We start from the raw sequence: 72,089 nt of genomic DNA on the forward strand, positions 1-72,089 counted from the left end.
AAATAGAAAAGAGTACAGGGCCTAGAGAGCTTCCCTGTGGTACACCACAATTTACATGTTTGACATTAGAGAAGCTTCCATTAAAGAAAACCCTCTGAGTTCTATAAGATAGATAGCTCTGAATCCATGATATGGCAGAGGTTGAAAAGCCATAACACATACATTTTCTCAACAACAGGTTATGGTCAATAATATCAAAGGCTATATCTAACAGTACAGCTCCCACAATCTTCTTATTATCAATTTCTTTCAACCAATCATCAGTAATTTGTGTCAGTGCAGTACATGTTGAGTGCCCTTCTCTATAAACATGCTGAAAGTCTGTTGTTAAGTTGTTTACAGAGAAATAGCATTGGTATTTGGTCAAACACTATTTTTTCCCCATCAGTTTGCTAAGAGCTGTTAGCAAGCTAATAGGTCTGTTGTTAGAACCAGCTTTACTACTCTTGGCTTCCCTCCAGGTCTGAGGACAAAGACTTTCCAATAGGCTCAGATTAAAGATATGACAGATAGGAGTGGCAATAAAGTCAGCTACCATCCTCAGTAGCTTTCCATCTAGGTTGTCAATGGCAGGAGTTTCGTCATTATTGATTGATAACAATACATTTTCCATCTCTCCCACACTAACTTTACAAAATTCAAACTTGCAATGGTTTTCTTTCATTATTTGCATTTTTATGCATGAGTAAGATGGCTCACTGTTCGTCGTTGGCATTTCCTGCCTAAGTTTGCCCATTTTGCCAATTAAGTATTCATTAAAATAATTGGAAATATCAAATGGTTTTGTGACGAATAAGCCATCTGATTTGATGAAAAATGGAGTTGAATTTGTCTTTCTGCCCATAATTTCATTTAAAGTACTCCCATGTTTTTTTCCATCATTCTTTATATCATTGATCTTGGCTTCATAATACAGTTTCTTATTTTTTTGTTGAGTTAAGTCACATAAGTCAGCCAGGCAGATGTGCAGACTTATTAGTAAACTCCTTTTGCCCCATCTCTTTCAACTATACAGTTTTTCAATTCCTCATCAATCCACGGAGCATTAACAGTTCTACAAGTCAGTTTCTTAACAGGTGCCTGTTTATCAATAATTGAAAGAAGAAATGTCATAAATTCATCAAGTACAGCGTCTGGATGGTCCTTATTAATCACATCAGACCAACAAATAGTTGTTACATCATCCACATCCACATCTTTTGTATGATCTTATACATTATTTTAGGCCCAGCTTTTGGAACTTTGGCTTTCCTGAATATAGCCACTATATTGTGATCACTGCATCCAATGGGTATGGATACAGCTTTAGAACAAAGTTCTACAGTATTAGTAAAAATGTGATCAATACATGTGGATGTTCAGATTACAGGCACTGGTTACAGTGAGAAACTTCCTCTTGAGTCGACAGTTTGATGAAAACCAGTCAATATGCTGGTCCACAAGAAAGTACACCTCTCTGTTTACATCATATACACTATCAAGCATTTCACACATTATTTACATACTGACTGTTAGCACTTGGTGGCCTATAGCAACACCCCCCAAAAAAAGGCTTTAGATGTGCCAAGTGAACCTGCAACCACAACACTTCACTAACACTTGACATAATATATATTCTCTAAGCATTACAGGGATATGGCTCTGAATATATACAGCAACACATCCCCCATAAATATTTATGTCTCTTCTATAGATGTTATATCCTTGTATTGCTACTGCTGTATCATCACATTAATTATCTAAGTGAGTCTCAAAAAGGGATAATATATAAATGTTATCTGGTGTTAGCAAGTTATTGATTTCATGAACCTTATTTCTAAGGCTACATATATTAATATGGGCTATGTTCAGCCCTTTCATGGGTAGTTTATCAGAGAGACATATGGAGAAGAGCAAACAAAGCAAGAGAAAAAAATATACATTCAGCAGTCCATTAATCAGTTGGTGTGTCGTTTTCATATAATTTGGCTGATTTAGGGGGCTTGTGCACATTAGTGTTTTGTTAAGTAGTTAGCTAAGTTACTGACTAAGCTAATTATTAATAATGTTTTTGTTGTTGTTGCATTTCAAGTGGGCATTGTTGACAGGCCAGGGCCCATATTCCCAAAGAATCCCAGAGTAGTACTGACTTTAGGATAAGTTTAGCCTTCACACCAAGTAAAATTACATTGACATGGGGGAAGTTATCCTAGATCATTATTCTTACTCTAAGACACTTTGTGAATATGGGCCCTGGAAGAAAGCTGTTGCCCAATACCTTGCACAGCAGTCTGTTCACCACAGGACCCTGGAGCAAGGGTAGGCAACCTTGTGCCTGGAGTGCCGCAGGTACTGCAGGATTTTTTTCCAACTACGCACCACACCATGGGTGCGTTCAGTTAGCTTGAACGTTTGTAACGTTGCAGACTGGTTTGTACTAAAAGCAACGTTCTCTTAAAACATTCTTGTACGTTTTTGACAGAAACTGGCTACTCTTTAGTTGACTGATGTAGCTGGCAAGGTAACTGCTGTTTAACTTAACAGAATAAACTAAACCACTGTTTATTTGCAGTGCTGAGCTAGTATTGTAACTTTAGCTAATGTTTCATCCCCTCTCAACTGAGGTGAATGAATTAGCTATACTAGCTAGTAGCTACAACAGCCAGGTCAGCTCTATCCTCTAGCTCTCTGTCAGATAGCGATATGAAGTGGCTATTATTACTATATTACAGCAGTTGTTTGTATTGTTTGTTGTTGTTTTTTCCAGTTTCAACAGAAGTAAATTAACTTGGCTAGCTTTCGCCAGATGATGCACCGTTAGAGAGAAAGAGCTGGCCAAATGTTGGCTAACGTTAGCTATGCCTCACTCACACTAGACCTGAATCAAATGATAAAACCATCAGCCAAATGATTAAAGATTGATATTCTGATGTTTTTTCAGTGCAATGTGAGTTTTTATTATACAGTATGGCAATGTAATGTTATTGATCTGTCAGTTTCCCTAGCTAATTCCCTACTTTTCACACTAACATAGTAATAAACAGCTCTAACGTTACAGGCTTCACTGTCATGGACCAATCTCTTCATTCCGCTCCCGCCAGCCTGCATCTGCAGCTTTTCATACCACACTCCGTCTGACTCCCACCCACTACCGCAAGAACTGGTCCCAAACCCAACCGCAGTCCCGCCATGTTATTTTAGTGATGCAGCTCACTTGCCAGCCATGGTCCCAGCAATTTTGCGCCCTATAGGCAATATCATATGCGCAAAAATAACTTTTTCACATGGCCCGAACTTCCACCTTGTGTATTCTTCTATTCTAACTCATTTGAGTTCCTCCAAAATGTTTTATATATTTTTCAGTTTTAAAGCAAGTTTTCTGCAGTTCCACACATTTTGCCATGGGGTGGAGAGAACATTTAGCAATTGTATAACAAATTTCATGCAATTCTACCATTTTGCCATGGGGTGGAAATAATGTTTTTTCCGTTTTGAAGCTCATTTCCCGCAATTCTACACATTTTGCCGTGACTTAAGCCATGTTAATGATATCTGAGTGAGAGTAACTAACTAAATCAATAGGGGCCCCCTGGAGGTCAGGGCCCCTGGGCAAGTGCAATGTGTGACCGGTCGGTATTCGGACATGATAGCTGTCTAGACTAATTTACAAATAAAAAAAGAGTTAGCTGAGATGGCTAAGTGAGTGACTGTCATTGACTGACATAACCAAATTTAGAACTTGCACCTTGTGCATTCTACTATTCCGCTTATGTCGCTTATGCCTGGAGCCAGCCCTGACTGTACCTGTTTTTTTTCTGTCAATAATTTATTGTGGCCACCAACAATTGGAATGTGCATGCCACCACCTACTGTGCGGGAGTGTGTAGTCCACAGGAGGTTGGTGGCACCTTATTTGGGGAGGACAGGCTTGTGGTAATGGCTGGAGCGGATTTAGTGGAACAGTATCATTCCATTTGTTCCCGTTCCAGACATTATTATGAGCAGTCCTCCCCTCAGCAGCCTCACTGTTGTAGTCGATCACGTTACACTTACTTTGTGATACAAAAAACTGTGTGCTGGCTGTGGTGAAAAGGGAAGTTAAAAAAGGGAGTGGGGGGGATTGCACCACTAACTAACCCTGCACCTATATCCCACCCTTCTATAAAAACATGATGCTAAGAAGCCAACCGTACTGAATTACATATTATTCAGATCACTCTGTATTGGCCTACTACTCACAGGGAACTGATCTCTTATTCTTGGCCATCATCCTCTCCTCTCCTCCATGCATCAGCATACGACACCTTCTGCACTATGACCCTGACAACCTCTACCTGTCTCTCTTGCACCTGACACTTCTGATCCCCAACGATTCTACACACTCTTTTGTCTCCTGCCCTCCTGACCTACACACTTCTTACATCTTGGAATCAGTCCTTACTACACACTGCTGCAACATGTACATAAGCTTGGCATACATCAGGTGGCGTCACTCCTCACGATTCTCGTCCTTCAACAAAGCAGTGATTTGTAGATCTATGTAGCTATGCGGAGGACTAGATTGGACTTATGTTTAACACTTATGTAGGATAGGTGTAAAGCACTATACTCAAATTGGGCCGAATCCTGTGCCCTCCCATCTTACAAAGCTCAATGATAGTCCATGGTGCCATCTGGTGGTGAAGAAAAAGTCTGTGAACCCCTTGGAATTACTTGGATTTCTGCATAAATTAGTCTTAAATTTTGACCTGATCTTCATTTTGGTCACAACAATAGACAAACACAGTGTGATTAAACTAATAAAACACAAATTATTTTATTTTTCTTGTCTTTATTGAATACATCATTTAAACATTCAGTGTAGGTTGGAAAAAGTATGTGAACCCCAAGGCTAATGACTTTTCCAAAAGCGAATTGGAGACAGGAGTCAGCTAACCTGGAGTCCAATCAATGAGACGAGATTGTAGATGTTGGTTAGAGCTGCCCTGCCCTATAAAAAAACACTCACAAAATTTGAGTTTGCTATTTACAAGAAGTATTGCCTGATTGTGAACCATGCATCGAACAAAAGAGATCTCAGAAGACCTAAGATTAAGAATTGTTGACTTGCATAAAGCTGGAATGGGTTACAAAAGTATCTGTGAAAGCCTTGATGTTCATCAGTCAGTAAGTAAGTCAGTCAGTAAGACAAATTGTCTGTAAATGGAGAAAGTTCAGCACTATTGCTACTCTTCCTAGGAGTGGCCGTCTTGCAAAGATGACTGCAGGAGCACAGCACAGAATGCTCAATGAGGTTAAGAGGAACTGTAGAGTGTCAGCTAAAGACTGAAAGAAAACTCTGGAACATGCTAACACCTCTGTTGACGAGTCTACGATACGTCAAACACTAAACAAGAATGGTGTTCATGAGAGGACACCACGGAAGAAGCCACTGCTTTCCAAAAACAAAACATTGCTGCACGTCTGAAGTTTGCAAAGGAACACCTGGATGTTCCACAGCACTTCTGGCAAAATATTCTGTGAACAGATTAAACTAAAATTGAGTTGTTTGGAAGGAATACACAACACTATGGGGGGGGGTACACCAACCTCAAAACCTCATCCCAACTGTAAAGTATGGTGGAGGGAGCATCATAGTTTGGGGCTGCCTCAGGGCCTGGACAGCTTGCAATCATCAATGGAAAAAATGAATTCCGAAGTTTATCAAGACATTTTGCAGGAGAATGTTAGGTTATCTGTCTGCCATTTGAAGCTCAACAGAAGTTGGGTGATGCAACAGGACACGACCCAAAACACAGAAGTAAATCAACAACAGAATGGCTTCAGGAGAAAATACGCCTTCAGAGTCCTGACCCCAACCCGATATAAAATGCTGTGGTGTGGTCTCGAGGGGTTCACACCAGACACCCCAAGAATATTACTGAACTGAAACAGTTTTGTACAGATGAATGGTCCAAAATTCCTACTGACCATTGTGCAGGTCTGATCCACAACTACAGAAAACGTTTGGTTAAGTTTATTGCTGGCAAAGGAGGGTCAACCTGTTAATTACATACTTTTCCCAACCTGCACTGCGAATGTGTACACAGTGTGTTCAATAAAGACATGAAAATGTAATTGTTTGTTATTAGTTCAAGCAGACTGTTTGTCTATTGTTGTGACTTAGACGAAGATCAGATCCAATTTTATGACCAATTTATGCAGAAATCCAGGTAATTCCAAAGGGTTCACATACTTTGTTTTACCACTGTAGCTAATAGCAGAAAAATTATAGTGTACTGTGGGAATTCAAATATATTTTGTTTAATTGGGGATAATCCGGACCAGTCCAGTATGTTCAAGTCTAATTAGTCCAGTCAAGTGCAGTCAGCCCCGTCTAGTCAATCAGTCATGTCTAGCCATGTGTCCAAACAGGCTTGGACCCCGGACATTGCTGTGCATTGTATTTCACTTCATGTCTCATAACTTAATTTATAAGATCTGCTGGGTATTGATTGAATAGGAGGCAAACTCAACTGACCATTATTAGGCCATACTCTCAAGAGAATAAGATACATTAAATCTGCACATTCATTCAGAGATTTCATCTGTATCCATTTCAAACAACCAAAATAGAGGTTTCTTTTAGACAAAAAAACCCCACTCTCTATCAAAACCTTTTGACCCTTACGAGTTTCTCAAACCCAGAGGCGCAACATCGCGAGACTTCCAGGAAGGCTGTCGAAAGAGACGATGCAGACCGGTTTAGGGTTTGAGAAGTCAATGGCCATGTTCGAGAAGATCAAAAACTGTAGTGTATCATGGGTATATTGTGCCTGACTGATCAACAAATGGAGTAGTTATTTATGATGCAAAGTTATTTGTAGATCAGTCAGTCGGCAGCCAATTGAGAGAAGATAAACATTATTCCTTAGTTGTAAATTGTCATAAGTAGCTGGACATGTAATTCCTCCAACCTCGTAAAATTGACAAACTGACACGTTTTTCTTTTCGTAAACAACTTCATATTGGAGTGCCTTTCATTTGACGGCCTTTACATGCGCAGTTCGGGGCGATGACGTATTTCTGCGCATGAGCTTAGCTAGATCCTCACAAGTAAAAAAAAGATTTAAAAAAAAAGGCCTGTCTACACGACCAACCAGCTGAGGGAGTGTAATAACACGTTTACCCGTTTCGGTATATTTCGAGTTCAAGTTTGAGGTTCAAGACAATTGCGAACTTTGAAAAAAATAGGTAAAGTCATGACGGCAATGATCTTTAGGTCGGAAAGTCTGAGTTCTAGAAAGATGCAAGAGTTGCAAGAACTGTTTTTCCCAGTAGGAGCTAGTTTTTTTCCCCCGAGTTCCCAGGTGTCTTGAATGCACTGAAATCAGAAGTCGGAGATTTCTGAGATCCAAGTTGTTGTGATAGCGACACACATAACTAAATATGCCAGGTTCAAAACAACTTGGAACCACCAATAGATTCGGCAACGCCACTGAAGTTCATAACATTGAGAAAGGACAAAAGGGTAAATTGTCTTTTTCTTTTTTAGTTAACTAATATACTAGATATAGCTAACTTGCAACTCTCATCTAAAATGAGCTAGCTAACTAGCATAATGGATTCCATTCCAACCACAGAGTTATTCTATTTGATAAAGCAACATTGTCGTTTTTATTTTATCTACAAGCCTTTCATTATAATAGTAATATAGCCTATCATATTCTTTCTCTCTATATATATATTTTTTAATCAGTTTTGATATTGCAGATAGGTTGTGGCTTCCATCAATGTAATTGTCTGCATCATTTCCAATCCCCCATATAATGTATATTTTAAAATATATTTTCCTTTATTATTTCCCCCTAATCCTACCATCCCTCCCAATCCCTCACCTAGTGTATTCTTTACCTTCAACAGATGCACAGCCTTTCGAAAAGGAAACACTGCAAAGAGCTTTGGGTGTTTAGAAAAGTGCCATGCAATTCCAATCAATTATTATAATAAAATGTTTTTCCATCTTCCATAGCTTGAAGACCATGCCTTTGCACAGAGATGGAAACTGGTAAAAAAAAAAAAAAGAAGAAAAAAAAGATGGACTGCAAGGTGATAGATAATAAACATCTCCCACGTTATCTGCTTTACTTTCCTGGTTTTAAGGTAGATATGAAAAAGTATATCTACCTACTGTAAGGAAAAGTCTATAGCTGCATTTATTTAATATGTAAAACAAATAAATTACCTTAGTAAGTGCCAAATAAATCAACTGGGTTGAAATCATCTTAAATTGGCCAAAAATCAACAAAGAATTTTTTTTATCTGTGAACATTTATGTGAAAGTGTATGTTTTACTTGTGAATTACTTGTCCGTTTGTTTAAATGCCATTTTAAAAACAATGCAGCTGTAGTCAGACACAGCGGCCAAACACAGCAAAGGTTCCAATCATTTTTTAGATGGTGAATTTTACAAACACTTCAAATTAAGTACAGTATGTGTTTGGTGTAATTCTTTCTCAGACAAGGTGAGTTTTATCAATATATTTGTCTCAATTTACCAACAAAAAAAAAATCTAAATGCTAATTAGCAACCTCAGCAAGACTACAAATTCCTGCAGGAAGCTCATGCATATCATCTCTAGCCAACGCTTTCAGCTTCGTTCATTAGTGTGATCAGATACCTGTGCCTAATCCATGTTGAATCCATGTGCTGTATTGAAATACATACTTTTAGATTTGTGTAGATTGTTGTGAATTGTTAGATACTACTGCACTGTGGGATCTAGGAACACAAGCATTTCTCTAGACTCGCAATAACATCTGCTAAATATGTGTATGTGACAAATAAAATTTGATTTTGAATTGAATAAAGTGTTTAATTTCTCTGTCTTGGCTAGCCACTGACTACACTTGAACTAGTTAGCAGAGCAGTATATATATACTATTTTTGTATTACTTAGCCTAGATAATTGTTTGTACAGTATGTCGACTCTGGTGTCTATTTCAGACCTTATGACATTTTTGAAGAATGAGCATTAAAAGGGGAGAATACTGCTATAAGTCTGGCCATGTGAAGAAGTGCAGCTATAGTTAGGGGGCAATTTACCGTTTTGGTGAAGGCCAGCATGAGGGATAAAGTGTATCCTGTGTCGGCGAGTGTAGCTATTAAGTTTGCGCATTCTATGCAGCTGTTAACATTCTACAAGGAAAGAGACACGTAATATTGCACTACAATATTTTGGGTTAAGACAAGTTACTATGAGTAAGGGCAATGATAAACTTGCAAACTGGGTTTGAATAAGACATCCGATTATCACTTTGCATGTAGAATATTTGGTTTTATTATATGGATCACGCGTTATCGAACATCACACTCCCTCGTCTGATTGGTCGAATTTGTGGCCGTGGTAACTAGTGACGAATGCTAATGTGCTAGTCGGAACTAGGAAGTTCTGAAATATGCGACTTGCTAACTGGTTGTAGTTATACACGTGCCACGTTCAAAAATGAGGCTGATATTTAATCGGATGTATAAATATGACACCCTTTTAAATAATCGAATGACCTAGAAAAGCACTCATCGCTAAAAAAGGGGGGAAAAAAGTAGTAGTACATTTTCTGTGAAAATCACTACAATAAATGTGCTTTAGCTAAAACCCTGGCCTGGCTAAACTATCTAGCTACTAAAAATAAAAAATAAAATAACAAATATACACACAAATGAGTAATAATTTAAAAAAACATATCTAGCGATTTACCTCTGGGGGTCCTCACCGGGATATGCAGTACATAAACATTTCCGTTATAAATGTATGTTGTTATGAGGAAATATACCGTTGAAATGTAAATATAACTGTTGATGTTGAATCTGCAGAATGTATTTCATTTAATTAACTTAAGTGAGGTACCAGAATATAAAGACTACAATAACCACAACTGTGAACTCGGAAATCTCCGATTTACTCCAGCGCGTTCAAGACAACTGGGAACTTTGGGGGGGAAACGAGCTCCGCCTGGGAACAATCGTTTGAACCGTCATCGAAGTCGAAATTCAAAGTCGGAAACTCTGGCATCTTTCAAGAGCGCAGTCTTTCCGGCCTGAACATCATCGACGTCATGATTTGAGCTCTTATTTTTCGACTTCCCAGTTGTCTTGAAAGCTCCTTAAAATAACCTTTACTGGAAATGTGAATCTCTTTTCATTGGTCGTTGTTTTGTCTCCAAGTTAAAACAGCTAAAATCTTAGTAAAGTACCAGTTTACATAGATAACGATTTAAACAACACTTAAGAAATATATTCAGCTACGTAACATTAGCAAAGCAAGCCAGATAGGTGAAGCCAGAGGATCTCAGCCAGACGTGGGACCAAGTAACGTTAACGTCGTTAGTCAGGCACACCCTAAATCTGGGCACCCATGACTGAAACGTAACGTCAGGCGAGAGTCATGCAACATGAAGTAGTTTTGACTTTTGTGATCTTGAAAGACATTCACTAGCAACAAGAACATGCGAATCACTTTTTTCAGAACCTGGATATGACTGTCTCATCATGCCACAGACACATCCGTCCGCGAGATAGCGTTTGCCAGCCAGTCTGCTAAATTCAATAGCTACACCTGGGCTAGCTAGCTAATAATTCGTTTTGTTGTGTGCTTTTGCACATATACTATTGTTGTAATATGAATGCACCGATGTATACATTTGTCGCAAGAGACGAGAACAGCACCATTTATGCTGAAGTCTCCAAAATTCTCGTCGCAACTGGACAATGGAAGAAACTGAAAAGGGATAATCCCAGATTCAATTTGATGTTGGGCGAACGGAACAGACTGCCATTTGGACGGCTTGGTAAGAGTAGCACTTTTGGCATACTCAGTAAATGGTATTGCATGGCTTTGAATACATTTTGTTGGAGTGTCAGTATTCTTGTTCTCACCCTCAAATTGAACCCATTAATTGTGTCGCATGAAACAGCTAATGTAGAGATCTATAATGTAGGCCCATAGTAGATACACACACACCACCAGTACTATTATGGCACTCACTGCATCGTTCCCAGCCTCCTTGTGAGTCTAACCAGGACTGCTGCATATTCTGCATTATGCAAAGAAACAAGAAAGTGATTCCCTTATACCACTAATAATGTTCCTTAATAATTTTTTTGTGGCCCACCCCTGTTTCACTTTACGATTCATATTTTGGGCTTGACTATCCTGGAGCCCATAGTCTAGACTATATTGGCTAATATGTTACGAAATGTAAACCTTATCCTGGTGATGTCACTGAATCACATCCTCTGCGGATGAGTAAGAGAATGACACAAAGTAGGACACATTGAAGTTTGACTACAGAGAGGGAAAAGGACCAGACACGTGCAAAATGCTTTCCTGTGTTTACACCGCCCTATTGTCATCACTTTTTTCTTCATGTGTTTGTTTATCCTCCATAGGTCATGAGCCAGGACTGATGCAACAGGTGAATTATTACAGAGGAGCAGACAAGTTGTGCCGCAAAGCATCTTTAGTCAAGTAGGTATTTGAACTTTGGTATTGAAAAGGTTTGTGTAATCATTTTCACTCTGATACTGTAACTTACACTCAAATTCACACTGATGCTGTAAATATCATCAATATCCTCTTTCTTTACATTATGCAGGCTAATCAAGACTAGCCCAGAGCTTCCAGACCCCAGCAACTGGTTACCTGAATCCTACATCATCTATCCTACTAACCTAAATACCCCCGTTGCTCCTGTAAAGAATGGCATCAGCCACCTGAAAAGTAACCCCAAGACAGATGAAAGAGAAGTTTTCCTGGCCTCTTATCACTCAAGAAAGGAAAGCGGAGAGGGAACAGTGTGGATCGCCAAGTCATCTGCTGGAGCAAAAGGTACATCCCAGTCATCACGTGTGAAGGCTCGGGTTTCTATTGATAGCTAGTACTGATAGATACTGTAGTCGTTGGGCACTATGGGGAAAATATGATATTGTTGCCTAAAGAATCTATTTTTTTAAGTTAATGCTTGCCTCATGTTTTTGGAAGTTTCCTTGGACTGCCCAGTGAGTTACAAACTCTTTATTGGCAAAATATGTATTCCAAGGATTGTATACAAAGATTAGGCTTGGGTTGGTTTTCTTGTTCCAGGTGCTGGAATTTTGATATCCTACGATGCAAATCAATTGCTGGAGTTCATTGATAATCAAGGGCAGGTTCATGTCATTCAGAAGTACCTAGAAAGACCACTACTGCTGCAACCTGGCAACCGTAAATTTGACATCAGGTAAGCAGCTGATACTAATATTTTTGTGAGTGATAGCACATCTGTGTGTTTATTACATATTTATTACCAACAAAATACCATATAGCCTTATAAATACACAATTCGGGCTGTCTGAGGAACAGTAACAGAAGCAATGTTATTGCTGGGGTTTTGCCCAGTAGTCTTTAACTCTGCGGGTTTGTATGGTTCTTAGGAGCTGGGTGCTCGTGGACCATCAGTACAACATCTACCTGTACCGGGAGGGTGTGCTGCGGACGGCCTCGGAGCCCTACGACAGCTCCAACTTCCAGGACGTGACCAGCCACCTGACTAACCACTGCATCCAGAAAGAGCACTCCCAGAACTACGGCCGCTACGAGGAGGGCAATGAGATGTTCTTCGACGAGTTCCGGCAGTACCTGCTGAGCACCCACAACATAGCACTGGAGACCAGCATTTTACCTCAGATCAAGCAGATCATAAGGTAGCTAGCTACTTTTCATCCTGTGCTGTGATGTTTGTGTTTTACTTAATTGAAGATGGAAAAATACCCTTTTTTGTCAGATGACATTGCAAACATGACCTTTCCCTAACATGCATAGTTCTACAAATAGCTATGTACAGGTATTTGCTACACCACTACTCAGACTCCTGACAGTGGTTGTTCTGTCTGGTCTCCTAGGAGCTGTTTGACATGCATTGAGCCAGCCATCAACACTAAGCACCTGTCCTATCAGAGTTTCCAGCTCTTTGGCTTTGACTTCATGGTGGACGAAAGCTTCAAGGTGTGGCTGATCGAGATCAATGGAGCTCCGGCCTGCGCACAGTCAGTATTATTTTATATCCTTTTCCTCCTAGTGGTCATATACACATATGCAGTGCATTCAGGAAGTTTTCAGACCCTTCCCTTTTTCCACATTTTGTTACATTACAGCCTTATTCTAAAATTGATTAAAATCATTTTTTTAACTCATCGATCTACACACAATACGCCCTAACGGCAAAGTGAAAACAGGTTGTTCGAAATGTTTGCACATTTATTAAAAATAAACAACAGAAATACCTTGTTTACATAAGGTTCAGACCCTTTGCTATGAGACTCGAAATTGAGCTCAGGTGCATCCTGTTTCCATGGATCATCCTTGAGATGTTTCTACAACTTGATTGGAGTCCACCTGTGGTGAATTCAATTGTTTGGACATGATTTGGAAAGGCACACACCTGTCTATATACAGTTGACAAGTGCATGTCAGAGCAAAAACCAAGCCATGAGGTCAAAGGAATCGTCCGTAGAGCTCCAAGACAGAATTGTGCCGAGGCACAAATCTGGGAAAGGGTACCAAAAAATGTGCAGCATTGAAGGTCCCCAAGAACACAGTGGCCTCCATCATTCTTAAATGGAAGACGTTTGGAACCACCAAGCCTCTTCCTACAGCAGGCCACCCGGACAAACTGAGCAATCGGGGCCTTGGTCGGGAAGGTGAACAAGAACCCGATGGTCCCTCTGACAGAGCTCCAGAGTTCCTCTGTGGAGATGGGAGAACCTTCCAGATGATCCAAGATGGCGTTTCAGTAGGACGTATGTATTTGTTGTTTTGTTTCCGTGTCTTATCCCGTGTAAATAGTATGTTCGTATATCTCTTAATCTCTTATCCCGTGTAAATAGTATTTTCGTATATCTCTTAATCTCACTTTCTATCTACGAACTAAATATACTTTCCTGCAACCCCCCTCACCCAATTTGGTACGGATCTGCTATTTTTATTCCTTATAACTGGAACTTCCATCCGGAGCTAGCCAGCTAACTAGCTACTAGTCTTTGTTAGCCACGGGCTAGCGGTCTTCACCTTTTTGCCGGTCATCAGCCAGCCTTAGCTCAGACAACACCTGCCAGTCTGCACAGCGCGATATCAACTCGGAGCATAAATTGGACTGCTTCTCTCTACCATATTACCAGATTCCTGCCTCTCTGGATCATTACGCCGGATCATCGCAGCTAGCTAGCTGCAAACGAGGGGCTACTGTTAGCTAACGCCTCTGTCCCGAAGCAAGCACCAGCTAGCCTCGAGCTAGGACCATATACCAGCTAATTCTAGGGCTACAATACCTCCTTTGCTAATTGGCCTGGACCCTTTATTGTCGACATGGAGCCACGCTGATCCATTACGACTGGACTGCCGACGTGATCGCCTGATGTGGTCTCAACAGGCTATTCTGTTATGATGTCACCGTAGTAGAGGTCGACCGTTTAATCGATATGGCCGATTAATTGGGGCCGATTTCAAGTTTTCATAACAATGGGAAATCTGTATTTTAGGACACCGATTTGGCAGATTTTTATATATATTTATTATTATTATTATTATTATTTACATCTTTATTTAACTAGGCAAGTCAGTTAAGAACACATTCTTATTTTCAATTAGGGCCTAGGAACGGTGGGTTAACTGCCTCGCTCAGGGGCAGAACGACATATTTTCACCTTGTCAGCTCGGGCGATTCAATCTTGCAACCTTAGTTAACTAGTCCAACGCTATAACCACCTGCCTCTCGTTGCACTCCACAAGGAGACTGCCTGTTACGCGAATGCAGTAAGCCAAGGTAAGTTGCTAGCTAGCATTAAACTTGTCTTATAAAAAAACAATCAATCATAATCACTAGTTAACTACACATGGTTGATGATATTACTAGTTTATCTAGCGTGTCCTGCGTTGCATATAATCTGACTGAGCATACATGTATCTGACTGAGCGGTGGTAGGCAGCAGCAGGCTCGTAAGCATTCATTCAAACAGCACTTTCGTGCGTTTTGCCAGCAGCTCTTTGTTGTGCGTCAAGCATTGCGCTGTTTATGACTTCAAGCCTATCAACTCCCGAGATGAGGCTAGTGTAACCGATGTGAAATGGCTAGCTAGTTAGCGGGGTGTGCGCTAATAGCGTTTCAAACGTCACTCGCTCTGAGCCTTGGAGTGGTTGTTCCCCTTGCTCTGTATGGGTAACGCTGCTTCGAGGGTGGATGTTGTCGTTGTGTTCCTGGTTCGAGCCCAGGGAGGAGCAAGGAGAGGGACGGAAGCTATACTGTTACACTGGCAATACTAAAGTGCCTATAAGAACATCCAATAGTCAAAGGTTAATGAAATACAAATGGTATAGAGGGAAATAGTCCTATAATTCCTATAATAACTACAACCTAAAACTTCTTACCCGGGAATATTGAAGACTCATGTTAAAAGGAACCACCAGCTTTCATATGTTCTCATGTTCTGAGCAAGGAACTTAAACGTTAGCTTTCTTAGATGGCACATATTGCACTTTTACTTTCTTCTCCAACACTTTGTTTTTGCATTATTGAAACCAAATTGAACATGTTTCATTATTTGAGGCTAAATTGATTTTATTGATGTAATATACAGTGGGGCAAAAAAGTATTTAGTCAGCCACCAATTGTGCAAGTTCTCCCACTTAAAAATATGAGGCCTGTAATTTTCAACTACAACATTTTCTGCCAAGATAGAACTGCCAAAGGGGGTGGAGTTGCAATCTACTGCAAAGATAGCCAGGTCTCTGCCCAAACAGTTTGTGCTTCTACTTTTAAAAATCCACCTTTCCAGAAATAAGTCTCACTGTTGCCGCTTGTTATAGACCCCCTCAGGCCCCAGCTGTGCCCTGGACACTATATGTGAATTAATTGCCCCCCCATTTATCTTCAGAGTTTGTACTGTTAGTTAGATGACCTAAACTGGGATATGCTTAACACCCCGGCCGTCCTACAATCTAAGCTAGATGCCTTCAATCTCACACAAATTATCATGGAACCTACCAGGTACAACCCTAAATCCATTTAAACATGGGCACCCTCATAGATATCATCCTGACCAACCTGCCCTGTAAATACACCTCTGCTGTCTTCAACCAGGATCTCAGCGACCACAGCCCCATTGCCTGCGTCCGTAATGGGTCCGCGGTCAAACGACCACCCCTCATCACGCTCCCTAAAACACTTCAGTGAGCAGGCCTTTCTAATCGACCTGGCCCGGGTATCCTGGAAGGATATTGACCTCATTCTGTCAGTAGAGGATGCCTGGTTAATCTTTAAAAGTGCTTTCCTCACCATCTTAACTTCATATGGCTGCTGGGGCAGTATTGAGTAGCTTGGATGAAAAGGTGCCCATTGCAAACGGCCAGCTCCTCAGTCTCAGTTGCTAATATATGTATATTATGCATATTATTAATTAAGTATTGGATAGAAAACTCAAGTTTCCAAAACTGTCAAAATATTGTCTGTGAGTATAACAGAACTGATATTGCAGGCGAAACCCTGAGGAAAATCAAAACAGGAAGTGGCTTCTATTTTGAAAACTCCATGTTCCATAGCCTCCCTTTGCTGGATTTAAAGGGATATGAACCAGATTCCTTTTCCTATCGCTCCCTCAAGGTGTCAACAGTCTTCAGACAGTTTCAGGCTTTTATTTTGAAAAATGAGCCAGAATGATAACATCGCGTCAAGTGGTCACATGAGTTTTGCTTGCGCAACAGAATTTGGACAGCCATTGTTTTCCCCTCTCCTACTGTGAAAGACATTTGCGGTTGATATATTATCGATTTATATATTTTAAAAACAACCTGAGGATTGATTATAAAAAAACATTTGACATGTTTCTGTGGACATTATGGAAACTATTTGGAATTTTCATCTGCGTTGTCGTGACCGCTCTTTCCTGTGGATTTCTGAACATAACGCGACAAACATACAAACAGAGGTATTTTGGATATAAAAATTATCTTTATGGAACAAACGGAACATTTGTTATGTAACTGGGAGTCTCGTGAGTGAAAACATCCGAAGATCATCAAAGGTAAACGATTAATTTGATTGCTTTTCTGATTTTCGTGACCGAGCTACCTGATGCTAAGTGTACTTAATGTTTTATCGTGCGATCGATAAACTTACACAAACGCTTGGATTGCTTTCGCTGTAAAGCATAATTTCAAAATCTGACACGACAGGTGGATTAACAAAAGGCTAAGCTGTGTTTTCCTATATTGGACTTGTGATTTTCATGAATATAAATATTTATAGTAATATTGATTGTATGTAGCGCTATGCTATTCAGCGGTTGTTGATTACACTTATCCCGATAGGGGGATTGCAGCCATAACAAGTTAAATAAGCATGCCCCATTCAAAAAATGTAGAACTAAGAACAGATATAGCCCTTGGTTCACTCCAGACTTGACTGCCCTTGACAAGCACAAAAACATCATGTGGCGTACTGCATTAGCATCGAATAGCCCCCGTGATATGCAACTTTTCAGGGAAGTTAGGAACCAATATACACAGGCAGTTTGAAAAAGCTAGCCTTTGCTTTCCTAACATAAATTTGCATCCTGTAGCACAAACTCAAAAGTTCTGTTACACTGTAAAGTACATAGAGAATAAGAGCACCTCCTCCTGCTCATTGCACTGAGGCTAGGAAACACTGTCACCACCAACAAATCCACGATAATCGAGAATTTCAAGAAGCATTTTTCTACGGCTGGCTATGCTTTCCACCTGGCTACCCCTACCCCGGTCAACAGCTCTGTACCCCCCACAGCAACTTTCCCAAGCCACCCCTATTTCTCCTTCAACCAAATCCAGATAGCTGATGTTCTGAAAGAGCTGCAAAATCTGGACCCCTTCAAATCAGCTGGGCTAAACAATCTGGACCCTCTCTTTCGTAAATTATCCGCCACAATTGTTGCAACCCCTATTACTAACCTGTTAAACCTCTTTTGTATTGTCTGAGATCCCTAATGATTGGAAAGCTGCTGCGGTCATCCCCCTATTCAAAGGGGGGAGACACTCTAGACCGAAACTGTTACAGACTATCTATCCTACCCCGCCTTTCTAAAGTCTTCGAAAGCCAAGTTAACAAACAGATCACCGACCATTTTGAATCCCACCGTACCTTCTCCGCTATGCAATCTGGTATTCGAGCTGGCCATGGGTGCACCTCAGCCACACTCAAGGTCCTAAACGATATCATAACCGCCATCGATAAAAGACAATACTGTGCAGCCGTCTTCATCGACCTAGCCAAGGCTTTCGACTCCGTCAATCACCGCATTCTTATCGGCAGACTCAACAGCCTGGTTCACCAACTACTTCTCAGAATTCAGTGTGTCAAATCGGAGGGCCTGTTGTTCGGGCCTCTGGCAGTCTCTATGGGGGTGCCACAGGGTTCAATTCTCGGGCCGACTTTTTTTCTCTGTATATATCAATGATGTTGCTCTTGCTGCTGGTGATTCTCTAATCCCCCTCTACGTAGACGACACCATTCTGTATACATCTGGCTCTTCTTTGGACACTGTTAACTTACCTCCAGATGAGCTTCAACGCCATACAACACTCCTTCTGTGGCCTACAGCTGCTCTTAAATGCAAGTAAAACTAAATGCATGCTCTTCAACCGATCTCTGCCCGCACCCGCCCATCTAGCATCACTACTCTGGACGGTTCTTACTTAGAATATGTGGACAACTACAAATAACTAGGTGTCTGGTTAGACTGTAAACCCTCCTTCCAGACTCATATTAAGCAGCTCCAATCCAAAATTAAATCTAGAATTTGCTTCCTATTTCGCAACAAAGCCGCCTTCACTCATGCTGCCAAACACCCTCGTAAAGCTGACTACTGATCCTTGACTTCGGCGATGTCATTTTACAAAATAGCCTCCAACACTCTACTCAGCAAATTGGATGCAGTCTATCATAGTGCCATCCGTTTTGTCACCAAGGCCCCATATACTACCCACCACTGCGACCTGTATGCTCTCATTGGCTGGCCCTCGCTTCATATTCGTCGCCAAATCCACTGGCTCCAGGTCATCTATAAGTCTTTGCTAGGTAAAGCCCCGCCTTATCTCAGCTCACTGGTCACCATAGCAGCACCCATAGCTAACTCCTCATTTGCCTGCCTTTCCTTCCAGTTCTCTGCTGCCAATGACTGGAACAAATTGCAAAAATCACTGAAGCTGGAGACTTATCTCCCTCACTAACGTTAAGCATTCTGTCCAACCGAGAGGTTTGGGTAGAGTAATTATTTTGAAAATGTTTGTTCCATTGTTCAAAGCTTAGACGGCTATGTTAACCTCCCATGTTAGGTTTAATTCATGTTGTGTCTTTTGATCACTGACGTCCAAGTGAACCTAAATGTGCTTGTAAAATTGTCCTTTGAATCATTCATTTGTTCAGGTATAATCTCACCATGCCTGATTTTAAGGGGTATCTTATTAATTGCACTCTCTCCATCCTCTAGGAAACTCTACCCGGAGCTATGCCAAGGTATCGTGGACATAGCCATCTCCAGTGTCTTCCCACTGAACAATGATACCGAACCACGATCATCTTCCTCCTCCCCCGCTCCCCACTCCTCCTCCCCCTCCTTTTCCACTCTCAACTCATCCTGTTCCTCTCCGAAACTGAGAGGACCCCTCCACGTGGGCCCATTCACCCGGTTGTAAGTCCCTCCTCTGCTTCAGAAGTTCCAACCTCTGCCCTCTGCTCCTCACTCCTATGCTTTTCCCGAGATGTCCCACAGGCCAGGAAGCTTTGCCATCTCATTGGTTCTTGCATGGCAAGTTGTCTCGAATGGGAATACCCTTGTGATTGACTGAAGATTGTGTGACTTTCTCGTATGTGCTACCACATTCTCCTCCCCATACCCCCACAGTGGAAGCACATTTCAGAGGAAAGCCTGGACAGGCATTCAGAAAATGAATGTGTGTAGACTTGGTGAATGTTCGGATGGTGATGAGGATTAAGATTAATTGGCGACAGACTGACAGATTTGGGGGTCCCAGAACAAGAAGCTTCCCTTGTGAACCAGTGCTGCCACTGAGGCGACCCTAGACTGTGTATGGACGGCCTCTGAAGATGGAGGGGACGCTTCACTTATTATACAGACTTTAGTGCCTTACATCTCCACCCATACCCCCTTAAAGATGCAACCTGTCGATTTTAGCATAGCGCCTCTGCTACTGCGTGTGTTATGTGAGCCTGTGTATTGTCGGTCAGGCAAGTGTGTATGTCTGTGTGGTCTAGTCTTTTTTTTTTTTTCTGGGTTTGGAGATCTTTGGATTTTATCCACAAAAGTTAGCATTATCAGGGGAGGGGAAAAAACTTTCCTGCATCTTGATATGAATACCTGACATTGCCTATAAATCGTTCTTCATATCATGGTTATTGAAAAAGCCCCAGAGTTTTTTTTTGTTGTACTGTATTTTAAGAGGATTAAAGCAGAAAATAGGCTACATTTTTATTGCTACTGTAATTGTATTATAGCTATTTGATAGCTGTTATTCCATGCTCGCTGTGTAGTGTTAGCTCTTCCATTTTGACAGACTTTTATTCAAGTTCATTTAGTCAGTGTTGTTCATTCAGTGTACAAAAGATTCCTAGACAGACTACTCCTTTTTCCTCTGTCAACAAAGAGCATTTGTGGAAGGACTAGAGATAAACCTCCCCTGTTTAATTTGAGACTAGCTTTGCAACTTCCGAACATTTCAACCCATTTGAACCTTCTAAAGGTTCTAACAGTCAAACCTTTACACGGTTATGCACTACAGCTGTAGATCTGTTTTTGTTTGTGATTTTAATAGAGATTGCATGCCGGTGTGGAAGCATGTTACTGTGTCTGTTGTGTGTCATAATGCAAGTAGCCAAGAGCTGCCTTTTTAAAAATGGTCTATTTCATAGAAAGTGAGTTTCTTGTTAGTTTTTCCTTGAAAACCTCTAGTAAACATAGTAGCTTCAACCCCACAAACTACTTTGTCAACGCAAGGAAGGATAAAAGGATTTTTAGACTACTAGCGCTGTTGGTTATGGTGTTGCATAGCTTCCATAATATTACGTGGAGTTGTAATGCATGCATGCTAACAAGTAGTTTTTCCTGCCCTTGTCTGTCTGTTAAACTGTACTATTCAGTGTAGACAACCTGACCACGTTCAGTTTACAGAGGCTTTAGCATTATTGCCCACAGTTAACTCTTAGATTAAGTTACTTTGTCCTCTGTTAAAATGTATTTTAAGTATTAGTTAGTCCCTTTTAAAAGGGGCAATCCGTAGTTGAAACGATAACAAAGTGCATCTGTTTCGGTAAAAGGCTAGGGGGATGCGGCTGGAAAAAATGTAACCACTCAAATTCATAGACCGAGCTATGGATGCAAGGACTGACCATCCCATGATATCAACATTAGAGTTTTAACCATGTTTTTAGGCTATTGTTTGTTTACATGTACTTTGTTTACAAACATTGGAGTAAACCAAGCTTATACACTACATGAAAAAGTATGTGGACACCTTCTCGTTGAACATCTCATAAAAAAATCATTGGCATTAACATGGACTTGGTCCCCCCCCTTTGCTGCTATAACAGCCTCCACTCTTCTGGGAAGGCTTTCCACTAGATGTTTGAACATTGCTGCTGGGACTTGCTTCCATTCAGCCACAAGAGTATTAGTGAGGTTGGACACTGCTGTTGGCCGATTAGGCCCGGCTCGCAGTTGGCGTACCAATTCATCCTAAAGGTGTTCGATGGGGTTGATGTCAGGGCTCTGTGCAGGCCAGTCAAGTTCTTCCACACAGATGTCAACAAAACATTTCTGTATGAACCTTGCTTTGTGCACAGGGGCATTGTCATGCTAAAACAGGAAAGGGCCTTCCCCAAAGTTGGAAGCACAGAATTGTCTACAATGTATTTTATGCTGTAGCATTAAGATTTCCCTTCACTGGAACTAAGGGGCCTAGCCCGAACCATGGAAAACAACCCCAGAACATTATTCCTCAGACGATTATTCCTCCAAACCCAGATTTGTCTGTTGGACTGCCAGTTGGTGAAGCGTGATTCGTCGCTCCAGAGTCCAATGGCGGCAAGCTTTACACCACGCCAGTCAGCGCTTGGCATTGCGCATGGAGATCTTAGGCTTGTGTGCTGCTGCTCGGCCATGGAAACCCATTTCATGAAGCTCCCGACGAACAGTTCTTGTGCTGACGTTGCTTCCAGATACAGTTTGGAACTCTGTAGTATGTGTTGCAACCAAGGACAGACAATTTTTACAAGCTTCAACACTTGGCGGTCCAGTTCTGTGTGCTTGTGTGGCCTACCACTTCAAGGCTGAGCCATTGTTGCTCTTAAACATTTCCACTTCACAATAACAGAACTTACAGTTGACCGGGGCAGCTCTAACAGGGCAAAAACTTTACGAACTGACTTATTGGAAAGGTGGCATCCTATGACTGTGCCATGTTGAAACTCACTGAGCTCTTCAGTAAGGCCATTCTACTGCCAAGGTTTGTGTATGGAGATTGCATGGCTGTGTGCTCGATTTTATACACCTGTCAGCAAGGGTGAGGCTGAAATAACTAAGTCAACTAATTTGAAGGGGTGTCCACATACTTTTGACTCCATAGTCTATTTTGGGTTCTGATGGGATACGAAAGTTGAACTTAACTCATGAGGCATGTGCAAGTTATATTCTTCAAGAACCAATGGGTACGACTGCAGACTGCCCCTTTAACCACTACCTCTTCTCTTCATTATCACACATTTTCAAATATTTTAGTTGAGGTCATGCTTCAACATGTTTTGAGTCAAACACCGCTTAAGGGACAACATTGGCACATTTATATTTTAATCCGTATCTTATGTTTACAAGATTGCTATGGGGAATGATGTACGGACAAGTGAATGACTGCTAAAATCAAATCTATTTGATATGCACATGGTCAAAACGTACAATGGCTATGAATTATATTATATAGTAGTTGCCGTTGAATGTTCAGTTAGATTGTATATCATAGGGGCAAAAAATAAAGGTTTGTTTCTAGATAAAAAAAAATAAAACTTTATTCAACATATTGGAAAATATCCAAAGACAATTATCAGTATTATCAAAATTAGGGAAATGTCTTTCAAGCCAAGGGAAGGGGTGTCAGTGGGAATTGCCTCTTGATGTTTGGAAGATGCAATAAACCTCCTGCATATTTCATTTGTTTGATTGTAAAAAGATACATTTGGCTATTGCTATCTGGTCTGTGTGACTATTAATTGTTCAATCTCTTGTAACGTCTGGTTCTCCTCAGTTTATTTGAACTGAACTTTTCCCATTTTTAATTACTTGCATTATCATCGTATTTTATGAATTCCTATTTCTTACCAAAGTTGAAAAATTGCTTTTATGTCTAAAAGGAATGTCATTATTTTCCCCCATAGTATTACTTATCTAGCTATGAATGTGAGTTTTAGGTATTTCAAGGCCTTTAAAGAGCAATGTGTAACTTCCTTTGAGTGTACCGCCATGGGAGACGAAGAAGTGACTTAAATCTGTCATTATCAAACATTTTCACTAAACCAAGGCAGCCAAGAAGAAAGAAATCCGTATAAGACATAACAGCAACATTGACACATTTGAAATGTTAATCTCTCCTCCAGTCAACAAGGTTATACTGTACTGTATGTAGTCAGAGGAATGTCTATGATGTCTTTTTCTTCAGCCATTGTTTCTTAAACTCTTGCATGAAAACTTGATTGGATAAAAAAATGTATGTAGAATAAAATGTATTGTTGATCAGAGTCTCCTGACTTTTATTGTGGTGTAAAGGTGACATAAGTGGTGATATAAGACCCAGGGATGTACACTAGATATAACATGAAACAAAATAATATACAGTACTAGTCTAAAGTTTTAGAAAACCTTCTCATTCATAGGTTTTTCTTTATTTTTACTGTTTTCTACATTGTAGAATAATAGTGTAGACATCAAATCTATGAAATCATGTAGTAACCAAAAAGGTGTTAAACAAATCCAAATATACTTTATATTCTTCAAAGTAGCTACCCTTTGGTTTGCACACTCTCAACCAGCTTCACCTGGAATGTTTTTCCAACAGTCTTGAAGGAGTTCCCACATATGAGCTTTTTCTTCACTCTGCGGTCCAACTCATCCCAAACCATCTCAATTGGGTTGAGGTCGGGTGATTGTGGAGGCCAGGTCATCTGATGCAGCACTCCATCACTCTCCTTCTTGGTCAAATTTATACTCATCAGATGAAAGGACAGATTTCCACCAGTCTACTGTCCATTGCTTGTGTTTCTTGGCCCAAGCGAGTCTTCTTATTGCTGTCCTTTTAGTAGTGGTTTCTTTGCAGCAATTTGACCATGAAGGCCTGATTCATGCAATCTATCTGATCTGAATCTGATTCACGCAATTTATTTACTAACTCTATTTTATCAATGAACCAATCGGGCTTCAGGAAGAAGCATAGCACAATTATAGCAGCCATGAAGGTTTTAAATTATATCACTGAAGCCATTGACAAAAAACAGCACTGTCTCATTTTTTATTGATCTCTCTAAGGCTTTTGATACAGTTGATCATGCTATACTAAGGCAGAGATTGTCGAGTGTAGGTCTTTCAGAGCATGCAGTTGCATGGTTTGCTAACTATCAGTCTGATGGAACTCAGTGCACTCAATTTGATGGGCTTATGTCTGTTAAATTGTCTGTCTTGAATGGTGTGCCCCAAGGCTCTGTACTTGGTCCTCTCTTATTCACTATTTAAACAAAAATGTCCAAAATGCACAACTTAATTTTTATGATGATATTGTTATTTACTGTTGTGCCTCGTCTCTTACAAAAGCTTTCCAGAACATGCAAACTGCTTTTTATACTGTTCAACATACCTTGTGTATGGCCGCTCAGCAACGAAGAAGCCACTGCTCTTAAACCGCCATTTAAAAAGCCAGACTACGGTTTGCAACTGCACAAGGGAACAAAGATAGTACTTTTTGGAGAAATGTCCTCTGGTCTGATGAAACAAAAATATAACTGTTTGGCCATAATGACCATCTTTATGTTTGGAGGAAAAAGGGAGATGCTTGCAAGCCGAAGAACACCATTCCAACCGTGAAGCACGGGGGTGGCAGCATCATGTTCTGGGGGTGCTTTGCTGCAGGAAGGACTGGTGCACTTCACAAAATAGATGGCATGAGGAAGAAAAATTGTGTGGATATATTGAAGCAACATCTCAAGACATCAGTTAACATTAAAACTTGGTCGCAAATGGGTCTTCCAAATGGACAATGACCCCAAGCATACTTCCAAAGTTGTGGAAAATGGCTTAAGGACAACAAAGTCAAGGTATTGGAGTGGCCATCACAAAGCCCTGACCTCATCCTATAGAAATTTTGTGGGCAGAACTGAAAAAGCATGTGTAAACAAGGAGGCGTAGAAACCTGACTCAGTTACACCAGCTCTGTCAGGAGGAGTGGGTCAAAATTCACCCAACTAATTGTGGGAAGCTTGTGGAAGGCAACCTGAAAAGTATGACACAAGTTAAACAATTTAAGGTCAATGCTACCAAATACTAATTGAGTGTATGTAAACTTCTAACCCACTGGGAATGTGATGAAATAAATAAAAGCTGAAATAAATCACTCTCTACTATTACTCACATTCTTAAAATAAAGTGGTGATCCTAACTGACATAAGACAGGGAATTCTTTACTAGGATGAAATGTCAGAAATTGTGAAAAACTGAGTTTAAATGTATTTGGCTAAGGTGTATGTAAACTTCCGACTTCAACTGTGTGTGTGTGTATATATTCATCTACCAGAAAGAGCTCTTCTTCCTGCCCCTAGGTTTTGCACTGAAGGTGAAATGAAGCAGTGATATTTGGAACAGGAACATGCATGTGACTAGAGCAGGGCAATATATCGAATTAATTTGATTAATTCAAATTTGTTTTTGCACAATATTCCAAATGCCTGTATCGCAATAATTTGTTTTTATGAGCGTTCATGTCTGCTTGTTATCATGTCTTTTTGGTCTCGTCTCTTTCATTCCTTCTGTGCATCTTCCATTTACATCAGCGATCTGAATATAATGCCGAGATGCTCATGTCGCTGCCCTAACAATTAGAGCCGTTGACCCAAATGGCGGGAAGGCAGGCGACAAGCTTAGGTCCAAAATAAGCCCGTAGAAACGCATTGGGCTTATTTTGGACATATTTTTGCAAGAGTGAAGCCTCGCGCTTCTCCTCTTCCTCTGTTTACACACACACACACCAAGCCCCTCCCCCTGCCACTCACACCAACACATTTGAGAGATCACTTCATCTCTGACAAGCGGTTTCAACTCACTATTTACATTTGAGGTTTGGTTCAACAGAATCGGTCATATGGATACAAACACATTGAGACATTATTTTCTCTAATAGAGAAGTTAACTTCAACATCTGAACAAAGTGGAAAGGCTAGCATGCTGTTCAAACAGTTGGAGACGGACAGAAAGGTGTGTTCATAACAATTAAAATGTTCTCCCTTGTTAGCTAATCAATACATACAAGTTGGCTAAACTTGAAATATAAAGCATGTGGGCTGGTGCTTGAAAGATTGAGACCTGTGTTAATTTTCTAATGGCTGCTACAAGAAGTTAGTCATTATTAGTGAATTTGCATTATGCATAGTTCTGGTCATTTTTTATATATAGACTTGAAAGCCAGATCATGATTATTGCAAAGAAGCAGGTTCAATTATTTTGATAAAATAATTATACACTGCTCAAAAAATTAAAAGGAACACTAAAATAACACCTAGATCTGAATGAATGAAAAATTCTTATTAAATACTTTTTTCTTTACATAGTTGAATGTGCTGACAACAAAATCACATAAAAATGATCAATGGAAATTAAATTTATCAACCCATGGAGGTCTGGATTTGGAGTCACACTCAAAATTAAAGCATCCGCCAACTCCTGGACAGTCTGTGGTGCAACAGTCTGTTGGTGGATGGAGCGAGACATGATGTCCCAGATGTGCTCAATTGGATTCAGGTCTGGGGAACGGGCGGGCCAGTCCATAGCATCAATGCCTTCCTCTTGCAGGAACTGCTGACAGACTCCAGCCACATGAGGTCTAGCATTGTCTTGCATTAGGAGGAACCCAGGGCCAACCTCACCAGCATATGGTCTCACAAGGGGTCTGAGGATCCAAACAAATGCCACCCCACACCATGACTGACCCACCGCCAAACCGGTCATGCTGCAGGCAGCAGAACGTTCTCCACGGCGTCTCCAGACTGTCACGTCTGTCACATGTGCTCAGTGTGAACCTGCTTGAAGAGCATAGGGCGCCTGTGGCGAATTTGCCAATCTTGGTGTTCTCTGGCAAATGCCAAACGTCCTGCACGGTGTTGGGCAGTAAGCACAACCCCCACCTGTGGACGTCGAGCCCTCATACCACCCTCATGTAATCTGTTTCTGACCGTTTGAGCAGACACATGCACATTTGTGGCCTGCTGGAGGTCATTTTGCAGGGCTCTGGCAGTGCTCCTCCTGCTCCTCCTTGCACAAAGGCGGAGGTAGCGGTCCTGCTGCTGGGTTGTTGCCCTCCTACGGCCTCCTCCACGTCTCCTGATGTACTGGCCTGTCTCTTGGTAGCGCCTCCATGCTCTGGACACTACGCTGACAGACAAAGCAAACCTTGCCACAGCTCGCATTGATGTGCCATCCTGGATGAGCTGCACTACCTGAGCCACTTGTGTGGGTTGTAGACTCCGTCTCATGCTACCACTAGAATGAAAGCACCGCCAGCATTCAAAAGTGACCAAAACATCAGCCTGGAAACATAGGAACTGAGAAGTGGTCTGTGGTTATCACCTGCAGAACCACTCCTTTATTGGGGGTGTCTTGCTAATTGCCTATAATTTCCACCTGTTGTCTATTCCATTTGCACAACAGCATGTGCAATTTATTGTCAATCAGTGTTGCTTCCTAAGTGGACAGTTTGATTTCACAGAAGTGTGATTGACTTGGAGTTACATTGTGTTGTTTAAGTGTTCCCTTTCTTTTTTTGAGCAGTGTATTATTAGTGGGGCTTAAATTTAGCCTAATTACACACACCCTGAATTCATTAGATTATTGCTGACTGTTTGAAATGCAGTGTATTTGAACTTTAATTGTACAACAGCTTCAAACATATATCGTGAATCGGCCATGAATTTGAAAAAAATCGATATGATTTTCAGGCCATATCGCCCAGCCCTACATGTAACATTTTATTAAAAACCTCTAGAGTCGATGTCCGCACCCCTGCATAAACCAAATTAGCATAATACAAAAGTTCTCAAAAAATTACAGTTCATATAAGGAAATCAGTCAATTGAAATAATTTCATTAGGCCCTAATCTAAGGATTTCAAATGACTGGTAACACAGATATGCATCTGTTGGTCACATATGCCGTAAAAAAGAAAAAATGGGCCTCAGGATCTCGTCATGTTATCTCTGTGCATTCAAATTGCCATTGACTAAAATGCAATTTTGTTTGTTGTCCGTAGGTTATGCCTGTCTATACTATAACCCCACCGCCACCATGGGCCACTCTGCTCACAACGTTAAAATCAGTAAACCGCTTGCCCACATGACACCATACACGTGGTCTGCGATTTGAGGCTGGTTAGACGTACTGACAAATTCTCTAAAACGACGTTGGAGGTGGTTTATGGTAAAATTAACATTAAATTCTGTGGCAACAGCTCAGGTGGACATTCCTGCAGTCAGCATTCCAATTGCACATTCCCTCAACTTCTGACATCTGTAGCATTGTGTTGTGACAACTGCACATTTTAGTGGCCTTTTATTTATTAACATCTCAAGGATGATCAATGGAAACAGGATGCACCTGAGCTCAATTTCAAGTCTCATAGCAAAGGATCTGAATACTCATGTTTTAAGGTATGTTTTTAATTTTTAATACATTTGCAAACCTGTTTTTTCTTTGTCATTATGGGGTATTGTGTGTAGATTGAGGACATCTAATTTAATCAATTTTAGAAAAAGGCTGTAACGTTACAAAATGTGGAAAAGGGGTCTAAATACTTTCCGAATGCACTATATATATTCAAATGAATAAGTGTTCTGTTTAATTCTGTGTTTGCATGTTTAGAAGGAATGTGTAGATGAATGCTCATGGTTTCTGTCTTTTCCTACCAGATCCTGAAAAAGTCATAATGAGAGAGGAACTTTGGTCGTGGCCATGTTTACAAGACAGAGCTGGTTGAGAAGAAGGGTGAGGACAACCTGGTGTTTGGGGTCAAACCCGGTGGTCCCAAGGTAATGGACAAACTGGATGCTGATGGTCTGCCCCCCCACCCCCACGTCGGTGCCTTGCTACAGTACTGAGACACCTTCTACAGCCACCTCAACACCGGACAGAGCTTTGTCAACTTCTATACTTGAGCCTGTCTCTGCTCTATGATAATGAGTCGGCCAGATGCAGCTGCTAATGCAATTTATAACTTGCTGTTTTCTCTCGCTTGCGTAGGAGTCAAGAAAACTGTGGTAGACAACATCAAGGTGTGCAGCAACGATGCTGGTGCGGGCTGGTTCAACCGCATCTGCAATATGGAGCGATGGCCCTGTAAACCTACCATCGGGGACAAGTTCGCCATCCACCATTGGCAGAAGGGCATCCTGAGCCGCCTGTGGCCTGCCGAGGACATGCCCTTCAGAGAGCGGCATGACCACCGACATCCTGTCCAATTCCCACGGCTTCCCCTCCCCCATGACCATTGGCATGCTCATCGAGACCACGGCTAGCAAGTCAGGCGCCCTTCACGGCCTGTACCAATATGTCACGCCCTTCACCTTTTCTGAGGAGAACTCGGCGCTGGAGCATTTCAGCGACATGCTACGCCGGCTACAACCACTGTAGCACAGAGCGCCTCTCCAGCTGGCCTCAGCGGCCTTGAGCTGGATGGGGACATCTTCATCGGCGTGGTCTACTACCAGCGGCTACGTCACATGGTCTCCGACAACTTCCAGGTTCGGCCGCGGGACAAGGTGACCAACCAGCCGGTGGGCGGGAGGAACATCCAGGGGGGCATCCACTTTGGGGAGATGGACTGCTCCACGACCACCTATTCAACTGCTCTGACTGCCTCAATCCTCAGGCCGACTCTTTTTCTCTGTATATATCAATGATGTTGCTCTTGCTGCTGGTGATTCTCTAATCCACCTCTACGCAGATGACACCATTCTGGAAACAGCATCTCCAATCCAAAGTTAAATCTAGAATTGGCTTCCTATTTCGCAACAAAGCATCCTTCACTCATGCTGCTAAACATACCCTCGTAAAACTGACTATCCTACCGATCCTTGACTTCGGCAATGTCATTTACAAAATAGCCTCCAACACTCTACTCAGCAAACTGGATGTAGTCTATCACAGTGCCATCCGTTTTGTCACCAAAGCCCCATGTACTACCCACCACTGCGACCTGTATGCTCTCGTTGGCTGGCCAAACCCACTGGCTCCAGGTCATCTTTAAGTCTTTGCAAGGTAAAGCCCCGCCTTATCTCAGCTCACTGGTCACCGTAGCAACACCCACTCGTAGCACACGCTCCAGCAGGTATATTTCACTGGTCATCCCCAAAGCCAACTCCTCTTTTGGCCGCCTTTCCTTCCAGTTCTCTGCTGCCAATGACTGGAACAAATTGCAAAAATCACTGAAGCTGGAGACTTATATCTCCCTCACTGACTTTAAGCATCAGCTGTCAGAGGAGCTTACTGAGCATTGCACCTGTACACAGCCCATCTGTAAATAGCCCACCCAACTACCTCATCCTCATATTGTTATTTATGTTTGCTTTTTTGCACCCCAGTATCTCTACTTGCACAGCTTCATCTGCACATCTATCACTCCAGTGCTAATGCTAAATTGTAATTATTTCGCCACTATGGGCTATTTATTGCCTTACCTCCCTAATGTTACTACATTTGCACACACCGTATATAGATTTTTCTATTGTGTTATTGACTGTACGTTTGTTTATCCCATGTGTAACTCTGTGTTGTTGTTTTTGTCGCACTACTGTGCTTTATCTTGGCCAGGTTAAATAAAGGTGAAAAATAAAAATGGTCTCTAACCTATCATAAATAATGGCTGAGTTAAGAGATAAGTCAAAGGATAGTTGGAATCTACCAAAAATTGTAAAGATATTGCACAGTAATTGTAATATATAAATAACATTTGTCATTTTGCAGACGCTCTATACACAGAGACTTATAATTAGTACATTCATCTTAAGGGGGCTAGGTGAGACAACACATCACAATCATATCAAGTACATTTTCCCTCAGAGTATTTATCAGCATACAATACTGTAAATCAGTCTATTTAGAGTGACATTCTGTAAGAAAATAGACTTTGATGGTGTACTTTAAGCATTAGACAAAGTTGATTCATGTGACCACTAGGGAAAGTGAGTTTTGACATTTAGACTAAGTAGACTTTTCGTTACTTTTCGGAATGACAATCACGACACATTCAAGTGGCTCAGTTGTTTCGGACCTGTGCACAGGCTTCAGCTTCATATTTCCAGTAAACTATATGTAATACCTACCTCCACCAACAGATAACATAAAATGACAGAATTATACATTAGCTGCATTAGAGAGTAGAGACGATGAACAATGAAACAGAATTTTGGTAGGTAAGCAAATAATTGTTGCTGTAAAGTAATTTTGTCTTTCATCCAGATTGAATATGAAAGAAAATAAGATGATTTTGACAATCCCTTTTACAAAAAAAAAATTGTTTTCATTAACTCAGGCCTTTGGAAACAATCTTCATGTGATTGGTTTAGACATTGTTCCCTGTACTTTCACTTCAACTTGGCCAGCACCTCAGGTAAATCCAGCACAGAGGGAATGGTGTAGTCTGGATTGACAGATCCCTCAGGTGGACACACCCCTCCGTTATTAATCCACACTGTGGCTCTAACCCCTGCATTAAACCCCCCGACAATGTCTGTGTCCAGGGAGTCTCCCACCATAACACAGTCGTGAGCCTGCACCGCGAGCAGGCCAAAGCAATGGGTGAAGATGGAGCGGGCTGGCTTCTCTTCTGCATGCTCTCCCCCCACCACCACAGCATCAAACAGCCCCTGACACCCCAACGCCACTACCTTCTCCCTCTGTGTCTGGGTCTCTCCATTGGTCAGCAGCAGCAGTTTGTGGCTGGTCCTCAGCTGCTTCAGCAGGGTAAGTACTGGAGGTGTTATGGTTAGAAGCTCCAGGCGAGTGTTCTTCCATTGGTAGTAGCACTCACTGGCAAGGGTGGGGTTAGAGCTGGGACTCCCACCCATAACCTCCTGGATGCTCTCCTCCCAGTGGCTGATCCGCACCTCATCTATTGTCCTACCACCAGCTGGGTCAAAGGTCTCGTGATGGAGCTTGTGCTTAAATCTGTCACAAATGGCAATGGTGTGTTCATGGTCTAATGTTGTCTTCAAGAGCTCTGTGACCTAGGAAACAAGGAAATCAATGCTGATCGTAATATGTGTACCTAAACAACCCAGGGAATGTTTTGATCAAGCAAAGGACAATCGAATCAAGTACCTGTAAGCCTACTTTACTCGGTGGGAAAAAATGGAATGTCATGAAACGGCCGTGCTACTCACTTTTTGAATGGCCACTCCACCGGCACCCGCTGTGTCAATGAGCGTGTTATCCAAGTCGAGCAATATCGCCTTGATACCTTCACTGTTCATTGCCGCTATCAACAGGTTACAAAGAAATTTAATGTTAGTATAGCTTTTATACGGCGAAACAAGTTACTAGCTAGCTACTGTAAATGCATGTCTTCAATGCGGAAATGTTGGCAATAAAGAAACGCATTATGGGAGGTGTAGGTTTTCAGATCTATTTTTCTTTTCGTTTTGGCCACTAGAGAGCGTCAATATATCACATAAAACAGTATAAATTCCAGACAAATTACTTTCACAAATGTATATAATTTATGATGCATGAGTTGCAATTGTTTTTAAGTTAAACCATTTGTTTTATTTTTATGAAACTCTGCTTGAGTGATCAATTAAAATCTAAGTATACAGTGCCTTGCAGACGTATTCATACCCCTTTTATCTCTTCAAATTGTGTTGTGTGATTTAAAATGTATTTAAATGTAATTTATTGTCAACAATGAACTCAATACTCTGTCAGTGGAAAGAAAATAGAGATTAATTAGATATGTTAACTAATATATAGTTATTGCATAAGTATTCAGCCCTTTTGTTAAGGCAAGCTGAAATAATTAGCTCAGGAGTAAAATTTAGTTTAACAAATCACAGAATATGTAACATGGACTCTGTGGGAAATAATAGGGGTTAACATGATTTTCTTATGACTAACCCTTCCTCTGTCCCCATAAAGTACATACTGTAAGGTCCCTCAGTCAAGTTTTGAATTTCAAGCACAGATTCAACTACAAGACCAGGGAGCCTATCAAAGCCTCATAAAATGCCAGTGATTGGTCGGTAACAATATCAAATCAGACATTGAATATCTCTTTTAAGCATAGTGAAGTTAATAATTATGCTGTGGATTATGTATTAAACCACCCAGACACAAAGATACATGCGTCCTTCTGAACTGAGTTGCAGGACAGGAATGAAACTGCTCAGGAATGTTACCATGAGGCCATTGGTGATTGTAAAACTGTTACAGACTTCAATGGCTGTAATGGGAGAAAACTGAGGATGGATCAACAAGATTGTAGTGACTCCACGAGAATGATTTAAATGACAGAGTGAAAAGAATAATACAAATATACAGAATGCCTAAATGCAATGTTGGGGCAAATCCAACACAAGACATCACTGAGTAACTGCCGCCTTATTTTCAAGCAGTGGTGGCTGCATCATGGTATGGGTATGCTTGACATCGGCAAATACTGAAGAGATTTTTAGGATAAAAATAAACGGTGTGGAGCTAAGCACAGGCAAAATTCTAGAGGAAAACCTGCTTCAGTCTGCTTTACAACAGACACTGGGGGATGAATTCACCTTTCAGCAGGACAATAGCCTACAACACAAGGCCAAATCTACACGTGTTGCTTACTAAGAATACAGAATGTTCCTGAGTGGCCAAGTTACAGTTGACTTAAATATGCTTGAAAATCTATGGCAAGATTTGAAAATTGCTTTGTAGTCATGAGCACCAACATCTTGACAGAGATTGAAGAATTGTGAAAATAATAAAGGGCTAATATTGCACAATCCAGGTGTGCAAAGCTCTTCGAGACTTACTCAAGAAGACTCACAGCTGTAGTCTCTGCCAAAGGTGTTTCTAACATGTATTGACTCAGGGGGTTGAATACTTATGCAATGACAATATTTTGTTATTTAATATCTATTAATCTTTATATATAATAGCCACCCTTTGCCTTGATTACAGCTTTGCACACTCTTGGCTTTCTCTCAACCAGCTTCATGAGGAATGCTTTTCCAACAGTCTTGAAGGAGTTCCCACATATGCTGAGGCCTTGTTGGCTGATTTTCCTTCACTCTGCGGTCCAGCTCATCCCAAACCATCTCAATTGGGTTGAGGTTGGGTGATTGTGGAGGCCAGGTCCTCTGATGCAGGACTCCATCACTCTCCTTCTTGGTCAAATAGCCTTTACATGACCTGGATGTGTGTTTGAGGTCATTGTCCTGTTGAAAAACAAATTATAGTCCCACTAAGCACAAACCAGATGGGATGGCGTATCACTGCAGAATGCTGTTGTAGCCATACTGTTTAAGTGTACCTTGAATTCTAAATAAATAAATGATAGTGTCACCAGCAAAGCACCCACACACCATCACACCACCTGCTTCATGGTGGGAACCACACATGTGGATATCATCCATTCACCTACTCTGCGTCTCACAAAGGCACAGCAGTTGGAACCAAAAATCTCAAATATAGACTCGAAGGACAGATTTCCACTGGTCTAATGTCCGTTGCTCGTGTTTCTTGGCCCAGGCAAGTCTCTTCTTATTAGTGTTGTCGTGAAGTGACTATCATTCATTTGATGACATGGTATTTATTGAATAATTAGCCATGTTTAATTATTACGTGATTCAACTAATAATGTAACAATTAACACATTAGTAACCTGGGGCACCACGGGAAAAGTTTGTGTTAATGAGTTACCGTTTCCAGAATTAAGTCAAGAATATATCAGAATCTCTATCATAGCAGTCAATAATTTCCTTATCAGCAGACATGCCAACATGCACGTATTTTGCATACCAACTACGCAATTCTCTGTCCATGTACGCAGGTACGAGATCCGAGTTAAAGTAAGCAGAAATGAATAGGGCCCAATTTTTTTATTTGATTAAAAATTTATTTTTGAAAAATCCACTCACTAATTGTTTCAAGCTAACGTTCGCGAACATAAGGATAGGGTAGGCTAGTGGTTAGAGCGTTGGACTAGTAACCGGAAGGTTGCAATTTCAAACCCCGGAGCTGACAAGGTACAAATCTGTCATTCTGCCCCTGAACAGGCAGTTAACCCACTGTTCCTAGGCCGTCATTGAAAATAAGAATTTGTTCTTAACTGACTTGCCTAGTTAAATAAAGGTAAAAAAATAATAAAAAATGGTGTGCTCTAAAGTGCCAGCAGGTCACTCGCATTTGCTAGTGAAAGGAATTAAATGCAAATACGAAAAATAACTGGTCGCATTTGTGCGTGTGTGATTATACATATAATTCTGCATTCCGTTAGTTGTATTTTCCATGTAACATTACGAGGATCACGCAACCTGAGACTGTAACTGTAATTATGATCCACGTCACACAAAGCATTACAAAATTATTATAAAAAATAAATAGAAACATCTTGGCATTAAATGTTGAGAGTTTAGAAGATTGCGCGATGAAGAATGAATGAGTGTATTAGCTATAGAGGCAATGCTTCTAAAATGCCTTTGCATTAGATTTGAGATTTTATCAATTTCGAAAATCTGAAATTATGTATAGAAATACAATAAGCACCTTTGCATAGACTGAAACACTGGACTCTTCTAGCGAACAGCGTTCAGATTCCCTTTGCGGTAACCAGTTTGCGGTCTGTGTTGATGCGATCATTTGTTTTTGTTTTTATGTTTTCAAAGTGATTTTGCTTTTAGTGTTGATTAGGAACTGTCTGTGTCTAAAAAGCTCAAACTTGTGAGCTGGCCCTAGTGATTGGCCCTGTTTGAGAGGTGACAAGCGTTCCTCTGCTATAGAAACTAAACTTGGGGGCATGTGCTAAGAAAAACGTTACAGATAATTATCTCCATTCTGCACTGTCTGTATGTTTATTCCATTGCAAGTACAATCTTAGATAATTCCACAAAACATATTTATTTTATATGTTCTGTACTTATCAGTATGAATCTCTTATGTTTTATAAATACCTTTTCAGAGGACTGAACTGAACCAGGTGTGATCCATAATGTTTGTCTAAACACATGAATCTTCAATTTGCCGCCCGCGTCTGTACTCTGAAAAGTTTGGCAGGTCTGTATCAGTCTCATTATGAATGCTGCATAATCCTTTAAATCTGCACAAACCCAGGTCTCACTAATCATTCTGTACCACACAAATTGTTAACAAGCTAAATGATAACATAAGACATACACACACACAGTCTAGGTTATTGATTAGAACTTAATACAATGACAACAGGTCCCTAGATGACCAACAAAATATGACAAGTGTTACACAAGATGGAGATTTAAAGAAAGAGAGCAAAAGAGAAAACAACATTAGTAAACTATGCTTAGTTTAGCCCTAATACCTTGCCCTGAACGGCCACCCTCATGGTAAGAAGTGCAATGCATGCATTTATGTTTTGAAGATCTCTGTTGGGTATCTCTGTTGGAGATCTCCGTTGGATGTCTCTGGATTGGCCTGGTCTTTTTTTTCTCTTTCTTTTTTTATCCCTCTTTTCTCCCCAATTTTGTGGTATCCAATTGGTAGTAGTTAGTCTTGTCTCATCGCTGCAACTCCTGTACGGACTCAGGAGAGGCGAATGTAGAGAGCCATGCATCCTCCGAAACACAACACAACCCAACCAACCAATGCTTCTTGACACAATGCCCATCCAACCTATAAGCCAGCCACACCAATGTGTCAGAGGAAACCCCATACACCTGGCAACCTGGTCAATGTGCACTCTGCCCGGCCCGCCACAGGAGTCGCTAGTGCGCAATGAGACAAGGATATCCCAAACCTTCCCTAACCCGGAAAACGCTGTGCCAATTGTACGCCGCCTCATGGGCCTCCCGGTTGCGGCCGCCTGCGACAGAGCCTGGGCTCGAACCCAGAATCTCTGGTGGCACAGCTAGCACTGCGATGCAGTGCCTTAGACCACTGCAACACCCGGGAGGCCGCATTGTTCTGGTCTTTTGTCCTCAGGTGTAAGTCTCTGATTGTTCACAATGTCCTTTCTCTTAGTTGTCTGTTTCCTTGCACTCATTCTGTAAGAGTGGTCGTCTCTGGACGGCTAATCAGACGTGTAGATGATCCCAGCATGGCAATGAGAGCAGTGTAGACAAACGATGACCTGAAGAGAATAACGGGGTGGTCCTGCTTGAATTCACCTTCCTAGATACAGTACTTAGGACAGCCACATTGATTGTTAAGAGGTTCCTTTGTCTTCTTCAGCCTGGTGTTGCGTTTGGGTTCGTGACTTATCAGTAGACCTCGGCTGCTACGCCCGTTCATCTAGTCTAGTATGTTAATTCTTAACTCGCATGCTTTATACCCTTGGGTATAAAGGCGTGTTTCCGTCTTCATGACACACTCTCTGGGATCCCTTGGGCATAGCTAGTTACGAGGCAAGGTATTAGAATTTACTATGATCTTGTTTAGACAAATAAAATCACTTACCGTCACAAAAACATTCTCTTTAATCTGGATATTTTCTATACTACGTAAAGTATGTAAACAAGTACACAAACTCTTCAAGTTAAAATGTTTTTGTTATAAAATCTTCATTTTACTTTTAATAACATCATAAAATAGACATTTAATTTTCATATTCCATCCATCATTATTCCCACCCATTCGGATGATGAAATACACTGCTCAAAAAAATTAAGGGAACACTAAAATAACACATCCTAGATCTGAATTAATGAAATATTCTTATTAAATACTTTTTTTCTTTACATAGTTGAATGTGCTGACAATAGAATCACACAAAAATGATCAATGGAAATCAAATGTATCAACTCATGGAGGTCTGGATTCACACTCAAAATTAAAGTGGAAAACCACACTACAGGCTGATCCAACTTTGATGTAATGTCCTTAAAACAAGTCTAAATGAGGCTCAGTAGTGTGTGTGGCCTCCACGTGCCTGTATGACCTCCCTACAATGCCTGGGCATGCTCCTGATGAGGTGGCGGATGGTCTCCGGGGGGATCTCCTCCCAGACCTGGACTAAAGCATCCGCCAACTCCTGGACAGTCTGTGGTGCAACGGATGGATGGACAGTCTGTGGTGGATGGAGCGAGACATGATGTCCCAGATGTGCTCAATTGGATTCAGGTCTGGGGAACGGGCGGGCCAGTCCATAGCATCAATGCCTTCCTCTTGCAGGAACTGCTGACAGACTCCAGCCACATGAGGTCTAGCATTGTCTTGCATTAGGAGGAACCCAGGGCCAACCGCACCAGCATATGGTCTCACAAGGGGTCTGAGGATCTCATCTCGGTACCTAATGGCAGTCAGGCTACCTCTGGCGAGCACATGGAGGGATGTGCGGCCCCCCAAAGAAATGCCACCCCACACCATGACTGACCCACCGCCAAACCGGCCATGCTGGAGGATGTTGCAGGCAGCAGAACGTTCTCCACTGCATCTCCAGACTCTGTCACGTCTGTCACATGTGCTCAGTGTGAACCTGCTTTCATCTGTGAAGAGCACAGGGCGCCAGTGGCGAATTTGCCAATCTTGGTGTTCTCTGGCAAATGCCAAACGTCCTGCACGGTGTTGGGCTGTAAGCCCAACCCCCACCTGTGGACGTCGGGCCCTCATACCACCCTCATGGAGTCTGTTTCTGACTGTTTGAGTAGACACATGCACATTTGTGGCCTGCTGGAGGTAATTTTGCAGGGCTCTGGCAGTGCTCCTCCTTGCACAAAGGCGGAGGTAGCGGTCCTGCTGCTGGGTTGTTGCCCTCCTACGGCCTCCTCCACATCTCCTAATGTACTGGCCTGTCTCTTGGTAGCGCCTCCATGCTCTGGACACTACGCTGACAGACACAGCAAACCTTCTTGCCACAGCTCGCATTGATGTGCCATCCTGGATGAGCTGCACTACCTGAGCCACTTGTGTGGGTTGTAGACTCCGTCTCATGCTACCACTAGAGTGAAAGCACCGCCAGCATTCAAAAGTGACCAAAACATCAGCCAGGAAGCATAGGAACTGAGAAGTGGTCTGTGGTTATCACCTGCAGAACCACTCCTTTATTGGGGGTGTCTTGCTAATTGCCTATAATTTCCACCTGTTGTCTATTCCATTTGCACAACAGCATGTGAAATGTATTGTCAATCAGTGTTGCTTCCTAAGTGGACAGTTTGATTTCACAGAAGTGTGATTGACTTGGAGTTACATTGTGTTGTTTAAGTGTTTCCTTTATTTTTTTGAGCAGTGTATATTGTCCCAGGCCCGTTTATTTGATCATAATCTACAAAGACATTCCAGACACCAATATTAGGTGTCATAAAACCCCCACATTCATCCCTCCCCCCTCTGCGGGAGGGAGAGATCTCTATCGAGTTGATCCACCGTAGCCTGATCCTTTGACCCTCCCAGGATTAATGACAGTGTCCTTTAGTAGGGGTTTCTTTGCAGCAATTTGACCATGAAGGCCTGATTCATGCAGTCTCCTCTGAACAGTTGATGTTGAGATGTGTCTGTTATTTGAACTCATTGAAGCATTTATTTGGGCTGCAATCTAAGGTGCAGTTACCTCTAATGAACTTATCCTCTACAGCAGAGCTAACTCTGGGTCTTTCTTTCCTGTGGCGGTCCTCATGAAAAGCCACTTTCATCATAGCGCTTGATGGTTTTTGCAACTACACTTGAAGAAACGTTCAAAGTTCCGGATTGACTGACCTTCATTTTTTTAAAGTAATGATGGACTGGCCTTCGCCTTTGTTTATTTGACCTGTTCTTGCCATAATATGGTCTTGGTCTTTTACCAAATAGGGATATCTTCTGTACACCACCCCTACCTTGTCACAACACAACTGATTGGCTCAAACGCATTAATAAAAAGGAAAAAAAATCCACAAATGAACTTTAACAAGGCACACCTGTTAATTGAAATGCATTCCAGGTGACTTCCTCATGAAGCTGGTTGAGAGAATGCCAAGAGTGTGCAAAGCTGTCATCAAGGCAAAGGATGGCTACTTTGAAGAATCTCAAATATAAAATATATTTAGATTTGTTTAAATTTTAGATATATATTTAGATATATTTAGATTTGTTTAAAACTTTTTTGGTTACTACATGATTCTATATGTGTTATTTCATCATTTGATGCCTTCACTATTATTCTACAATGTAGAAAATAGTAAAAAATAAAACCCTTGAATGAGTAGGTGTGTCCAAACTTTTAACTGGTACTATATATGTAACCTAAATGTCCACAAAATGTATAAGTATACTTTCAAAAACGCAGGTGAACAAAAAATAGCATATTACCCAGCATCCTTTTCTGCAATTGAATTTTTGATTTATAATCTGATACAGTTCATACTCATTTAGCTTATTCAAATGTTTTGATGTTAAATTTCAAACTGAATACTGTTTTACTTTTACATATTACACATTATTGAAATGTTAATTTAAGAAGGTACACCCACATCAAAACCTCATCCCAACTGTGAAGTGTGGTGGAGGGAGCATCATAGTTTGGGGCTGCTTTGCTGCCTCAGGGCCTGGACAACTTGCTATCGTTGACAGAAAAATATATTCCCAAGTGTATGAAGACACTTTGCAGGAGAATGTTAGGTTATCTGTCCTCCAATTGAAGCTCAACAGAAGTTGGGAGATGCAACAGGACAATGACCCAAAACACAGAAGTAAATCAACCACAGAATGGCTTCAACAGAGAAAATACACCTTCTGAAATGGCCCAGTCAGAGTCCTAACCTCATCGTGATTGAGATGCAGTGGCATGACCTCGAGACCAGTTCACACTAGACATCCCAAGAATATTGCTGAACTGAAACAGTTTTGTAAAGAGGAATGGTTCAAAATCCTCCTGACCGTTGTGCAGGTCCGATCCGCAACTACAGAAAATGTTTGCTTGAGGTTATTGCTGCCAAAGGAGGGTCAGTCAACCAGTTATTACATCCAAGGGTTCACATACACAATACAGGGTGGAAAAAAGTATGTTTACATGGTGTGTTCAATGAAGACATGACAACGTGTAATTGTTTGTGTGTTATTAGTTTAAGCAGACTGTTTGTCTAATGTTGTGACCTAGATGAAGATCAGATCAAATTTAATGACCAATTTATGCAGAAATCCAGGTATTTCCAAAGGGTTCACATACTTTTTTCTTGCCACTGTAGATATATATTTATATTCCGGACTATGACATTGCTCGTTCTTTCTTAATTCCTTTCTTTTTGTTTTGGTGATTTGCATGTATCACTGCACAGATGGTGATAGGAGTCATTTCGCTACACCCATGATAACATCTGCAAAATATGGGGCCTCCCGGGTGGCGCAGTGGTTAAGGGCGCTGTACTGCAGCGCCAGCTGTGCCATCAGAGTCCTGGGTTCGCGCCCAGGCTCTGTCGTAACCGGCCGCGACCGGGAGGTCCGTGGGGCGACGCACAATTGGCCTAGCGTCGCCCGGGTTAGGGAGGGCTTGGTCGGTAGGGGTGTCCTTGTCTCATCGCGCACCAGCGACTCCTGTGGCGGGCTGGGCGCAATGTACGCTAGCCAAGGTGGCCAGGTGCACGGTGTTTCCTCCGGCGCATTGGTGCGGCTGACTTCCGGGTTGGATGTGCGCTGTGTTAAAGAAGCAGCGGCTTGGTTGGTTGTGTATCGGAGGACGCATGACTTTCAACCTTCGTCTCTCCCGAGCCCGTACGGGAGTTGTAGCGATTGTAGCGATGAGACAAGATAGTAGCTACTACACAATTGGATACTACGAAATTGGGGAGAAAAAGGGGTAACATTCAAAAAAAAAAAACATCTGCAAAATATGTGTATGCGACCAATACAATTGTATTTGATTTATATGAAGTGTGAAGGTATTCATTTGCATATGCATTTCCCCTTTGATAACAAAAACAGATGACTTCATAATGAGTTCTAAGAAAGTACTGGCATCTAAAGGAATCATGTGCCATTTAGAGGGTGAATGGGCAAGACAAAAGATTTAGGGTAGTAGGGTAGTAGGTGCCAGGCGCACCGGTTTGAGTGTGTCAAGAACTGCACCACTGCTGGGTTGTTCACGCTCAACAGAATGGTCCACCACCCAAAACTGCTACACTGTACATACCATGTGTTGACATATAGAGGATCTATGTACTCTACTGACCTCCTGTTGTCAAGGTCCTGACACTGGTCACACACACATGCATGTGAGATTTTATCAAGCACAGAGAAATGTATGAGCTATAGTCTAAAAACAAGAGCACTGCTGCGGCTAATTCCATCTGCCATGGCAACGGTGGGAGTAAGGCAACCTGCACGCACACACAAACAACTCCAGCAGGACAGGACGATCCTGCTCAGGCGCTTTTGTAATATACGATCGATCGTATGATATCACCTATAGCATCAATATATAATTGTGATATATGTGGGAGGCACCATGAGCCTACAGTATCATTTCACTCTACATTATTGATATCACATGGGGAAGCATATCACGTTATTGTGTTTATATTTGCCACTGTGTGCGTGTGTGTGTGTGTGTGTGTGTGTGTGTGTGTGTGTGTGTGTGTGTGTGTGTGTGTGTGTGTGTGTGTGTGTGTGTGTGTGTGTGTGTGTGTGTGTGTGTGTGTGTGTGTGTGTGTGTGTGTGTGCAAGCACAACTCACCAGTAACTTGTTTCTGTAAACTCATGAAAGCAGAATGTTCTATAAGTGCATCCTGTACATTAGAATCCTTGGTGTGCCAAGTCAAATAGCACAGCAAGGTTTTTTAGGAACGGACTCACAGAAGAGGTATGGGTAACCAAACACATCTAGATATGGAGAAGCAGGTTTCCAAGAGCTTCACTAAGAGGTGGAGCATCAACTGTCAATTATTTTATGCACATTTTAGAATGATATGCTAGTTTTTGGGGGGTTTAGAAGCAATCCAAAAGTATAATGTAGTGGTAGACTGGTAACAGCATAAATTGCAGCTGCTGGGGCAAGGGAGTCTGGAGCCCTGGTTTATCAAGAGCATAAATATGGGGGATACCTCGGGCCTTTCTGTTCTCTCTGTCTGCGTGTAAATATAGGTCTCCACACCCTAGGGCTGACTACGGTTTACAATGGACATTTCTATGGTTCTCCACTCAAGGATCAGGAAAACAAGCCAAGTAAAGTTCCTATTGCTTACGGTCTTTGATTGGATCAAGGTGTGTAAAAAGTCGTTTCAATACAGAAATCCTTGGGATATAGGAGTGGAAGATGAACAGACGAATGGAACGGATGCTTTACGTATACAGAGGTTAAATTGCTTTCCGATCCAAAATCATTTTCCCCTTCATTAGAGAAGGAAAGAAACGTGTGGTGGTTTTAGGAGCTCTCCAGATGGATGGTCTGGATGTTGACGAGGAGCAGACGTGACGCCATGTGGATGCTGTGTCACTCATCTAGTCATGCTCAGAGCTAACGCTCCACTATGACATCACCAAGTCCTCACCTCTGACATATGACTTAGTGTAGTGAGTCCATCAACAAAAGAGTGGGAGGTTGCAATTTTGTGAGCTATTCCCGAGGCCCCTTTTTCTCAATTTCCACCTGAACGACGTGCCCAAAGTAAACTTCCTGTTGCTCAGGCCCTGAAGCCAGGATAGGCATATACTTGGTACCATTGGAAAGAAAACACTTTGAAGTTTGTGGAAATGTTAAAATAATGTAGGAGGATATACCACAATAGATATGGTAGGAGAAAATCCAAAGAAAAACCAACCGGAAATTTTCTTTTTTTGAGAGCCCATGCTCTGACATTGGAAAGTATAGGGGCATACTGAATTCTAGCTCCCAGGATGCAATTCCTATGGCTTCCACATGGTGTCAGCAGTCTATGTTCAACGTTTCAGGCTTGTAACTTCCAAAACGATTAAGAAATATCAGTTTTAGGACAGGGACACAGTCTTGGAAATTAGTGTATGCGCGCATGATGAAGACAGAACGCACCTGATAAAATCGGTTTCCTAATATCAGGATCTAGGGAAAGGGAAAGGGGATACCATGTCAGTTGCACAACTAAATGCATTTTATGGGTAGGAAGGTAGCCTAGTGGCAAGAGCGTTGGGTCAGTAACTGAAAGGTTGCTAGATTGAATCTCCGAGCTGACAAGGTACAAATCTGTTGTGCTGCCCCTGAATAAGGTAGTTAACCCACTGTTCCTAGGCCGTCATTGTAAATAAGAATTTGTTCTTAACTGACTTGCCTATTCAAATAAAGGTTAAATAAAAATTATTCAAAAGTGTTTCTTCCGCATTTAACACAACAACTCTGAATCAGAGAGGTGTTGCCTTAATCGACGTCTATGTCATTGGCGCCCGGAGAGCAGTTGTTGTTAACTGCCTTACTTGTGCCTTTGGAAAGTATTCAGACCCCTTGACTTTTACCACATTTTGTTATGTTACATCCTTTTTCAAAAATTGATTCAATTATTTTCCCCCCTCATCAATCAACACACAATACCCCACAATGACAAAGCAAAAACTGGTTTTTAGAAAGTGTTGCAAATTTATAAAAAATAAACTGAAATTTCACATTTGCATAAGTATTCTGACCCTTTACTCAGTACTTTGTTGAAGCACCTTTGGCAGCGATTACAGGCTCAAGTCTTCTGGGGTATGATGCTACAATCTTGACACACCTGTATTTGGGGTGGTTCTCCCATACTTCTCTGAAGATCCTCTCAAGCTCTGTCTGGTTGGATGGGAAGCATCGCTGCACAGCTATTTTCAGGTGTCTAAAGAGATGTTCGATCGGGTTCAAGTTCGGGCTCTGGCTGGGCCACTGAAGGACATTCAGAGACTTGTCCTTAAGCCACTCCTGCGTTGTCTTGGGTGTGTGCTTAGGGTTGTTCTCCTGTTGGAAGGTGAACCTTGGTTCCAGTCTGAGGTCCTGAGCACTCTGGAGCAGGTTTTCATAAAAGATCTCTCTGTACTTTGCTCTGTTCATCTTTCCCTCGATCCTGACTAGTCGACCGGTCCCTGCCGCTGAAAAACATCCCCGTAACATGATGCTCCCAACACCATACTACACCATAGGGATGGTGCCAGGTTTCCTCAAGACGTGACGCTTGGCATTCAGGCCAAAGAGTCCAATCTTGGTTTCATCAGACCAGAGAATCTTGTTTCTCATGGTCTGAGAGTCTTTAGGTGCCTTTTGGCAAACTCCAAGCGGGCTGTTGTGTGCCTTTTTCTGAGGAGTCTCTTCCGCCTGACCACTCTACCATAAAGGCCTTATTGGTGGAGTGCTGCAGAGATGGTTGTCCTTCTGGAAGGTTCTCCTATCTCCACAGAGGAACCCTGGAGCTCTGTCAGAGTGACCATCGGGTTCTTGGCCACCTTCCTGACCAAGGCCATTCTCCCCCGATTGCTCAGTTTGGCCAGGCGGCCAGCTCTGGGAAGAGTCTTGGTGGTTCCAGACTTCTTCCATTTAAGAATGATGGAGGCCACTGTGTTCTTGGGTACCTTCAATGCTGAAGAAATGTTTTTTTTCTCTGACATGCACTGTCAACTGTGGATACTTATATAGACAGGTGTGTGCCTTTCCAAATCATGTCCAATCAATTTAATTTACCACAGGTGGACTCCAATCAAGTTGTAGAAACAACTCAAAGATGATCAATGGAAGCAGGATGCACCTGAGCTCAATTTCGAGTCTCATAGCAAAGGGTCTGAATACTTATGTAAATGAGGTATTTCTGTTTTTTATTTGTAATACATTTGCAAAAATGTCTAAAAATCTGTTTTCACTTTGTCATTATGGGGTATTGTGTAGATTGATGAGGATTTTTATTTATTTAATCAATTTTAGAATAAGGCTGTAACATAACAAAATATCGAAAAAGTCATGGGGTCTTAATACTTTCCCGAATACATTTTAGTCACTCCAGCTTCGTGTAAAACCAGTGCCAAATCCTTTGTAAAATAGAGATGAGTAACGACCCGAGGCAACTTCCCTGAGAGACACCACACTACATATCTGATGTTAGAGAAGCTTCCATTGAAGAACCCACTCCGGGTTTCTATTGAATGTGATGGCAGGTGATGTGAATCCATAGCAAGTAAGTTTTTTCAATAACAACTTATGATTAGGGTTGCAAAGGGTCAGAAACTTTCCAGTAAATTTCCTGAATTTTTCTGGAAATTTTCCATGGGAAGTTAAGCTTGGGAATTCCTAGAATTTTGCTTAAATTCATCAAAAAAGTTACTCAAAAAAGCAACTCTAGGTCTTGTGGCATATTTTGGTTAAACTATCCCCAATTCAATGAAATTGCAACCCTCTGCATGCACAGTGCATTCTTCCATCATATGTGCAGCCGATTCTCAAGATCTTGCACACTAGTGAGATACTATTAAGCCCACACAGCTACACTGTCTGAGCCAAGGACTACATACTTTCTGGTAAATGTTTATTATAATACTGGGTGGGGTGAATAGATTTTATACGACATACATGATTTTTTTGTTAACTAGTAATAGCAGTCTACAGCAAAGGGTGTTTAAATAATGTCTAACTTGTTAACAATTTCTGCTAGTTAGTTTTTGCTACCATGTGGGTTTTAGCTTGCTTGAGCCTGCTAACTGAGGAGTGTCAATTCACCTGTTCCCATACATTTTAAAACATTTATCTTACAAATGAGTTGTTTAATCTAACTGCTTAACTATTTATCTGTACATGGAATTGTATTTTTTATTTATTTTTATTAAACATTTTCTAATCTTTACAGGAAAATGTCATGGGCACCATCTGATGTGTGGAGACATTTCACTGCAGCTAATGTAAAAGGAAAAGCTGTGTACATTTGCAAATACTGTATCAAATCATATGTGAAGAATGCAAGAAAGATGCAGAATCATCTGGCCAAGTGCATAAAGTTCCCTTAGCGCTCACAACAAGCAACCTCTGACAAAAGTTCCTCTACTTCTATTCGAGGTGAAAATTATGAATCAGACACCTTATCGATAGCAACAGCTCATGGTCCTCCTCGAATCAGAAGTTTTTTGACTCAATGAGAAATGCTGATGAATGTCTTACTAGAACTGTGTCTGCACCTGGTTCACCTCTGATGCTCACAGGCAATGTGTATTGGAAGATATTTCTGAATGTTCTTTGACCAGCATACACCCCTCCAACCAGACGTGCTGTATCTACTCATTTGCTGGATGCAGAGTTCAATAGAGTTCAAGTGAAGGTTAAGCAAATCATAGAGAAAGTAGACTGTATTGCAATCATCATGGGTGGTCGAATGTTTGTGGACAATTAATAATGAACTACATCATCTCCACCCCTCAACCAGTATTCTACAAGAGCACAGACACAAAGGATAACAGACACACCAGTCTCTACATTGCAGGTGAGCTGAAGGCAGTCATCAATTACCTTGGACCACAGAAGGTATTTGCACTTGTGACAGACAATGCTGCGAACATGAAGGCTGCTTGATCTAAAGTGGAGTAGTCCTACCCTCACATCACACCCATTGGCTGTGCTACTCATGCATTGAATCTGTTCCTCAAGGACATCATGGCACTGAAAACAATGGATACACTCTACAAAAGAGCCAAGGAAATGGTTAGGTATGTGATGCATCATCAAGTTATAGCAGCAATCTACCTCACCAAGCAAAGTGAGAAGAATAAGAGAACCACATTGAAGCTGCACCAGCAACACCCGAAGTAGTCTCTCCAATAAATGGCCATATCACAGTCTGCCGATATGGACAACCCCATAAGAGGATCCTCCTGGATGATGTATTTTGGGAAAAAGCGGTAAGCAGCCTGAAACTCCTGAAACCTATAGCAGTAGCCATTGCACGGATTGAGGGAAACAATGCCATCCTGTCTGATGTTCAGACTGCTTGCAGATGTAAGAGAAGAAATCCGTACTGCCCTGCCCACTTCACTGTCACTCCAAGCAGAGGAAACTGCAGTTCTGAAATACATCAAAAAGCATGAAGACTTCTGCCTGAAGCCCATACCCGCAGCAGTGTATATGTTGGACCCCAAGTATGCTGGCAAGAGCATCCTGTCTGGTGCAGAGATCAACCATGCCTATCGTGTCTCGCCAACTTGGCCTGGATGAGGGCAAGGCTCTTGGCAGTCTGGCGAAGTACACTTCCAAGCAAGGGCTTTGGGATGGAGATGCAATATGGCAGCCGTGCCAGCATATCTCATCAGCCACCTGGTGGAAGGGACTTTGTGGATCTGAGGCTCTTTCCCCTGTTGCCTCCATCATCCTCCAAATCCCACCAACATCAGCCGCCTCAGAGCTCAACAAAGCACACAACAGGCTGACCAATACAAGGGTTGAAAAATTGGTGGCCATCTGGGCAAATTTGAAGCTTTTTGAGCCTGACAACGAGCCATCCTCATCAAGGTTGGAAAGTGACAGTGAAGATGAGCCTCAGAGTCTGATGTTCAAGAGGTGGACATTGAGAAGGTCCAGTCCAGGGAGAAGACATGGAAGCATGAGAGGAAGACAACCAAAGCTTTAGTTTCTAGACTATAATTTTACAGATGTATGTTGGAAATGTTTTTGGGAAATGCGATGGATCATTAAAGTTCAATTCGTAACTAAATCGTTTTTTAAATTTCTATTGGACGGATTTAATAATTTGCAACTATGTCTACTTATGATAAGGTAAAAGGTTGATGTTTCTGTCTCCATATGATATGATAAATATATCCAATGCAAAAAACCTCTACAATTAAATGGTATTAATATGACTTTGCATATATTTCCGTTAATTCCCATATATTCCCGTCAATTCCCATATTTTCCCATTAATTCCCACGGAAAGTTTCCACCTCTGAATATTCCCCAAAATGTGCAACCCTACTTATGATCAATAACATCAAAGGGTGCACTGAAATCTAATAATACAGCTCCAACTATCATTATATTACCCATTTATTTTAACCAATCATCAGTCAAATGAGTCAGTGCCGTAAGAGTTGAGTGCCCTTCGCTATGCATGCTGAAACTCAGTAGTTAACTTGTTCTCTGAAAAATAGCATTGTATTTGGTCAAACACAATCCTCCCTATCAATTTACTAAGAACAGGCAGCAAACTGATTGGGTGGCTGTTAGAGCCAGAAAAGGGTTCTTAACTTTTATTTGGCACTGGAATTACTTTAGTTTCCTTCCATGCCCGTGGATACACACACTCCTTTAGGTATGTTTAAAGATATATCAAATAGGGGGAGCAATAAAGTCTGCTACCATTCTCAATAGTTTACCCTCAAGGTTGTCTATACCTGGTGGCGTATCATTATTGATAGACAACAATACATTTTCCACCTCTCCCACACTGACTTGACCAAATTCAAATCCTTCTCTTTCATTAAAATATGATGGTTCACAATTCAATGTTGTCATTTCATGTCTTTTTTTTTAAATTAGGCAAGTCAGTTAAGAACAATTTCTTATTTACAATGACGCCCTACCCCGGCCAAACCCTCCCCTAACCCGGACGACACTGGGCCAATTGTGCGTCGCCCTATGGGACTCCCGATCACGGCCGGTTGTGATGCAGCCAGGGATTGAACTTTAGTCGTGAAATAGTCATTGACATGCTGCCAATATCGGAAGGTTTTGTTATAAATTACCCGTCAACTTCAATGAACAATGAAGATGAATTGGGCATTCTGCCCAATATATAATTTAAGATACTCCAAAGTATTTTTCCATTGTGTTTTATGTCATTTGTATTTGCTTGGTAATATCATTTATTCTTATTTTTGTTAAATTTAGTCACAGCATTTCTCAATGTACAGTCTGTCAACCATTCAGCTGAGCAGCCTGACTGGTTTGCAACCTCTGCATCATTTCTTTGAATCGTACAATTTTTTAATTAATCAGCAATCCAGTGGACTCTAACAGTTCCCACAGTTAGTTTCTTAACAGGTGCTTGCTTGCCAACAATTGGCCATTTTTTTTACAAATACTTAGAATGCTGCATCTGGATTCACTTCCTCATACACATCTTCAACATCCCAAAAGAAGAGGCTTTAGATGAGGCAGGTAAACTTGCAACCACAGCACTTCAACAACATTTGACATGAGAGCCTCTCTAAGCTTTTTCACGCTAGGGTATTTTTCCACACAGCTAAACCAAATACCAGGAAGTTGTAAATCATTTGGTGAAAGGGACAGACAAAATGGCACCAGTGTTCTTTACCCGCCTAGATGGCTGGTCATGTTTTTTTTTTACTCTGTCCCAAACACTAAGGCAACAAAAACAAAACAGGCACGCCCAGCTCTGTCCCATTACAAAGGGCTCTATTCAATCTGTAAAGCTGAAGCGTTACCGATTCCACGATAGAAATGTGGAGATAATGCAGCATTTACCATGCACCGTGAATGCAATCTCTGCTAAAGTCATGCTGTAAAGCTGAATCTCCCTCCTTAATATCCCCCCATTCCCCTCTCTCTCTCTCTCTCTCTCTCTCTCTCTCTTTCTCTCTCTCTCTCTTTCTCTAACTTTCATTCTCACCTCCACAGACTGGATATTGACGCATAGAACTCAATACATTGCATTCAATTATCCCTTACTGATGTCACTTGTTAGATCCACTTCAATTAGTGTATTCGAAGGGGAGGAGAATGGTTAATGAAGGATTTTTAAGCCTTGAGACATGGATTCTGTATGTGTGTCATACGGAGGGTGAGTGGGCAAGACAAAGATTTAAGTGCATTTGAATGGGGTATGGTAGTAGGTGCCAATAACTGCAATACTTCTGGGTTTTTCATGCTCAACAGTTTCTCCTGTGTATCAAGAATGGTCCATCACCCAAAGGATATCCAGCCAACTTGACACAACTGAGTTACGGATTGGAGTCAATATGGAACAGCATCCCTGTGTAAAGTTTTCGATACCTAGTAGAGCCCATGCCCCGACAAATTGAGACTCTTCTGTGGGCAAAAGGGGGGTGCAAGTCAATATTAGAAAGGTGTTCCGAATGTTTTGTACACTCAGTGAATATTCTCACACTGGATATTGGTGGCGATGACATCAGTGCTATACTCTAGCATGTTTCTAACATGACTAATAACATTGTGATGGACTGAGCTGCCACCAATGTGAAGGATACAAAAACGTAACTTTACTGGAATATTGAAACACATCCTCCTGAGATGTTTTGAAACATTACATGGTGTCTTGCAACCACTTAATCAAGTGTTCTGTAACACCAGTAATAGTGCATTGGTAAAATCACCAGGGAAGCCAAGCCAGGAAAAAAAATGTTTGGATCAAGATACGTCGTTATAATCATTGGCCAGTACGGAGAATTAAGTAAAACCACAAGTCCAAATCCCTATCTTCATTCATGGCTAATCTCCGGTGAGATACAGCCAAAATAACATTTTGATTTAGAGCAATAAAGAAATTGAATAATTTATCTGAGCAAACCAGAAACCTTTCAATATATAAATTTAAAAACTACTTTAAAACCATGTAAATATAATACACTGTTAGAGTATTATGGTCAATATGTTAGTGTATTATGTGTGTTTGTAACGTCCGTTATATGTGAAAATGTGTTCGTATTACAATTTGTATTTGAATGTTTAAGGACTCTTGGAAGATTAGTCCAGATGAAGACTAAAACAGATCCTAATAAAATAAAATAAAATCCATGGCGAATTTAGGAAAGGGACGATTTTAGATTTTAGCTAGCTAGCTAGCCACCGGAGGACAACGACACAACAAGATGCAACTATTCAAGTTTCTGTCAATGACATTTGGCTTCTAATGTGATGTGATTGGTGTGAAGACAAATCCAAACTGGCTACCCTTGACACTTTTATTTGGTGCGCCAGGACCATTCACAGCTAAGCTCACTCAGTTAAGCTCAATGCTGAATGGCTCTTTTTTTAAATTATGTTTTTATCAAGGGAAGCCAAATACTTGCTGGCTTCCCTTGCATTCAATGCTACGGGCTGCAACAAAGTCATACTCTTTTTGACCAGACAGCAAAGATGGGCTTCACATACAGAGACAAAGCGTCGCATATTCGTTCACTTGGATACTTTTTCCGGTGAGATACATTCAGCATCTTGCGAATTTAAGAACATTTATGAAAAACAGAGAGACAAAATATAAATAATTTAGAACTTTTTTTCCTAGGCCATTTTTTGCAGGAAACTTGGCTTCCCTTGGCATCCATGAATACACGTTTTAAACAATTTCATGGTTTTTAAATCCTGTTTACTCCACTTCTTCTGGAGTATTTTAATGTTTAACAATGATTCATATACCAAACAAAAATATAAACTGAACATGCAACAGTTTCAAAGATTTTACAGAGTTAGAGTTCATATAAGGAAATCAGTCAATTAAATGAATTGAATTGGCCCAAATCTATGGATTTCACATGACTGGGAATACAGATATGCATCTGTTGGTCACATATACACTATATATACACAAAAGTATGTGGACACCCCTTCAAGGGCTACCAAGTGGCGCAGAAGTCTAAGGCACTGTATTGCAGTGCTAGAGGTGTCACAACAGACAGACCCTGGTTCGATCCCAGGCTGTATCACAACCGGCCGTGATTGGGAGTCTTATAGGGCGGCGCGCAATTGGCCCAGCATTGTCTGGATTAGGGAAGGGTTTGCCCGGGGTAGGCCGTCATTGTAAATAAGAATTTGTTCTGAACTGACTTACCTAGTTTAATAAAGGTTAATTAAATTAAATTTGAATTAGGCTACTTCCGCTACACCCCTTGCTGACAGGTGTATAAAATCAAGCACACAGCCATGCAAGTTTCAAGTTCCTTGGTGTCCGCATCACCAACAAAGTATCATTGTCCAAACACACTAATTCTCGGTCTGACTCTTTTCTCTGTGTATACAGTGCCTTGCGAAAGTATTCGGCCCCCTTGAACTTTGCGACATTTTGCCACATTTCAGGCTTCAAACATAAAGATATAAAACTATATTTTTTTGTGAAGAATCAACAACAAGTGGGACACAATCATGAAGTGGAACGACATTTATTGGATATTTCAAACTTTTTTAACAAATCAAAAACTGAAAAATTGGGCGTGCAAAATTATTCAGCCCCCTTAAGTTAATACTTTGTAGCGCCACCTTTTGCTGCGATTACAGCTGTAAGTTGCTTGGGGTATGTCTCTATCAGTTTTGCACATCGAGAGACTGACATTTTTTCCCATTCTTCCTTGCAAAACAGCTCGAGCTCAGTGAGGTTGGATGGAGAGCATTTGTGAACAGCAGTTTTCAGTTCTTTCCACAGATTCTCGATTGGATTCAGGTCTGGACTTTGACTTGGCCATTCTAACACCTGGATATGTTTATTTTTGAACCATTCCATTGTAGATTTTGCTTTATGTTTTGGATCATTGTCTTGTTGGAAGACAAATCTCCGTCCCAGTCTCAGGTCTTTTGCAGACTCCATCAGGTTTTCTTCCAGAATGGTCCTGTATTTGGCTCCATCCATCTTCCCATCAATTTTAACCATCTTCCCTGTCCCTGCTGAAGAAAAGCAGGCCCAAACCATGATGCTGCCACCACCATGTTTGACAGTGGGGATGGTGTGTTCAGCTGTGTTGCTTTTACGCCAAACATAACGTTTTGCATTGTTGCCAAAAAGTTCAATTTTGGTTTCATCTGACCAGAGCACCTTCTTCCACATGTTTGGTGTGTCTCCCAGGTGGCTTGTGGCAAACTTTAAACAACACTTTTTATGGATATCTTTAAGAAATGGCTTTCTTCTTGCCACTCTTCCATAAAGGCCAGATTTGTGCAATATATGACTGATTGTTGTCCTATGGACAGAGTCTCCCACCTCAGCTGTAGATCTCTGCAGTTCATCCAGAGTGATCATGGGCCTCTTGGCTGCATCTCTGATCAGTCTTCTCCTTGTATGAGCTGAAAGTTTAGAGGGACGGCCAGGTCTTGGTAGATTTGCAGTGGTCTGATACTCCTTCCATTTCAATATTATCGCTTGCACAGTGCTCCTTGGGATGTTTAAAGCTTGGGAAATCTTTTTGTATCCAAATCCGGCTTTAAACTTCTTCACAACAGTATCTCGGACCTGCCTGGTGTGTTCCTTGTTCTTCATGATGCTCTCTGCGCTTTTAACGGACCTCTGAGACTATCAAAGTGCAGGTGCATTTATACAGAGACTTGATTACACACAGGTGGATTGTATTTATCATCATTAGTCATTTAGGTCAACATTGGATCATTCAGAGATCCTCACTGAACTTCTGGAGAGAGTTTGCTGCACTGAAAGTAAAGGGGCTGAATAATTTTGCACGCCCAATTTTTCAGTTTTTGATTTGTTAAAAAAGTTTGAAATATCCAATAAATCCACTTCATCCACTTCATGATTGTGTCCCACTTGTTGTTGATTCTTCACAAAAAAATACAGTTTTATATCTTTATGTTTGAAGCCTGAAATGTGGCAAAAGGTCGCAAAGTTCAAGGGGGCCGAATACTTTCGCAAGGCACTGTATCAGTGGTCACTCTTGCTGCTGGTGATTCACTAATCCACCTCTACGCAGATGACACCATTCTGGAAACAGCATCTCCAATCCATAATTAAATCTAGAATCGGCTTCCTATTTCGCAACAAAGCCTCCTTCACTCATGCTGCCAAACATACCCTCGTAAAACTGACTATCCTACAGAACCTTGACTACAGCGATGTAATTTACAAAATAGCCTCCAACACTCTACTCAGCAAATTGGATGCAGTCTATCACAGTGCCATCCGTTTTGTCACCAAAGCCCCATATACTGCCCACCACTGCGACCTGTATACTCTCGTTGGCTGGCCCGCCAAACCCACTGGCTCCAAGTCATCTATAAGTCTATGCTAGGTAAAGCCCCGCCTTATCTCAGCTCACTGGTCACCATAGCAACACCCACTCATAGCATACGCCCCAGCAGGTATATATCACTGGTCACCCGCAAAATCAACACTTACTTTGGCCGCTTTTCCTTCCAGTTCTCTGCTGCCAATGACTGGAACAAATTGCAAAAATCACTGAAGCTGGAGTCTTATATCTCCCTCTCTAGGTTTAAGCATCAGCTGTCAGAGCAGCTGACCGATCACTGTACCTGTACACAGCCAATCTGTAAATAGCCCCCCCAACTAACTAATTTTCATATTGTTACTTATCCTCTTGCTCCTTTGCACCCCAGTATCTCTACTTGCATCTCATCTGCATATCTATCACTCCAGTGTTAATGCTAAATTGTAATTATTTCGCCTCCATGGCCTATTTATTGCCTTACCTCCCTACTCTTCTACATTTGCACACACTGTATGTAGATTTTTCTGTTGTGTTATTGACTGTACATTTGTTTATGTGTAACTATGTTGTTGTTTTTGTCGCACTGCTTTGCTTTATCTTGGCCAGATCGCAGTTGTAAATGAGAACTTGTTCTCAACTGGCCGACCTGGTTAAATAAAGGTGAAATAAAAAAATAAAAATAAAACACTAAGACAGTTGTGAAGAGGGCACGACAATGCCTTTCCCCTCCCCGGAGACTCAAAAGATTTGTTATGGGTGCCCAGATCCTCAAAACGTTCTACAGCTGCACCATCGAGAGCATCCTGACCGGTTGCATCACCGACCTGGTATGGCAACTGCTCGGCATCTGACCGTGCGGCACTACAGAGTTTAGTGCGTACAGCCCAGTACATCATTGGGCCCAAGCTTCCTGCCATCCAGGACCTATATACTAGGCGGTGTCAGAGAAAGGCCCCAAAAATTGTCAAAAACTCCAGACACCTAAGTCATAGACCGTTCTCTCTGCTACCGCACAGCAAGAGGTACCAGAGCGCCACGTCTAGGTCCAAAAGGCTCCGTAACAGCTTCTACCCCCAAGCCATAAGACTGCTGAACAGTTAATCAAATGGCCACCTGGATTATTTGCATTGACCCCCCTTTTGTTTTTACACTGCTGCTACTCGCCGTTTATTATCTATGCATAATCACTTTACCCCTACCTACATGTACATATTACCTCGACTAACCTGTACCCCCGCACATTGACTCTGTACCGGTACCCCCTGTATATGGCCTCGTTATTGTTATTTTATTGTGTTACTTTTGTTTATAAAAAAAAAGTAAATAATTCCAGGAGAATGATACCTGCACAAATGCCTAGTGCCAACTGTAAAGTTTGGTGGAGTAGGAATTATGGTCTATTTTTCATGGATCGCGCTAGGCCCCTTAGTTCCAGTGAAGGGAAATCTTAACGCTACAGCATACAATGACATTCTAGACGATTCTGTGCTTCCAACTTTGTGGCAACAGTTTGGAGAAGGCCCTTTCCTTTTTCAGCATGATAATGTCCCCATGCGCAAAGCAAGGTCCATACAGAAATGGTTTGTCGAGATCAGTGTGGAAGAAGTTGACTGGCTTGCACAGAGCCCTAACCTCAACCCCATCAAACACCTTTGGGATGAATTGGAACGCCGGCTGCGAACCAGGCCTAATCGCCCAACATCAGTGCCCGACCTCAGTAATGCTCTTGTGGCTGAATGGAAGCAAGTCCCTGCAGCAATGTTCCAACATCTAGTGGAAAGCCTTCCCAGAAGAGTGGAGGCTGTTAAAGCAGCAAAGGGGGGACCAACTCCATATTAATGCCCCTGATTTTGGAATGAGATGTCTGACGAGCAGGTATACACATACTGTGTATGTGCCGTGCCGAGTCCATACTTCAAGTTAATCTGACACTCAAACCACCGAGCAAACAATGTAAGCACAAAGCACCATCAATCATAAATATGACAAGGTAGGCGCTGTCTCCCCTCATAACACTACCCCCCTCAAGCAGGGCAGAGTCCCTTCGGCACCTATACAAATAACTTGGTGACATTTATTTATCAGAATTGGCAGTAGGAATGACACATAAAAAAAAAAACTCAAATTAAGTGTTTATGACTTTTTTCTAGAACAGGTAAATAATATACAAATGTCCCGTGCTCAACAACAATACAATAGTCCTTGTAAGTTCTCAACAGGCTCTCTCAGACTGGCTGAGCAGGAAAGCAATGGACATGGCCACTTTGAATTTTAGAACAAGACAGTGGCTGTTATAGCAGCAGAAGGGGGACCAACTCCATATTAATGCACATGATTTTGGAACGAGATGTTTGACGAGCAGGTGTCCACATACTTCTGATCAAGTAGTGCACCTTAAAAAAACAGTTGAGACATTGATCAGAAAACCAGTCAGTATCGGGTGTGACCACCATTTGCTTTATGCAGTGTGAAATCTCATTCGCATAAAGTTGATCAGGCTGTTTATTGTGGCCTGTGGAAGGTTGTCCCACTCCTCTTCAATGGCTTGCTGAATATTTGCGTTGAAGTTGCTGAATATTGGCGGGAACTGGAACACACTGTTGTACACGTCGATCCAGAGCATCCCAAACATGCACAATGGGTATCTGGTGAATATGCAGGCCATGGAAGAACTGGGACATTTTTAGCTTCCAGGAATTACGTACATGTCCTTGTGACATTGGGGCTGTGCGTTGTCATGCTGAAACATGAAGTGATGGCTGCGGAATAATGGCACGACAATGGGCCTCAGGATCTCATGATGGGATCTCTGTGCATTCAAATTTGCCATTGATAAAATGCAATTGTGTTCATTGTCCGTAGCTTATACCTGCCCATACCATAACCCCAACGCCACCATGGGGCGTTGACATCAGCAAACGTTGACGTCAGCAAACTGCTCGCACACACAACGTCATACACGTGGTCTGCGGTTGTGAGAACGGTTGGACATACTGGCAAATTCTCTAAAACGATGTTGGAGGCTGCTTATGGTAGAGAAAGGAACATTAAATTCTCTGGCAGCAGCTCTGGTGGACATTCCTGCAGTCAGCATGCCAATTGCACACTCCCTCAAAACTTGAGACATCTATGGCATTGTTGTCACGACTTCTACCGAGGAGGCGCTCGGCGCTCGGCGTCGCCGGCTTACTAGCCGCTACCGATCCCTTTTTCCTTTTCTAGTTGTTTTGTCTGTGTTCCTTTTCACACCTGGTTTCAATTGTGTTTATTTCTGTGTGTATATAGGGCACCTGTTACCAGCCTTAATTCGTGCAGGATTAGACTTGTGTGTATTGCGCTCGATTGTATTTGATGTTTGTTGTTTTTCACTATTACACACGTGTATGTAAAGTGTCGGAACTGTGTTTGTTCCTCCGTGCGTTTGCACAAGTTTCTGGGTATTCGAGAGCGTAGTTTTGGGATTTTTGTCTGTGCCGTTTTGTATTGGTGGACTATATTATTAAACACGCTTCTCAGACATCCCTGCTCTCCTGCGCCTGACTCCTACACCTCTCACCAAGACGCATTTTATCACAGAATCCTGCACCAAGATAATTATGGAGTCAGCAGGAGCGGACGCACTCCCAGGGTCCGTGGAGGAGCGAGTTCAACACCACATGGCAGTGTTACACCGACTGGGGACCGCCATGGATCAGGTGATGGCGGCGATGGAGAGATGGGAGAGAGGTGGCCTTCCCACACCGTTATAAGCCACACCCCAACCAGTACCACTCCCCTCTCCTTCATTGCCTGAGCACAGTGGGATTCGACTCGCCCTCCCGAGGGAGTATGATGGGACGGCGGCCGGGTGCCAGGGCTTCTTACTCCAGATGGACCTATACCTGGCGACTGTTCGTCCGGCTCCTTCGGGGGGTGGGAGCGTGAACGCCCTCGTCTCCTGCCTCGCAGGTAAAGCCCTGGAGTGGGCCAACGCGGTATGGAACGATCCTGACTCAGCGAGGGACCACTACCCAGAGTTCACCCGCCGCTTTCGGGCCGTGTTCGATCACCCACCTGAGGGTCGAGCGGCGGGTGAACGGCTGTTCCATCTGAGGCAGGAGAGGAGGAGTGCTCAGGACCTTGCTCTAGAGTTCCGGACCTTGGCCGCTGGCGCGGGATGGAACGACAGGGCCTTGATCGATCACTATAGGTGTAGTTTGCGTGAGGACGTCCGTAGGGAGCTAGCCTGTAGAGACACCACCCTGTCCTTGGACCAATTGATCGACATGTCCATTCGGTTGGACAACTTGCTGGCGACCCGCGGACGTCCAGATCGGGCTCTGCCCGGACACCTCAGGTGAGTCGGCACCAGGCTCACCCAGAGCCCCCTGTTGGTCACATGTATGTTGGTCACATGTATTGTTTTTCCTGAATTTTCCCCTCTTTCCCGGCATAAGGCGCTAGTAGATTCAGGCACGGCGGGGAATTTTATTGACCGCGGTTTAGCGAACAGGTTAGGGATTCCCCTTGTTCAGCTTGACAAACCCTTCCCAGTGCACGCCTTAGATAGCCGACCATTAGGGTCAGGGCTAGTCAGCGAGGCCACGGCTCCACTGGTTATGGTTACGCAGGAGGGTCATGAGGAGAGAATTAGTCTCTTCCTCATTGATTCTCCTGCGTTTCCGGTGGTGTTGGGGATCCCCTGGTTGGCCCGTCACAATCCCAGGATTTCATGGCAACAGAGGACTCTACAGGGGTGGTCGGAGGAGTGCTCAGGCAGGTGTGTAGGAGTTTCCATCGGTGCTACAACGGTGGAGAGTCCAGACCAAGTCTCCACCGTGCACATTCCCTCAGAATATGCCGATTTGGCCGGGTTGAAGAATGCTCCAGCAGTCTTCCAATCTTTTGTGGATGAGATTCTCAGGGACCTGCACGGTCAGGGTGTGGTGGTTTACACCGATGATATTCTGGTCTATTCCGTTACACGTGCCGCGCATGTGTGTCTGGTGCGCAGGGTACTTGGGCGACTGTTGGAGCATGACCTGTACGTCAAGGCTGAGAAATGCTCGTTCTTCCAACAGGCCGTCTCCTTCCTTGGGTATCGCATTTCCACATCGGGGTTGGTTATGGAGGATGACCGCATTGCAGCCGTGCGTAATTGGCCAACTCCAACCACGGTAAAGGAGGTGCAGCGGTTCTTAGGGTTTGCCAACTACTACCGGAGGTTTATCCAGGGTTTTGGGCAGGTGGCTGCTCCCATTACGTCACTGCTGAAGGGGGGCCCGACGCGTCTGGGATGGTCTGCTGAGGCGGACAGGGCTTTTGGTCGCCTGAAGGCTCTGTTTACCTCGGCTCCCGTGCTGGCGCATCCGGACCCCTCTTTGGCATTCATAGTGGAGGTGGACGCATCCGAGGCTGGGGTTGGAGCTGTGCTCTCCCAGCGCTCGGGTGCGCCACCAAGCGAAACTATGACGTGGGGGATCGGGAGCTGCTAGCTGTTGTCAGAGCCCTGAAGGTGTGGAGACATTGGCTTGAGGGGGCCCAACACCCTTTTCTCATCTGGACTGACCACCGTAATCTAGAGTACATTCGGGCAGCGAGGAGACTGAACCCTCGTCAGGCAAGGTGGGCCATGTTTTTCACCCGATTTAGGTTCACCATCTCCTATAGACCAGGCTCCCAGAACACTAAGGCAGACGCACTGTCCCGACCATATGATACGGAGGAGCAGGCCACTGATCCTGCGCCCATCCTCCCGGCTTCGTGTCTAGTGGCACCTGTGAGGTGGGAGGTGGACGCAGACATTGAGCGAGCATCGTGTGTTGAGCCTACTCCACCACAGAGTCCAGCGGGACGAGTGTATGTTCCGCTGGAGATTAGAGACAGGTTAATTAGGTGAGCTCACACATCCCCCTCCTCTGGTCACCCGGGGATCGGTAGGACGGTGCGATGTCTTCAGTGGGAAGTACTGGTGGTCCACTTTAGCCAAGGACATGAGGGTTTATGTGTCCTCCTGCTCAGTGTGCGCTCAGTGCAAGGCTCCTAGGCACCTGCCCAGAGGGAAGTTACAACCCCTTCCCGTTCCACAGCGGCCTTGGTCACACCTGTCGGTTGACTTCTTGACCGATCTGCCACCATCACAGGTCAACACCACGATCCTGGTCGTTGCGGATCCTGTCGTCTCCTCCCTTTGCCCGGTCTCCCTACAGCCCTACAGACTGCGGAGGCCCTGTTTACTCACGTCTTCCGGCACTACGGGGTGCCTGAGGATATTGTTTCTGATCGGGGTCCCCAGTTCACGTCCAGGGTGTGGAAGGCGTCTCGGTCAGCCTAACCTCTGGGTTTCACCCCGAGAGTAATGGGCAGGTGGAAAGAGTGAACCAGGATGTGGGTAGGTTTCTGCGGTCGTATTGCCAGGACCGGCCAGGGGAGTGGGCGAAGTACATCCCCTGGGCAGAGATGGCCCAGAACTCACTCCGCCACTCCTCTACGAACCTGTCGCCCTTCCAATGTGTGTTGGGCTATCAGCCGGTCCTGGTACCATGGCATCAGAGCCAGACCGAGGCTCCTGTGGTGGACGATTGGGTGAGACGCTCAAGGGAAACCTGGGAGGCCACCCACGGGTACCTTAAACGGGCCGAAGGGCGGCAGAAGGCCAGTGCCGACTGCCACCGCAGCGAGGGACACACCGGTACACACTGGGGGACCAGGTCTGGCTCTCGACCCAAAACCTGCCCCTCCACCTGCCCTGAAGGAAGCTGGGTCTGCGGTTTGTGGGGCCATTCAAAGTCCTGAGGAGAATAAACTAGGTGTGTTATAGGTTACAGCTCCCCCCGTATTACCGTATTAACCCCTCGTTTCATGTGTCTCTCCTCAGGCCGGTGGTGGCTGGTCCGCTTCAAGAAGATGATATGCGGGAGGTCCCATCGGGTGGGCGCCGGCGTATGCAGTTCCGTCCATACTGGACTCGAGGCGTCGGGTGGGGGGTCTTCAGTACCTCGTGGACTGGGAGGGGTACGGTCCGGAGGAGAGATGCTGGGTGCCGGTGGAGGACGTACTGGATCCACCTATGCTAAGGGAGTTTCACCGCCTCCATCCGGATCGCCCTGCGCCTCGTCCTCCGGGTCGTCCTTGAGGCCGGCGTCGTGGCGCTGCGGGAGCCGTGCGTCGGGGGGGGGGAGGGGTACTGTCACGACTTCTACCGACGGTAACTCCTCTCCCGGTTCGGGCGGCGCTCGGCGTCACCGGCTTACTAGCCGCTACCGATCCCTTTTTTAGTTGTTTTGTCTGTGTTCCTTTTCACACCTGGTTACTAGTGGTGGATGTAAATGGGGGAAAGGTTGGTCTCATCATTGAATGCCAATTTGTCTAAGCACAAAAGGCTGCTTGATACTAATGTAGAATAATATTTACCTTTTTTCAAAAATGCATACGACATTGTGTAAAATAAGAATCAAATCTGACAATGTTGAATTACCCACAATCCTCCAAAAACTGAGCCACGTGGAAAGATAGGAAGTGCAAGCAGAGTAAAACCAAAGTACCAATGAGTTAAATCACTCAAATGTTCTCTATCTTTGGATATCCTCATGAGAAAAATGTAATAAAAAAATGTAATTAACAAATGACAAGTTGCATTCAATTTGTATTAAGCTTTTGTTAGTTGTTTTTTTTGAGTGAATTTCAATTCACCCCAGAATATTTTTGTGTGTTGACTGTGTAAAATTCTAAAGAAATTCCAATGAAATGTACAATCTTACTGCCCCAGAAGTCAGGGGTTCAATTCCCGCTTCTGCCTGTCGCACTTTTGCTCCTTTTCTGTCTCCTCCCTTTTCTAATCTGTCTAAATAAGGCCTTCAAAAAATGAAGGATGCAATCAATCAATCAATCACTCAATCAATATATAGTCTATAAATAATTTGCATTCTGTCATCATTTGATTAAATGAGAGATACAGTCTGCAAAATATATTTGTAGGTGTTTTAATGCTGCCTTTTACATGCACTGAACCCCCAAAAAGTGTTTTGACAACACTTTCCTAAAAACACTAATACTCCGATTGATTAACCACTTTGGATGTTTCAGTGTACTTTTATTGATTGTTATACATTGGGGTTTACATTCAAACACCTGATCTCAGGTTAGGTGCACTACTTTTCATGGTTTTATGACACAAATCATTATGTTTTGAGTCTTTCTGTGTTTACTGTGTAGTATTTTTCCCAGGGTGGGACACAGAGCAGTGAGTGCACCCAGTATGCATACGCGCCTGTAAATATATACAAAACTATCAACAACTTACATCACTACATCAAACATGTCTAACAAAACAAAACACAGGTAAACTGTTATAATCTCCACCCGGCACAGCCAGAAGAGGACTGGCCACCCCTCATAAACTGGTTCCTCTCTAGGTTTCTTCCTAGGTTTTAGCCTTTCTAGGGAGTTTTTCCTAGCCAACGTGCTTCAACACCTGCATTGCTTGCTGTTTGGGGTTTTAGGTTGGGTTTTCTTTACAGCACTTTGAGATATCAGCTGATGTAAGAAGGGCTATATAAATCAATTTGATTTGATTTGATTTGATTCAAACAGAACCTGTTATTGTTTCTGTCCATGACGATGACATCACTCTCAGAGTTGCAGTCACAAGATGTAGAGATTCACACAAACAAACCGTTAAGTAATGTAGCGATTTTAGTGAAAATGGGGTTACATGCTTTTCAAAACAAAAGTTTTATTCAAATGTGTGTGGACCTGTAAAGCAGAGGTAACATCCCAAGCCTGTCCTATAAAAGTGAACCCTATACTGTATTTTGTTGTTGCTGGCCTCTGGTCATCGGTACTAAAATGTAATTGAAACTCTCTCACAGTCATAAACATAACAGTAACATGGGGTGGAAAATCACAGATGAATTTAGGATATTGACATCAATTAGCAACGAACTAACAAATGAAAACAGTGAGTGGTCTGTCACCGAGTCCTGTTCGAAAGTGTTAAATTCAGCACACTCCTCCGAAAGCAAGGAAGGAATGGTCAGAGCTCACACACCACAATGAGAAAGCTGTCAATGCCACTATCAGCAAACCGGTAATTAATTAATGCCTTGGTCAGACTTCCAACACCGTTGGGAGGAGGATCTCAGTTACAGATGATAAAACTCTCAATATAACAGCACAAACTACATTTTAGAACAATGCCTTTGACAGCATTTACGGTCAGCTGTGATCCAAACACAATGTGACATGGGAGAGTCAATAGAGTTTAGCACACAAAAAGCTCAGCTTGTAAGGAAAAGTATTGGAAGTTAATCATGGAATATTCTGTTTTGTGTTGTGTTGTGTTGTGGTAACCAGCCACTGTTTGTACTGCTGCACAGTTATGCCCACACATTTCCATATACGCACATCACAGGGAAGGAAGAGGATTCACTGACTCCTAATAGACTCTAAACAATTTCCTCCATCAGTCAGAGGTTTGGTTTAGATGTTATGGCTCTTATAACACTATTGTACCATGTATTTGTAAAGCAGGTCGCCACACAGAAGTTATAAAACAGCCAACAGGCATGAATGTTGAAGTGACATATTAGTCAGACCTTCAGAATAGGAAGACAAGGGACAGATAGGATACCCAAATGCCCATCTCAAAAACGGCTAATCTCTATGCCACTACAATTACAAAGCAATTACTAAACAAATTATTATTATGAAACAAATGTTGTTACTGAAGTAATGACAGTGTTATTACACAGGCATATGAGCAATTTAATATAAAGTCTTAACGCTGTTCCTGTGCGGTACTTGCTGAACCAGTCACACCACTTGAAACATGTTTGAAGGTGAAAGCACTGCTGACATTTTGTCATCATAAAGATTAAGCCACAACCTTGCTTTTCATTTGATTGAATCATTGTTTAACCAAGTTAAAGCTCACACACCGGTAGGATTGTCAAACGTTTTCCCGCTGACAGTACTTAGCACCGCTAAAGAGAGTGTCGGCAGTCAGTCACTTTAGTTTTCACACAGCAAGGACCTTGAAGTCGTCAGCTACTCAGCCTTGTGAAAATAATCCAAACCAGAAGGTGGCAGTAGCGTTGTTTGGCAATGCATGTCCATGTGTGTTGCTTTATGGTCTAGATTTCAATGTTAGCTAGCTAGCTGCACTAATGTTGCTATTTTGTAGAAAGCCCTTGTTGATACCAGTCAGATGGCCACAACTAGGTAAGTATATAGCAAGATGACAAAGAAACCGTTTAAATCACTCTCCATAATCCCATACTGCCAGTCCCAGCCTATAGCCAAATGTTTAGCTAGCTAACTAATGCTAGCATATTCGCTAGCTAGTACAACACAGTATCAGTACCAATGGTATCTAAAAATGAGCACGTCCCTGTTTGACTTCCAGCATGCCCAACTTCTCATCAACCCAAACTCCCAGATATGTGTATACTTTGACTTGCTCTATGGCATAATCTCTAAGGTAGTAATGACATGGTTTTAGTGTTTAGTTATGGAAAATACCATGCATTGGCATACGACCAAAAAAAAAGCTCTGAAATCGACACTTGTGTGCTGCTTGTTTACATTGGCCCACCGCACAGCTACCCGCATGAGGGATGCACTATGTACTATCCCATCCTAGGTCTAACAAGAACTGTTGCTGACTTCATTTGGTTTACATAATTAGCATACAGCCATTTAGCTGTGACAAAGGCCCCAGACATGGAGAAGAAGTCAACATTCAGGGACAATTGGTGCATTAACATGTTTATCACAATCTAAACTGCAATTAGGAATACATTCAGACGTGTTATACTTCTATGCGATATGCTGTCAGAGGCAAATAAATCTCTCTTGACGCCAGCCCAAATTTAAACTCATGCTCTGTCAAACTCAGTTCCCAACACAATACAGAAATACAGTAAACACACCGGTATCTTAAGAGTTAAATATTTCACTACATACATACAGTATAACAAATGAAATCCTGAATAGACTATGGTAGGACACCAAATACATAGCAGCTTCCTTTGCAGCAGTAATAAATGCATTCAGATCATATTTCTGTGGGACTGAACAAATAACTGTAGAGGTTGTGCGAGTTCTCCGTCCAGGAAAACTGTCTGACTTCCTCAAACTGTCCATGGCAGCCTGAAGAAAGTATAATGTTGATGAAGATGTCAGATTAGAGTTTGATGAGTTCTTAGAAAAGGACAATAGAAAATGATAGCGTTATACATTCCATGTCCTATTTCAGAGCATGAGAGATCCCTCTCTACACGTTTCCTTGGGCGCGTTTTCCCCTCCCTCTCTGTACGTGTTCGTGAGAAGACGGTGCAACAGAAAGTTGTCAGGGCAGAGCCGCCACACGAGATATACTCTTCTATAACAATAACACTATGGCAGCTCCTCTTACCTCTGTAAACCTTGATGTGTGACTGACATAGAAACGTGTAAGTAGGCCAATCAACGGAGCCAGGAAAGGCACACATTCAAACACAACAATATATCACAGTATTCTATGACATAGTGAAGAGAGGATAGACGTTAGACGTTATAATTTATGACACATTTACTTTTGCATTTTGCATAATGCTATTTCCCCCACACTAAAAAATGCAAACAAACACAAAAAAGGCTTCCTTTTGAATCACTTGAAATGTTGATACATAAAGATATTATAAGACATTATAAAGTCTCATACAGTACATGCTTATAATAAATTATACTCCTAATAGCCAAGTATTTCTTACGTGTATTCCTGTCTTTAGAAATGAACTGAAGAGTGCGGGTCTGGTTCTGTTGTGAGGGGTGTGTTTGTAAATGTGTACGTGTTAGCGTGTTAGCGTGAGAGAGTCGGGAGATTAGAGAGCCCCCCATGTGTGTTTATCCCGCTGCGACCTTGCCATTCCAGTTTGCCGTGTTCTATTCAGCTGGACACAAAATCCATTTCCTGGTTACATAAACGAATGTAAACTACAAGGAATGTAATGAGCCCTACTGTAACAAAGGCACCGTCACATTCTACAGAGCACAATACTTTTATCAATGGAAACACCCCTAACCCCTAACCCTAACCTTAAACCTAAGTCTAACCCTAACCCCAAAGCCATAAAACTATATCAAATCCTAACTCTTAACCCTAACCCTAACCGTAACCCCTAACCTTATTGTAACCCTAATTGTAACCCTAACCCTAAAATAGCATTTTTCCTTGTGTGTCCGGCAAATTGGTCCCACCAGTGGAGACTGCTCCTCAGAGGAAGAAAATGACCATCCTCCTCAGTGAATTTTTATAAAAATAAAAATAGTGAATAATTTAAAAAGTTATTATTTTTAGTTAAAACTATACTAAATATATTCACTCTATTAAATAATTGATTAAAACAATGGAGGTCTACAGTAGTCTCAACAGCACTCTGTAGGGTCGCACCATGGTGTTGACTTCAATACAAAACAGCGTGTTTTCATCCCTTTTCATAGACTTACACAGTAATCATGACAACTTCCAGAGGATGTCCTCCAACCTATCAGAGCTCTTGCAGCATGAACTGACATGTTATCCACCCAATCAAAGGATCAGTGATTGAATCTAGTACTGAAAGCTTAAGCTACAGCTAGCTAGCACTGCAGTGCATAAAATGTGTTGAGAAGTTGACTCAGAGAAAGAAAGACAACAGTTGAACAGTTTTGAACAAATGAATTACTTATAAAAAGGAAGGAGAAGCAAGAGCTCTCTCTCTCGCCATGTGTCACCTCAAAATGATCTTGACCTGTGTGTGCCTATGTTGCAAACTTCCATTCATAGGCCAGGTTGTAGCAACCTCATGATGTTTGTTACAGGGAAATGTGAGTATCATGTAGTAGACTGCTACGGCATCTTGTTAATCCAAGATGGCGTAGCAGTCGGTCGTATGTTTGTCTTTTTCAAACATAAATTTGCATCCTGTAGAACAAATTCCAAAAGTTTTGGGACACTGTAAAGTCCATGGAGAGTAAGAGCACCTCCTCCCAGCTGCCCACTGCACTGAGGCTAGGGAACACTGTCACCACCGATAAATCCACGATAGTCGAGAATTTCAATTAGCATTTTTCTACGGCTGGCCATGCTTTCCACCTGTCTCCCACTAACCCGGCCAACAGCTCTGCACCCCCCGCAGCAACTTGCCCCCCGCTTCTCCTTCACCCAAATCCAGATAGCTGATGTTCTGAAAGAGCTACAAAATCTGGACCCCTACAAATCAGCTGGGATAGAGAATCTGGACCCTCTATTTCTAAAATGATCCGCCGCAATTGTTGCAACCCCTATTACTAGCCTGTTCAACCTTTCTTTCGTATCGTCTGAGATCCCCAAAGATTGGAAAGCTGCCGTGTTCTCCCCCCTCTTCTAAGGGGGAGACACTCTAGTCCCAAACTGCTACAGACCTATATCCATCCTGCCCTGGCTTTCTAAAGTCTTCGGAAGCCAAGTTAACAAACAGATCACCTACCATTTCAAATCCCACTGTACCTTCTCCGCTATGCAATCTGGTTTCCGAGCTGGTCATGGGTGCACCTCAGCCACGCTCAAGGTCCTACACGATATCACAACCGCCATCGATAAAAGACAGTACTGTGCAGCCGTCTTCATCGACATGGCCAAGGCTTTTGACTTTGTCAATCGCTGCATTCTTATCAGCAGACTCAACAGCCCTGGTTTCTCAAATCACTGCCTCGCCTGGTTCACCAACTACTTCTCAGATAGAGTTCAGTGTGTTAAATTGGAGGGCCTGTTGTCCAGACCTCTGGCAGTCTCTATGGGGGTGCCACAGGGTTCAATTCTTGGGTTGAATCTTTTCTCTGTATATATCAATGATGTCGCTCTTGCTGCTGGTGATTCTCGAATCCCCCTCTACGCAGACGACACCATTCTGTATACATCTGGCTCTTCTTTGGACACTGTTAACTTACCTCCAGACGAGCTTCAATGCCATACAACACTCCTTCCGTGGCCTACAGCTGTTCTTAAATGCAAGTAAAACTAAATGCATTGCTCTTCAACTGTTCTCTGCCCGCACCCGCCCGCCCGACATGCATCACTACTCTGGACGGGTCTGACTACAAATACCTAGGTGTCTGGTTAGACTGCAAATTCTCTTTCCAGACTCACATTAAGCATCTCCAATCCAAAATGAAATCTAGAATCGGCTTCCTATTTCGCAACAAAGCATCCTTCACTCATGCTGCTAAACATACCCTCGTAAAACTGACTATCCTACTGATCCTTGACTTTGGCAATGTCATTTTCAAAATAGCCTCCAACACGCTACTCATCCATTTTGTCACCAAAGCCCCATATACTACCCACCACTGCGATCTATATGCTCTCGTTGGCTGGCCCTCACTTCATATTCATCCCCAAACCCACTGGCTCCAGGTCATCTATAAGTCTTTGCAAGGTAAAGCCCCGCCTTAACTCAGCTCACTGGTCACCATAGCAACACCCACCCGTAGCACGCGCTCCAGCAGGTATATTTCACTGGTCATCCCCAAAGCCAACTCATCCTTTGGCCGCCTTTCCTTCCAGTTCTCTGCTGCCAATGAACGGAACGAATTGCAAAAATCACTGAAGCTGGAGACTTATATCCCCCTCACTAACTTTAAGAATCAGCTGTCAGAGCAGCTTACCAATCACTGCACCTGTACATAGCCCATCTGTAAATAGCCCACCCAACTACCTCATCCCCATATTGTTATTTATTTTTGCTCCTTTGCACCCCAGTATCTCTACTTGCACATCATCATCTGCAGATGTATCACTCCAGTGTTAATGCTAAATTGTAATTATTTTGCCACTATGGTCTATTTATTGCCTTACCTACCTAATCGTACTACATTTTCACACACTGTATATATATGTTCCTATTGTGTTATTGACTGTATGTTTGTTTATTCCATGTGTAACTCTGTGTTGTTGTTTTTGTCGCACTGCTTTGCTTTATCTTGTTCCAGGTTGCAGTTGTAAATGAGAACTTGTTCTCAACTGGCCTACCTGGTTAAATAAAGGTTAAATAAAACAAATATATAAAAAAGTAGCCTAACCCTATTGATGTTAAATTGAACTGGGTGAATGCAATATGAATGACAGTCACTACCAGGACTTCTGGTACTCACAAGGATAGTTAAACAAACAAACAAACAAACAAACAAAAACACACACACACACACACACAGCAATGTCTTACTATATTTTAGGACTTTTTGTGGACCAACAATTAATTCCCATTCAAAATTATATTTTCCCTAAACCTAACCCTAAACCTAACACTAATCCCAATACCAACACTAATTCCTCACTTCTCTTTATTTTAGTAGGTTTACTATTCTTGTAAGGACTTCTTACTTGTAAGGACTTCTTCATACTCAAAAGTATAGTAAAAACATGCACACACACAACTGCTCTTCTCTTTCCCTCTCTCTGCTACAGATAGGAGCCAATCTAAACACTCGGGGAGGAAGCCTGTGTTCCACAGCATGTAAATGTTGTCTGCTGCTGTCACCATACATCAAAGCTTGTTTAGACAGAAGTGATCCCGACTAACAGGCCAGCCCTTACCTCCACGCTAGAGTACCAAAGCCATGACAGCCTCTTTATTTTAACTATGAGAAACAAAACAATCCCAGCAGCACAATCCTTCCTGGCACAACTCTACACACCTTGTTAACTTCTTAGTAACCGCCACAGCAGTGCTCCAAACACTGAAAGAGAGCATCCATGGTTCTCAAGGATGTGCAAAAAAGTGTGTGAAGCTCTAATCTCAATCCTAGAAATGAATAGATATTAAATGTAACATAAAACCCTCTATGCTCATCCTTTTCCAGTTCGGGCCTGTTTAAAGTAGACAGAAATTGAGTGTTTCCAATTTGTCCCTGGAGCTAGAGCAGTGAAGGTGGATTTTGACGAGGTACATTAGGGGTGTATTGGGGAGTAATGGGTGAGTGTTTGTGGAGGGTCGTGTGAAGGTGCTCCCTCTCCCTTTGATTGTGGCCATGCGAGGGCAGCTGTGTTTCTTCCGTGCACCCTATTCTATCGACCCTTCTGTCATTCCAGGGGAGAGTGAGGGAGAGACCAAACAAAGAAGAAGTTTCATACGTTTTCATTAGATACGGTACCGAGATGGCACCGAGTCCGGTACCGAGATGGCAGGAAGCGATGTACTGGGCCTGTCATGACAAATAATGTCCCCCGGCCAAATAGTGCACCCCTCATAATCACAATGGGATTCGATATACTATTAGCATCCGTTACTATATCAACACCGTGATGACCTAATGATTAGAATTTTGGAGATCATTACGGCCTAAATTACGTTCTTTTCATCATCGCTGTGCAAACAAGGCTGATTTTTGCGGCAATTTCGCTATTTAAACAAGTTTTGTTTAGCTAATAAAATGAAAACATGAATTCAAACTACTTTTGGGTAACCTTGTTAACATTACAACGTGAAATCCATGTCTTAAACATTGCTACGTTTCGGAAATGGTAAAGAAAACGTGTAATCTGCCTGAAACATTAAAGTTACTTACCTTACAGATCAGGAAGTCAGCTAATTTCCACCCCATTAATGTGCAAATCCGTTTGATTCATACACTGGCTTGTCTGGCTGTCATGTTTAATTTGAACCTGCCCTTCCCTTATCTACACTGAGATAATGTCATTTCAGTAGTACTCTATTATGATAAAAAAAAAATATATATATAATATATATATATAACTCACATAGCTCATTAGTACACCCTTGGGGTTGAATATATATGTATCTATTGTAGGTCCTAG

At 42.3% G+C, this 72,089-nt stretch overlaps 2 protein-coding genes and 1 long non-coding RNA gene across 3 annotated transcripts; 2 read left to right on the plus strand and 1 right to left on the minus strand.

Moving 5' to 3' along the window:
* Nucleotides 1–7,070: 7,070 nt before the first annotated feature.
* LOC110502293 (uncharacterized) lies at nucleotides 7,071–8,829 on the plus strand. Its single transcript, XR_002470312.3, has 2 exons — nucleotides 7,071–7,489; nucleotides 7,991–8,829. It is a non-coding gene; the product is annotated as an uncharacterized LOC110502293 (long non-coding RNA).
* Nucleotides 8,830–9,924: 1,095 nt separating this feature from the next.
* On the plus strand, nucleotides 9,925–23,821 carry ttl (tubulin tyrosine ligase). The gene is made up of 7 exons (XM_021580218.3): nucleotides 9,925–10,806; nucleotides 11,408–11,486; nucleotides 11,614–11,846; nucleotides 12,102–12,237; nucleotides 12,431–12,700; nucleotides 12,899–13,042; nucleotides 19,514–23,821. The coding sequence occupies exons 1-7, from the start codon at nucleotides 10,638–10,640 to the stop codon at nucleotides 19,716–19,718; spliced, it is 1,236 nt and encodes a 411-aa protein (XP_021435893.1). The 5' UTR covers nucleotides 9,925–10,637; the 3' UTR covers nucleotides 19,719–23,821.
* A 7,423-nt stretch (nucleotides 23,822–31,244) lies between these two features.
* On the minus strand, nucleotides 31,245–32,931 carry nanp (N-acetylneuraminic acid phosphatase). Its single transcript, XM_021580219.3, has 2 exons — nucleotides 32,719–32,931; nucleotides 31,245–32,562 (listed from the first exon to the last, which is right to left on the minus strand). The coding sequence occupies exons 1-2, from the start codon at nucleotides 32,806–32,808 to the stop codon at nucleotides 31,921–31,923; spliced, it is 732 nt and encodes a 243-aa protein (XP_021435894.1). The 5' UTR covers nucleotides 32,809–32,931; the 3' UTR covers nucleotides 31,245–31,920.
* Between the last annotated feature and the right edge of the window lie 39,158 nt (nucleotides 32,932–72,089).

Source organism: Oncorhynchus mykiss, chromosome 23, assembly GCF_057628025.1.
Source record: "Oncorhynchus mykiss isolate SJ-2025 chromosome 23, ASM5762802v1, whole genome shotgun sequence".
NCBI classification, from domain to species: Eukaryota; Metazoa; Chordata; class Actinopteri; order Salmoniformes; family Salmonidae; genus Oncorhynchus; species Oncorhynchus mykiss.

Coding starts and splice junctions, on each gene's coding strand:
- nanp (XM_021580219.3), bottom strand. CDS start 32,808: ATGAACAGTGAAGGTATCAAGGCGATATTGCTCGACTTGGATAACACG. Junction 32,563..32,718: donor GTGGAGTGGCCATTCAAAAA/GTGAGTAGCACG, acceptor CTTGTTTCCTAG/GTCACAGAGCTCTTGAAGAC.
- ttl (XM_021580218.3), top strand. CDS start 10,638: ATGAATGCACCGATGTATACATTTGTCGCAAGAGACGAGAACAGCACC. Junction 11,487..11,613: donor CGCAAAGCATCTTTAGTCAA/GTAGGTATTTGA, acceptor TACATTATGCAG/GCTAATCAAGACTAGCCCAG. Junction 13,043..19,513: donor GGAGCTCCGGCCTGCGCACA/GTCAGTATTATT, acceptor TCCATCCTCTAG/GAAACTCTACCCGGAGCTAT.